At 38.3% G+C, this 72,089-nt stretch overlaps 3 protein-coding genes and 3 long non-coding RNA genes across 6 annotated transcripts; 3 read left to right on the forward strand and 3 right to left on the reverse strand.

Annotated features, from left to right (window-relative positions):
* Positions 1-467: 467 nt before the first annotated feature.
* LOC133873399 (heterogeneous nuclear ribonucleoprotein 1-like) lies at positions 468-2,848 on the forward strand. Its single transcript, XM_062311111.1, has 2 exons — positions 468-1,870; positions 2,390-2,848. Exon 1 carries the CDS (start codon positions 483-485, stop codon positions 1,746-1,748), a length of 1,266 nt encoding a protein of 421 aa, XP_062167095.1. The 5' UTR covers positions 468-482; the 3' UTR covers positions 1,749-1,870; positions 2,390-2,848.
* A 1,096-nt stretch (positions 2,849-3,944) lies between these two features.
* Positions 3,945-5,912, reverse strand: LOC133873413 (uncharacterized). Its single transcript, XR_009901122.1, has 2 exons — positions 5,710-5,912; positions 3,945-4,182 (listed from the first exon to the last, which is right to left on the reverse strand). It is a non-coding gene; the product is annotated as an uncharacterized LOC133873413 (long non-coding RNA).
* A 14,730-nt stretch (positions 5,913-20,642) lies between these two features.
* On the reverse strand, positions 20,643-22,102 carry LOC133851217 (uncharacterized). The gene is made up of 3 exons (XR_009895768.1): positions 21,809-22,102; positions 20,758-20,808; positions 20,643-20,676 (listed from the first exon to the last, which is right to left on the reverse strand). It is a non-coding gene; the product is annotated as an uncharacterized LOC133851217 (long non-coding RNA).
* A 1,549-nt stretch (positions 22,103-23,651) lies between these two features.
* LOC133862917 (uncharacterized) lies at positions 23,652-27,607 on the reverse strand. Its single transcript, XR_009899335.1, has 3 exons — positions 27,078-27,607; positions 24,090-24,613; positions 23,652-23,978 (listed from the first exon to the last, which is right to left on the reverse strand). It is a non-coding gene; the product is annotated as an uncharacterized LOC133862917 (long non-coding RNA).
* Positions 27,608-54,640: 27,033 nt separating this feature from the next.
* Positions 54,641-62,421, forward strand: LOC133863146 (uncharacterized). Its single transcript, XM_062299134.1, has 5 exons — positions 54,641-54,877; positions 54,958-55,051; positions 60,510-60,607; positions 60,909-61,014; positions 62,262-62,421. The coding sequence occupies exons 2-5, from the start codon at positions 54,962-54,964 to the stop codon at positions 62,331-62,333; spliced, it is 366 nt and encodes a 121-aa protein (XP_062155118.1). The 5' UTR covers positions 54,641-54,877; positions 54,958-54,961; the 3' UTR covers positions 62,334-62,421.
* Positions 62,422-64,762: 2,341 nt separating this feature from the next.
* LOC133871936 (uncharacterized) lies at positions 64,763-71,728 on the forward strand. Its single transcript, XM_062309447.1, is given in 15 exon segments — positions 64,763-64,890; positions 65,043-65,145; positions 65,338-65,433; positions 65,546-65,604; positions 65,697-65,820; positions 68,002-68,064; positions 68,170-68,229; positions 68,320-68,481; positions 68,609-68,682; positions 68,771-68,864; positions 70,317-70,418; positions 70,420-70,457; positions 70,550-70,630; positions 71,248-71,353; positions 71,627-71,728. Coding segments are annotated over 15 exon segments (1,392 nt in total).
* The last annotated feature ends 361 nt before the right edge of the window (positions 71,729-72,089 follow it).

Below are 72,089 nucleotides of genomic sequence, written 5' to 3' on the forward strand. Positions count from 1 at the left end.
ACTTTTTTCTTTTTTTTCTTTGTTCTCTTGGACTGTTGTGTTCTTAGCTCCATTAGTGATTAGCTTTAATGATTTCTTTGTTCTTTTTTCTTCTCATTCTTAGTCGCTTCTCTTGTATACTTGTATATTTGACTGCGCTTTGCGTTTTTTAATGATATTACTCTTATATAAAAAAAAAAATCCTCATCACAGTGCTTGATGCTTTGAGAGTGGATTCAAATATGATTGTGCAAGTTCATAGATATTGAGTTGAGCTAATATCATTTCTTATCCTTTTTAGTGGCTTTTATTTTACTTTGTTGTTCTGGCTGTTTGTCCTTTGTTAAAACAATAAAGTGGAAATAATAATCCTTGTAGTTGCGTTATGAGGCTGTTGTATTTCATTCTCATTTCTAGGCATCTCATATGTGCAAATGCCTGAATGTTATCTGTGGTTTTGATATTCTTTATATATACTTGAAGTGGCTTTTTTTCATGATTTGATGTTAACACCTGTATCTAATAGTTCTTTACTTCAACATCACATTGTAAGTACTTGTTTTACGTTTCTTCAGGTTGAGGCTAAGAGGGCCTTATCAAGAGAGGAGCAGCAAACTTCTGCCAAAGCTGGAAATGTTAATCCTGCTCGGAACTATGGGGGTGGTGGAAGTTTCAGAACCAAGAAGATATTCGTTGGAGGATTGCCTCCCACTTTAAGTGAAGAAGGCTTCCGTCAGTATTTTGAGGCTTATGGAAATGTAACCGATGTAGTAGTCATGTATGACCAGAATACTGGACGACCTCGCGGGTTTGGGTTTATTACCTTTGACGCTGAAGAAGCTGTTGATAAAGTTTTACACAAAAACTTTCACGATTTGAATGGTAAGCAAGTGGAAGTAAAGCGGGCTCTTCCTAAAGATGCAAATCCTGGTGGGGGTAACCGTTCTATGGGTGGTGGGGCGGGGGTTGGTGGTGCAGTTGGTAGTGGTTATCAGAGCTATGGGGCATCTGGTGGCAACCCAAATACATATGATGGTCGAATGGATTCCAATAGGTACATGCAGCCACAGAGTACTGGAGGTAGTTTTACTCCCTATGGTTCCTCTGGGTATAGTGCACCTGGCTATGGGTATGGTCCTGCCAGTAATGGCATTAATTATGGTGGTTATGGTAGTTATGGTGGTGCCAATACTGGGTATGGTGGACCTGCTGGTGCAGCATATGGAAACCCAAATGTCCCTAGTGCTGGTTATGGTAGTGTTCCACCTGGTGCTCCTAGAAGTTCATGGAGCACTCAAGCTCCGTCTGGATATGGTGCCATGGGTTATGGGAGTACTGCTGCTTGGGGTGCTCCAAGTGGCAGCACTGGTACTGCTAGTGGTGGCCCAGGGTCAGCACCTGCAGGGCAGTCGCCCAGTGGAGCCACTGGGTATGGGAATCAAGGTTATGGCTATGGTGGGTATGGTGGAACTGATGGGTCTTATGGGAATCCTGGTGGGTATGGTGCAGTTGGAGGGCGTTCTGGGAGTGTCCCAAATAATAATGCTGGTGGTCCAGGTGGGGCAGAACTACAAGGTGGTGGTGGTGGCTACATAGGAAGTGGCTATGGTGATGCAAACGGAAATCAGGGGTATGGAAATGCAGCATGGAGATCTGAACAATCTCAAACTTCTGGAAATTATGGTGCTCAGGTGAATGGTCCTCATGCTGCGCAGGTTGGCTATGGTGGTGGGTATGGGAGTACTCAGGCCCGACCTCAACAACAGTAATTATGATGGCTACAAGTCCAACTGGATCTTGATCTTTGTTTCTTGACCACGAGGGTCAAAATTGTTTTCCGTGCCAAGCAGCAGGAGTAGCACGAGTTGAATGTCAATACGCTTTGGGACCGGTTGGATTGCTTGATTCCCAATAGTTTGCAGTATCTATTTTGCTAGTCTATAATAAGTAGTAATTTTGAGGCATACTAGATGCTCCTCTTATTTAATATTTGCTTCTGAGTGTAGTCTTAAATTTGGCGTGCCTATAATGCTCTACTAGCTCATCTGGATTTCTCCTCTGTCGTAGTGTTTAAGCTATGGTAGCTTATATAACCTCATTAATGTTGGTTTGATTACATTTGGGTATTTTGTTGTTACGTTTTTATTAGTGTTTAGTTCTGCTTTTCAATTTTTTTTTTTTTGGCCAAGAATAGATGCTGTAGGAAATTTAGTCAGTGGTGATACTTATGCATGATTTGGTCTGACAAGTAGGAACACAGAGATGTGTAGTGAAGTTTTTTTCTAATAGCAGTGGAGCTATGACCACTTGGGTTGATCACTTCGTAATGGGTAGCGATAATCGTAGTGGTAGTTGACACTTTGACGATGGCATAATCATTTCCTCCTGTATTTGCCCTTGTGTTGTACAGGAGAGATGCACGAGGTCTAAAGTGGAGAGAAAGTGTCCACTCATGGCTGAACACGAGCTTCGTCGTGGGGGCGGGGGGAAGTGTTCAGCGTGGAATGGAATTTGAGGACTTTGATCAGTTGAAATTACAGATTTACCTGGGCAGGTCATTCTCCAGCCTGGTCATGCCAACACTCAAATTTTGCTGATTCCAGGCATTTCAAGTGATAAACTTCCTGATCTTCACTCAGGTGTGGTGGACTGGTGGATTTTGTGTGGTGAACAGCTTACGGTATGTAGACTTAAGTGGTTAGAGGTGTCTCACTCATAAATTCATTGTGACCTAATTGCTTAGGCTACCTTTTGATTTGGAATATAACATGGTATGTGGTTCAAGATGTTCCGAAGTACTGAAGAATGTGTCCTTGTTTAAAACAGTTTCCATGAAGTTTCAGAATGAAGTTAAGGACTTCTATGGCTAGTTGTTTCTAATAATAATAATATAGGCTAAAATCATTGCAAACATTCTTGTCAATGTCTATTATGCGTTTTCCGATAATAGTAGAAAGGTGAACGGTTTGTCCAACAGACTACATGCCCTCTTGTTCATTCTTTTGCTTGGTGTTTGCTATGCTAGAAACATGGATATGGATATACTCATGGTTTTCTAATATTCTTACGTAGTGTTAAGGGGATGCTCTGTCTTGTGTGTGATTGGGGTTGTTGGGGGACTATTTGTTGATATCAGGATTTCCTGATTCTTAGTAGGGTTTCACTGTCATCTTTGCTGTATATACGAATTTTGTGAGGATGATTTTTGCTGACGGTTGGTAAGGAGACCATATTCTGGTAGGTTTTCTTGCTAAAAATAAGATGTTTTGTTTAAATACATGTACTAAAATAAAATGTCTTCACCTGTTTGCAGAAACTAAATACAGTAGGTTGACCATCATTCCCTGAGCTTCATTGTAGCAGCTGAACCTAGCTATAAGCGAAATGAATGGTTTTCTACCGTGAACCCATGTCAAAGGAGGGTTGTTGAAGAATTATAAAAACATGGGTTCTTAGTCCAGTTAAACCCTTCTTGCTTGAGGTTTGAAAACGAGGAAAAATTTCCTGTTTTCAGCTTGTCAACTTTTTCAAACGCACTTTAAAACAGGAAATGTTTTGCGATTTTATTTTAAAACACACTGCAAAGTCATGGCCCATGGGAGCCAATTGCACTTTAAACCCAAGTTGAAGCAGGAAGTTTTGTTGAAGTCTCTAAGTTCCTATCAATTAATATAGAAATTTATCAACAGATCCTATTCTCATTTCGATCACTTCATCAATTAATACAGAATTCTATCAATAGGTTCTGAAATGGAGAGGAGTTATTGTATGGTCTAAATTTTGTTTTGTTATATCTAATAGTGCCTCGTTGACAATTTTAAATGACGAGAAAAGATATACACAATTTTTTAAATGATTATTAATTGTCGCTTTCATCCATTGAATAGGAAAAGAAAAAGAGTTGGGTTATTGGTGGAGTCTATTATTCATCATTTTGTTACAAACCACAAGCACCATCACCACGCTCAAAAGAAGCCATTGTTCATCATTTATTATTCTTAGGAAATTATAACATTAGATAAATTATACCAAAAAGCAATAGCATCTGAGTTCAATCTTTGCTCCACCGGGAAGAGGGTCAACTCCTGTTACTAAAATGAAGGTTTGATCTCTCTCCTTGGAGAAGAGGATCAAATCCTCTCTAGGCAAAATTTGATATGGATTGCCAAATGCAGCAACATTGCCCGGACGAGTGAATACAACCTATGCATCGTAGATAGAAGGCAAATATATCAGAGTTGTAGGACCGAATATAAGCCACAGATAGATGGCATCAAGCCCATGAGTGAACAATAATAGCAATTTGCATTTAGAATTATTTAGCAATTGTAGCCTTTTCAATGAAATTGAGTCTAGCTAATAGTTTGCTTGTTTCTCTACTCGTACAAAGCTATATATGTAATGTGTTCTTTTCTCATTTATCTTTCAATGATTCAAAAGCAATGCTCTAGTTTTCCCTTTGTCAATTATCTTCATAGAATTTCATTGAGCAAAATGAAAATTGAAAATGAGGCATGATTTTATCCCACATGACTGAATCTGCCTTTCGTTACAGATTATTCACCAAGTCTTGGTAATTAATATAGTTTACAAGAAACATACACTTGGAAACTTTTACGTCTTTTTGATTGTGGTTTTAGCAAGAGGCTGTGGTAATTCTTTCCCTTACTCTTGAGAGGGAAAAAGCCTCGTAAGTGTTGTTTGTGAACTTGCTTAGGGTTTCATAGTTTACAATCTTTGGAGACAGGAATAGTTTGAAGTTTGGTAACCATATCTCTGTACAGAAGAAGAGATTCTACACCAAATCAATTGGGAGGTTTGTACTCGGGTTGTGGGGGAATTGCAAGGATCGGTTTAAAGCTTACGATGTCAATGAGAAGATTTGTCTTAATTTGGGGCATTCCTTCTCCCATCTTGCTGGTTTGGTTTCTGGAGGCTCTGGCTAGCTATGTGGGTTTTGTGTTGGAGCTGCTGGTTGACTGTTTGGGTTGGGTGTATATGCTGCTGTAGTTGAGTGATTTTTTTTTTTTTGGTTGTATTTCTTTGGCTTTCCCAGAAGATTGGGAAGTGCTTTTGATTGTTGTTTGTGTTAGTTACTTTGTAACCAGTGAGGTTTGCTTGCTAGAGAGACATAAAGAAATATATACCTGATAATTTAGAAGTGTACGTACATGTTTTAAAACCAGATGCAAGATAGTCAAAGCAATATTCCCACGTCCGTATGAATTTTTGCAGCTAGACTTAAACTACATCATTAATTTATAATCAAATTTTGAATTTCTTCTCTAGCTTTTTACGTACGAAAAGCTATTATCTCAGCTTGTTATATAGTTTTAGCTAGGATTGGAGACGTACATCTTCCTTCCTTTTTAACGGCCACTTCTGCTATGTCAATTTCAAAGGGAGTATGCTTAATTATTAGCAGCTGATCAATTTATGAAACTATTGTATTCAAATTCAGCCTGAATCTAGAAGGATAAGATCTCTAGTGTCTATATGATCTTTTGACTTTTGAGTAAGCAATCGCAATAGATTTATCAAACGTCTTTGATATTACCATTTTTCTGTTTGCATGTCCATTAATTTGTGGATGAAACCAAAGCATGAAGGTCGAAATGACAGATGAGTTGTTGATAAAGAACATAGCCAAGCAAACAGAAACAAAAGAATTAAAAACACATGCAGAAGTACTTCTGCTTGTCCATCTTTGATTTCCTCTTAACTGATAACCTCACATGATGCTACAACTAGCCAAAATATTCCCGACACTAAGCGCCATCGCCAATGCTTTGAATGCGCGCGACCATCGTCTACTAGTCTGAAAGCGAAATGAAACAAGAAATGACTACACTTTAAATATACGTACGAACGGAAAACTAGAGTTCTTAATCCGAGTGTATCAATATTCAATAGAATAGTACTGCATGGAGATGTCAAATTATTACTAAAATGGGCAAAATTGAAGAACAAAGAAAGAAGTAGAAAAAGAAGATTATATATATATATATATAGTAGACACAAAAACTTACCCTTTCAGGTGCAGGAAGTGGAACTAGTGCCTGCATGCATTTAATAATTAAATAGGGTCAATACATCGCGATTTAATTTGACTAATTTGACTGTCACACTATTTTAATTGTATAAAAGTTGTACTAAATAATATTATTCTAAAATAAATAAATGGTCAGAGTGGAGTTTATTTGTACAATCTTATTTTCAAATTGCTATTGTCTTACCAGATTGGAATTTGCTTCACCAGGAGGAAGCCCTCTCTTAGATCGTAGCAACACGTAGTTATCTACGAAGGTGTTGTGAATACCAGCGTGGCGGTGCCGGAACTGCCAGTTTTTATAATAGGAAGCACAGAGATCGTAGGTAGTGGGAGCGGTGTCAAAGCATTGGACGCAAGTGAAATAGAGTCCCACAAGGCAGGCTTTGCAGTTTTGGCACCACATGTACACCACGGGTTTTCATGATGTAGTACAACGTGAGGACTTTGTAGAAATCCAAGATACCGTTCCCGTCACGTTCCAAGCTAAGGAAAAAGTTGGGGTCAATCCAGTTGTTGCCGCACTATTGCTGAAAGAAGTTCAGCAACTCATTGAAGCTAACTCGGCCATCCCCATTCATATCCATTGAGCGGAAGAAGTCTACTGCTAGCTGCCGAAGTTGCGAGGTAGAATTGTCATAGTACGCTTCAGCTGCTACGTGTAACTCTTCCATGTTCATGTTGATCGATCGGGGGTTTGAGCTCCTGCAGCATGGAATATATCAAATATAAATATATGATATATCAAAGCCCCTTTTAGGATCTGGCTACTAGCATACTACTAAAAAGTACCGCATATCTATAGTAGTTTTTGGAACGGCTGGGATTCATATTAAAAACTGCCACTCTCTCTCTCTTCTCTTTTTTTTTTTTTTTTTTTTTTTTTTTTTTTTTTTTTTCAGTTACCCTGGTAGGAGGCGACCCTAGGCCATTCTTCTTCAAACGGTGAGGTCTCGTTCCAGCGCTTGCAGTTGTTGCCGGCCATCGGGAAGTTCATCCATGACCCGGGCTAGGACGCCCCTCTGGCCCAGGTCTAGTTTTGCCGCCTCTTCCGGTACAAGCTCTAAAAGGAGCTCTTCATGGCCGCGGAGGGCATGTACACCGGCCAGTTTGTGTACTGCAGCAAGAAGGCCAACCTAATGGTCGGCAACATGCTGCCCCTCGTGTCCATCCCAGAAGGTGCGGTGTGCAACGTCGAGCACCATGTGGGCGACCGTGGGGTCTTGGCTAGGGCCTCTAGGGACTATGCCATTGTGATAATGGGACTACCAGGTATATGCGATTTTTTTTTTTTTTTTCGCTTCCCAAGTTCCGGTCCCACAAGCCAAGAGAGAGAAAAAAGAAAAGACAGGCTGGCTGGCTGTATGTACGACGAAAAATGCTAGGTGTACTTAAAATTTTACAAAAGGAAGTTTACAAACGGACATGGAGCAATATGAGAGGCTCTACGTCAGCTTAATATTAAAATAAGTTAAAACAATTTTTAATACATAAAGACCAAACTACCCTTCCATCTCCGGTTGAACCAGCCCATCGAAAAATCGTGGACTCATTGCCAGGTGGTGCTTCCAGGTTGCGATCATTGCCTTCTTCGTGATGGCAATCCTTTACAAGTAGTGGCCGATCATCGCCTTCTTCGTGATAAGGCCGGATCACGATGGGTTTCGGTGTTTAGGATCACTGGCCGGATCTGCTACCAACCGGACACCAAAACCGACGCACCGACCCAATCACTACAGGCAAGATCTCCGTCGCCGGCCGGATCTGCTACTGCTTCCATCTTCGGTTATACCCATCACACCGAAACCCACGGATCTGCTACCGGACGGACACCAAAACCCACGGACCGGCCGGATCTGCTACCGACAGGATCTTGTATATAGGTTCTCGATGGGTTTCAGTGTTTAGGATCACTGGTCGGATCTGCTACTGGCCGGACACCGAAACCCACGCACCGACCGAATCACTGCCGGCAGGATCTCTGTCGCCAGCTGAATCTGCTCCTGCTTCCATCTCCGGTTAAACTCATCACACCGAAACCCACAGATCTGCTACCGGACGGACACCAAAACCCACGGACCGGCCATAGCTGCTACCGGCCGAATATGCTACAGGCAGGATCTCCTAATCAGCCGGATCTCCCTCTCCTTCTCAACCATCTCATGTTTCTTGGTCGACCATAAGAGGCTGGGAGTAGGGGTAGGTGAAGGGCATTTTTGTCTTTCTAGAAGATGCTACGTCAGTTTGTAAGCTTCTCTTTGTAAAACTTTAAGTACATATAGCATTTCTCATGTACGACCGCGGACATGCCTACTAAAAAGTACGGCATGGTAGCCTTAATTGTTTGCTACGGACAAAAAAAGTAGGATGACATAACTACGGCCACGGACAAGCCTAACAACTGATCTACTACAAAGTTTACAATGTTGCTTGTCTCTAATATCACTCGCTAATTGCATAGGCCTTATAATTGGTTTCCTTTTTTAAATATAGAGAAAATTTAAAAAAAGTCTGAAAAAAACAACCTACAGAAATTTTCCTATTTTTCATCTACATGTTTGGGAATATACAATATAATGATACAAAATTGACAAAAAATAGGAAAGAGAAAAAAGAATAAAATAAGAATATTTAATTGATATAGAGAAAGAGAAGAGAATCTATTGTGAAGTGTTTTTTTATAGGGAAGGGAAAAATAATTTTTTTCCCTATATTTAGATAAAATGGTTGAATAACTGTTGCTAGTGCTCTAGGAGCATTCCTGGTACATGAATTAGTCAAAGTTTAAGCAAATTTTAACTAAAAAAATTCACTTTTGTTATTTTAGTTAACTACTTTTCAAAAACTTTAAATATCAAACTTTCTAAATATTCTCAACTTTAAATAAATACTATTTTTTATTGGTTTTAAATTAACTACTTCCAACTACTTTCAACTATCAGAAATCCAAGTATAACAGAAAATTCGAGCATGCACCAAAATACATAGTCTATAAGAGACGAAAAAAACTCGTATAATTTTTCTCCTGTCTCTAAATCATTCACTTCTCTTCTATTTTCTTGTTGAAATATTCTGTGGTGAATCGCCCAGTACTGAAATGGCTGAAAATGAAAGAGAGATTTGGTGGATTTATATAGGGATCTAAGGAGAAAGAGAGATAGAGAGCACCTTTATACATCAGCTTGGCTATGAAACCCAAAGGACATGAAGACAGGGGAGAAGAGCAGGTTAGTTGAAATGTTCTTTATGGTTTACCGAATTAAAAGGCCATTTGAGGTCCTGAATCTCGCCCCAATGTTGTGACATGGTTTGAGCCCATTTTCACAAAATTCCGGTCGATGAATCTAATGGTCAGGAATGGAACAATTGAGTATTGAGAGGGTGCATGTTGTAAGAAAATTGAAAAACTTGTGTTAGAATTGACCCACACTATGGGAAGTTACCCTAATTAAAAATCCTAACTAGAAACCAATGCATATTACATCAAACATTCCCATTAGTAAGGAGCACGTGTTACTTTGAGAATACACCAAACCACAATAATCTCCAAACACTCGAGATTAACTTTTGAAACCACAAGACAAATTGCTCAAACGATCGTGACCTCAATGTTTTAGGCCTTTGTTCTCCACAACCGAATCTAGTTTGCCAACAGCAAGCACGTCAAACCAAAATGAACTACAAACTTCAAACTAAGACATCTCTCAAACAGCGCTTTCCATGAAATAATCGAATTTTTGATTTCAAAAACCAAGCTTTTCTCACACCCACATAAAGTAAAGAATTCTAAACCCCTAACACGAGTGAAAAACTTAACCCATGAAGAATTCACTGAAGCTAATATGTTCTCAAGCACTAAAACCCTTTAATGATTCACAAGAGCACACTCAAAATTATTATTAGAACAAGCAAAATTTGAACTTTGTAACTGAGATATGCATCAAATGTGACGGTGAAAATTCAATCAACTCAAAAATAAAGAACCCAAGCAACTATGTGAGTAAGATTTCACTTTACAACTACTGGGTATTTCCATGACCGTAAGTTTTCACTGGAAAACTGTGACACCAGCACCGGAAAATATACAACACCTAGAAAGTGAGAATTACAGACTAGACACTCCAATATAGTCTCGGCTTACAACAACAATTTAATATGCCCCTCTAGTCGGCCAACAACAACCAACAAAATCAACCTAAATCTTCAAACAACAATTTAAGCTACTGAAATTCCAAACAACAAACTCAATCCCAATATCAAAGAGCATATAAAAAACCCCTCTAAAATTTCGGCCACCAGCATATACATCCAATGAAATCAACACCCAAATTCCGTTAAAATTCAAAATCAATTAACATTAAGAGTATCAACCCATCATAACAAAAATTTCACCAGCTATAAACTGATTGGGTACCTCAAGAACACAAGGGAATAAAAATGAAGATTCTTACCTAGCTTTGTCGTTTCTCTAGGCCATGTGCCTTTTTGAAGACACCCACTCTTTTCACCTTCTCTCAGACTCTTGGCTCTCTCTCTCTCTCTCTCTCTCTGTGGTGCAAAGGGAAGCAGGGGCCGGGAAGGGGATGGGTTGTGCGGCTAAGAACTAGGTTCACTTGAAACAGGAACTAGGTTCACTCTCTGCGACCAAACCGAACTCGTTCCAGGAGGGATCGAACTTTTCGATCTTCCAGCGGTCGATCAGTGAGAGTATGGGCTGAGGCGTGAAAGAGCTCAACTTCTTCAGGAGATTGAGAATGCGGGAGGCTGAATGAATAAATGGGAAATATGAAGAGACGAAAGAAACTTGGCTAGGCAGAGCGGACGAGCAAAAAACTCAATCACCAAATTTACTATAGCACTGAGGAACTTGTTAAAGACACGATTTTGATGAAACTCAGCTGATTTTGACGTTTTCCTCACTTTGATGAGCTCATTACAAATGCTCCATCCTTAAAAAAAAAAGAGTCCCCAACTCAAGACTACATTGAAAATCTCCAATGCATATATGCACGACAAACTATCAAAAACATAAAAAGATAGCCCTACGTACATCTCTACAAATACTAGTAAACACCCAAATCTGTAAACATTAACAGTCAAAATAAGTCTACGCATATCTAGTTGCGCTTTCAGATCGAAGCATAAGAAAAGCGTACCTGTAGATAGTGAGTGCAAGCAGATATAGAGCTCAAAAGAGTCGTGCCTGCTGCGCCTGAATTAGTGGAACTCAACGACGGGACGACTCTGAACCTTGGAACACTTGCTGTTTATAGAGACAACGACCCTTGTGACCGACTATCAACTCCACATGAGTCACGTGGATCATATTACCGGATTGATTTTACAAGAGAGAGAATTGACCGGATATGTGTGTGTGTGTGTGTGTGTGGGGATCCTAATATGATTCACGCCATAACAGATGATTCCACTTTACAGGATTAGGATCCCCACATGTTAGATCATATTACCAGCGGTTTTTTTTTTTTTTTATTTATTTTTATCATGTTCACACAAGAGGAAGAGAAGAATTCGAACTAGTGACTTTCGTTTCATGAGATGTGGTCTCCAGACGATTGAGTTACCCATTGATGACGCGTGATTTTTCAGTTACCACTTCATCAGGATGAGGTTGGCTGCAAACCTGGCTAATTCCATAAATCTAACAGAATATTGTTCTATGGTCATATTACCTTGAACAAGGTTTTGGAATTCTATTGCTCAAAGTTGTCTCTGGGATCGAGGGAAAAAGCGCCGATTATACTCCACTTTGAACATCTCCCATGTGATCACCTTTTCTTTCCCAAGTAGCACCTTCCTCGCATTCCACCATTTCCCAGCTTCACCCGTCAGCTGTAGTGCGAGATACTGAACTTTCTGCTCGTCGGTACAGCCGAGAGTAATGTACAATACATCTATGTCTATGAGCCATGCTTTTACGGCATTCGGTCCTTCGGTTCCTTCAAAAGTTCGAAAATGGAAACTAGCAAAATCACGCAACGAACAACCTATGGGTTCAGCTCGTTCATTAGGTCGTGAAATTCGTGATATTGCTTCAGTAAGGTGTCTAGTGGCATCAGCTATAAATTGTACTAAGGCCAGGTGTATTCCATCATTGTATGGTGGCCGTGGAGGTGGAGGTGGCGGTGGCAACTCTTCCTCACCGTTTTCATCAGGACGCGGATCATGGTTAAAGTCAGTGAGGGGACGGCGTCTAGGAGGCATGATTCTGTATTTAAAGGAACAGTTATCTTACATTTCGTAGACTAAAATCAATCTCCTTTAAAAGATTATATAACACTTAAAACCAATTAAAACTAATCATTTTGCAATCAATTATTAACAAGAATCCATCAAACAAATTGCAAACATTAAAAGTCACTCAAGTAAACAACATCATAAACAATATAATTTAAAGTTTATAAATGCATACATCTAACGAAACATGTTAGAAATTTTACTCTCACCCTAATTTATGGAATTCTACTTAGTGTATATATATATATATATACAACAATATTTTTATATTCCTACAGCTCTTTGTGTTTTATTTTTATATTAAGGTTAAGTCTAGGGTCCTCAGAGTAGACAAACTGCTCTGTTACCAAACTGTAACTTACCCAAGTTACAGTTTGACACTAAACTGTAATTGGTCCTTAGAGCTAACCGCTTTGATACCACTCTGTAACGCCCCGCCTTTTACAAAAAGACGTAAGTAAAAATTTCGATTTTTCACGTGATATTACGACATCATCAGAGTTATAAATTGGTAGCGGAATGTATTTTTTTTTTAACATTGACACATAAGAGCTTCTAACAAAAATACTTCAAAATATATATAAAGAGTGTAATTAAATAATTACACATTAAAATAGTATTTGTGCCACATATGGCACGGATAATTTACAAACATTATAATCATAGCATCATTAATACATACCAACAAAATATAAATATTGTTCACCGAATATAATAATAATGGACTAGACATAGTAGTCCTAAAAAATGAGAGGCATCCTAGCCTCAGACACTGCTACCAAGATCACCTAAAGGTCTGGACAATCCTGATACTCCTCTTCTTCATAACCTGTATTAATATATAATACAAAGATACCTAGTGAGTCCACTGTTTTCAGTAATGATATGATTGTTGATTTATTAGAAATAAAGAACACAATGCAATAACATAGAAAAATGACAGTTTTATATGCAGAGTCTTATTTATTTAAATAACCATTTTCTTCTTGCCTTCATCATATGGAGACGTAACTCCAGCATATAAAATTTAGGAAACGTAATTCCTGTCTAACGTGTTATAGGGGACGTAACTCCCGTTTAGCGAATGATAGGAGACGTCAATCCCGTTTAGCGAGTTCTAAGGATACGTCACTCCTCTAATAATTTATTATCTTTTTGGCACAGGCAGACGTCACTCCCTGATCCATAGGCAGACGTCACTCCCTACTTTGTTTTTTATTAATATTTTTGGCTCAGGCAGACGTCACTTCCTGGTCCGTTGGCAGACGTCACTCCCAACTCTTTTATAATTAAATTCATTAATTAAAATAACAAAATATGCAAATTCCACATGTGCAAACAATTAAATAAAGCAGAAATTATAACATTATGGAAATTCAGCATTACCCTCAGTGAGTAAGAAATACTCACAGTTCTCTGCTACAAAGAGAGATCCATAAGAGTAATGACTGCATAGTTATATACATTTGATAATATATTAGTATAAAATACTAAGAACCTATTTTAATATTTTATCACTTTCGACTTATAAATCACTTATACCAATTTCTAATATCGCTTAGATATTATAACGGCATAAAATAGGTTAATTATATTACCACGTATTTCGTGTGGGCATTATTACGTCATTTATTAATTAATGATTAAAATACCATTAAAAAGGGGTATTACCACGACATTAGCATTAAAAGCTTATATATATTTTTGTACCAAATCGGCATAATGACTCATTAATATAATTAATGAGTTTTATATTTTAAAAATACATAAGACAAAAAGAGAATCATTTAACTTACAAGAGAAGGTGGGGACGCGAGAGGTCTGGAGAATTCTTCACCTTTGGTCCAATTTCTCTTCTTTTAAGAGCTAGATTATTCTAGAAAAAGGGAAGAAAGCTTGCAAAGGAAATTCTAGAGAGTTCTAAAAGGAAGAGTTTGAGAGGCCTTACGGTTTACCTGTTCTTTTGTTTTCTTCTTCTATTATCTGCCGTCAGAAAGAAATAGAGAAACATAGAGGGACATTCCTTTTCTCTTCTTACTTGCACAGAACCGAGAGAGGTATAGAGGGGAGTTTGGTTTGGAAAATTGAGAGAAACAAAGAGTTTTGAGAGAACTTATTTCTAGTTTTTAGGAAGAGTTCCCACTTCTAGTTTATGGGTGAGACACAAAGAGTTTAAGGAAGAAGAAGGCTATGTGTGAATGGCTAAAGGGACCTCTCTATTTATAGACTACCTCATGGGTTGAGATCACTTGCAGCTGGAACTGATCAACGACTGAGTTTCGGTGAAGAAGGCAGCACGTTGTTGATGAGCTGAGGGAGTGAGCTGGGCATGACGTGCGTGAAAGGGGGTCTGCACTTAGCTTGGACGGCTGGATTTCCACCGGGTAGCTCTTGATCGATGGTTGGGGTAATGGCAAGTGTCCTATGAGCTAGATCGTAGGTGGAAGAAAATCTGCAATTGATAAGATTCTCTTATCTCCAATGGACGAGTGATTAGGTTCTAAATTTCCTCTGAGTTTTCTTTCATTTTAATTTTGTAGCTACTGGGTTGGGCTCTTGTACATGCAGAAAAATGGAAGAACAACAGGCATAAGGTCCGTGACTTGCGTGGACTGGGCTGGGCACTGAACGTGTGGGCTGAGTCTATCATTCCATATGGGCAGTGGGCTGGGTTTTATGAGTTGGGTTCATAAAGAAATAAAATGGGCCCACAAATGTTAGATATCAATTTTCGTCTAAATCAGGGTACTATTTTTCACAAATGTTTTCGTATCCTAAACGGAGTTAAAAAATTATGAAATTCGGAGGGTAGCTAAAGGACTTCGTGACGAGTGTTTTGGCTTTTGAATCAACCAAAATGAAGTTCGTTTGACTATACTTTCGTTATTCTAAAGTTTAAGATTCGTTTGAGTTTTTATCAAACTAAACTATAAATGCTTCTAAATGAATATTTATTTTCATAAATATTCATATTTATTATTTTATCTTATTATTAGGTCTTTAAATCATATTTTAAGATATTTTATTTAATATCTTAAAAAACGGGGTATTACAAGGCCAAATGAGTTCATATTAAAATTCCTAGAGCGTTGATGATTTAGTCACTAAGTAGTAATGTGTACTTATGAATATTGATGGATAATATAATTTGGAAACTTCTTGTTCTATGTTATGTTTACTTTAATTAAGTTGTAGGCTTCAAATTTCAGAATATTCTTCTAAGCTTATTCTTTCAATTTATTTAGGTAAAAGCTCGACCTCGACGCTAATGGCAATTCTAGGTAAGGGAACACAACTTTAAAACCCCGGCAAAATTTTAAATAAAACATTTTTAAAAGAAAAACGTCGGGAATTTTCAAAAGACTCTTTCACTTGAATATTATATGTTCTATTATCTCAAGTATGAAATAATGGATATGTTACTTGTGAACCACATGAATGAATGAGAAAACTATGGTATGAATGAAGATGATGATGATGAGATTATGATTCTCGAAATATGTATATGTTACGTGTGCACCATATGAATGAAGATGATATGAGATTATGATTCTCAAAAAATATATATGTTACATATGCACTGTATGAACAAGATGATAAAACTATGATGAATGTATGTTTTATGTGCATCACATAAAGTTTTGTCCCACCGCACCATAATGCTGTGATCCGGATCTTATGATGATGATGATGATGGGTAGCAGGACAACCACACCAAAAGTGTGGGGCTATCGGTAGGGGGGTCCTCACCTAGGGAGCTTCCTAACCCGGCAGCTCTCCCCTGTGACAATGGGATGAGCCTATGGGTCCTTTGGGATCGGTCCTATGGACGAGCCCAGCGTGCACCGCTCATGGTAAAATTGCGGAAGTGGGCCGGTGGTAGATAAAACTTACACATTATGAATGATGATTACATATGCACATTTCTTATTGATGCTGATATTTATATATGTGGACTCTGAAAATTCTAAAATACCAAACTGTGATTTTTATACTCCCATATGTTTTGTTGTGTTACTTACTGAGTTGTTGAACTCACCCCTTACCCTTACAACTTTTTCAGGATACAGTAATTAAGCCGGAGTCACTTTTTGGTAAAGGCATAGACCTTGCTAAGAGTAATAGAACGTTGGAGGACTGATGTAATCTTTGTATTGTATTGTATAGTATGTTTTCCTTTTGGAATTTATAGCATTGTAAAGAGCTACTCTTATGTACATATAAATAAAATAAATGGTTAAGATCTATATCTATTAGAAGTGTGCCTTTTGTAAATTTTTTTAGGCTCAAGTTCTCGTTCCCCTTATATCCCAAAACAGGGGCGTGACAAGGTGTTCCTCCAAATGTTTTAAAAACCTCTAAATTTTTTCAACATTATCCTAAATTTTATGTTTTTTTTATGAGTTTGGCCACCCAAAATTAATTTTTTACCCTTAAAGATTTTGATTTTTTAGTTATGTCTCCCCACATCTCAAATCCTAATTCCACCCCTGAGTATAAGGCTATATAGGTCAACCATAACCCGACTCATTTAATTAAATGGGTCAAAACCCCTCAAACCTAGCCCCCATATAACCATTTAATTCAATGTCCAATGTGGGGAGTGGTGCGTTGCATTGGACTAGGGATTACGCCCGGCACATCCCACTTCAGTGGGGCTAGCCCGAGGTACTGCCAAGCCATAAAAGGTGAACTCGAATATCTTGATAAATGAAAAAAGACATTGGCCATAATAACGAAAAAGATATGATTAGAGCGTACAACAGAAGCGTGAAAAGGCAAAAAAAAAAAAAAAAATAGAACAAAAATAAAAAGAAAATTACACAAGACTTTTTTGGATCGAAAACATAGAGACACAAGGAAACACCGAGATAAAAGAAAACAAAAAATTCACAGGACCATTGGATCGAATACTGGCGTTAGCCTATTGCTCTGATACCATGAAAGAAAAGATAAAACACATAGGAAAAATAAAGATAACAGCGAAAATAATAAAATGGAGATAAGAGAATTTTACGTTGTTTGGTCTATGACTTACGTCCATAGGATAAAGCCCAAAGGGCTACATTGTTGCTCTAATTGTTTGATTATTTTACAATACAAAATACTCGTATTTATAGGAGAATTGAGATAGATAAGAATGATAATCAAATTTCATTGATTTGATTACCATCAAACCTAATTACAATCAACCTTATAAAAGAGAAATAATGTACAATATTAATATAATATATTTCCTTTCAATATAGGAAATATATTCTCTAATATCCCGGAAATATATTATCTAAAATATATTCTCTAACATCCCCTAATATATGGACAATATATTCTCTAACAAAGCAACATTAAATAAATAGTTAATTAAAGCTGTCCAAAGAAAAAGATCTAGAAACGCTTAAAAGAGCGCGCATATCTGTTATTGGAATATGTATTGAATTAGCAAATCTAAATCTAATATAACTGAACACCCTTTCTTTAATTAGTAAATAAACTAGGTATTCGCTAGGAGAATATATATATGTATTAAAATAGCAAATGTAAATCTAATCTAACTGAAAACCCTTTTTTTTAGTAAGTAAACTAGGTTGAATCGTTCATATTTCCTTCAAAAAGTATACGTTGATGTCTTCTTAATCGCCTGATAAGGATCAATGAGGAGGTCCAAATGCATATCAGTTCGATTGGGGAGATTATATATATATATATGATATCAAAGTCACTCAGATTTCTCTTATACAAACAAACATGATCTCATTCAGTAGAAACGTAATGCTGCTTCTGATGTGGATTGTGTTGTTTATGAATTGGTTTGATATTTTCGTTGCAGGATTAGGGAAACATAGCCGTGTAACCGTCAACATCAGCAATAATTTAGGTGATGACAGGGATCTTAGCATTGCCTGCAAATCACAGAACGATGATCTTGGAAAGCACGTACTGAAACCACCAGATTCCTTCTGGTTCAGCTTTAAACCAAACTTTTGGGGGACTACACTATACTTCTGCAGATTTTCGTGGAAGGATGCAGGCAAATGGTTTAACATCTACAAATATACTAGAGACAAGGGAAAGGGCCCTAATTACCATTGGTATATTGCAGCTAATAGTTCATGTGTACAATACACGGGGTACATGGTTCTAAATTGTTTCAACTATACTGAAAATTCACCTGCTCCTGCATACATGATTACAAGCCTTCAAAAGTAAGAGCTCTTCATGTACCATATTATATATTGTGAAATAAAGCGTAAACTAATTAATATGTTATGTTATGCATACGTTACGGGCTCGTGTGCTAATGCATGCCTTTTAGGAGAACCACTTTTTAACATTTTATTAAAAAAAAAAAATCAGAAGCATTAACAAACAACTCAACACATAAAACACTCAAACCTATACTTTTACATTTACGTCACGTTGTTTGCCTATTTTCAAAAATAACTTTAATTGTTTACCACAATATATACATAGGAGTGGCAATTCGTATTTGTCTATCGGGTTCGGGTCGTGTGTAGACATTAGTATGAGATTATAAACGTTAACCATTACCTGGCCCATTTAATTAAAGAGTAATGCTACACACATTTCCATTTCTCCATACCCTTATGTGACTTTTAAAACAACCATTGGCTTTGATATGGATCTTTATTGGATTTTAATCTAATGGTGGTTTTAAAAGCCGCCTAAGGGTGTAGAGAAATGGGTATGAAGAAATGGGAGTGTGTGTAACATTACTCTTAATAATTCAATGGGTCAAAACCCCTCAACCCTAACCCTCTAATTTTGTATTGGGTTCGTGTCGGGTTAAGTTCACGGGTCACAACAAAAATTATCTGTCATTATGTCGCGTGTCGGGTTCCGGTAGTGTCGAGGCATGGGTATAAGTAGGGGTGGAACTGCCCATGACCTTAAGGGGATGGGTGTCCCTCCAAATTTTTTAAAATCCTCTAAATTTTTTAATCATAATCGTAAATTTTATGTTTTTTATGAGTTTGGCCACCCAAAATTAATTTTTACCCTTAAAGATTTTCATTTTTTAGTTATGTCTCCCCATATCTCAAATCCTAGTTCCGCTTTTGAGTTTAAGGCTATATAGGTCAACCATAACCCGACCCATTTAATTAAATGGGTCAAAACCCCTCAAACCTAGCTCCCTTATAACCATTTAATTCAATGTCCAATGTGGGGAGTGGTGCGTTGCATTGGACTAGGGATTACGCCTGGCACATCCCACTTCGGTGGGGCTAGCCCGAGGTACTGCCAAGCCATAAAAGGTGAACTCGAATATCTTGATAAAAGAAAAAAGACATTGGCCATAATAACTAAAAAGATATGATTAGAGCGTACATGTTGATGTACTTTGTTCAAGGAGCCCGATTAAATTATGAAAAGCGAATGCATTTAAATAACTAAATAACATGTTTTTATTTTTTGATGGGGGTGCTTTGACATGGATAGATATGGCGCACCACTACAAGAAATTTGCTTATTAGTGTCTACCCCAAGTGGACGCTAAAAGTCCAAAAGTTGATGCTAATGACTAATGAGTATTAGCATCGACTTTTGAACACGAATAAGTTAACGCTAAAAGCCCGACGCTGATAAACGCTGATAATACTTAGCCGATTATCAGCGTCGACTGAAGGGTTGACACTGATGATAGACTTTTAGCATCGACATATGTATGGGATCGACCCTAAAACTTATACCACATATGTCCTGAGTCAACGCTGATGATAGACTATTAATGTCAACATCTATGTCGACGCTAATAGTCTATTATTAGCGTCGACTTTTTATGGACGCTGATACACTAAAAGAATAATAAATAAATAAAAAATAGGCCATTAGCGTCAATTGAGTCGACATTAATGCCCTAAATTTTTATTCTTTTTTTTTTTTAAAAAAAAATAATAGGTCATTAGCGTCCACTGGGTTGACGCTAATGACCTAAAAAATAAAAAATAAAAAATATTTTTTTTAATGGGCCATTAACATCGACTTAATACCCTAATTTTTTTTAGAAAAAAAAAAAAAATTAATACGCCATTAGTAATTTATACACATATTTCGTAATTTATACATAAGAAAGAAAATGATGAAACATACAAATAGACGGGAACTTAATACAATTCAAACTTTTTACATTTTACATATTACAAATAGGCTAAAAAGATAAAATTTGGAATTTGAAATGAAAGGAACTCAAGCAAGTTGGCAGAAATAAGAGAAGTTTTAGCACATCAAAAGCAACAAAGTACCACCTCCTCACCTTTCCGAATCATGATTATACAGCACAGAGTTATCCTCACTAGTACGGTATAAGGGTAGTCCGTAGTCCTAGTCTCCCAATCAATCGTGCCAAGGGATTCTCCTTACAAACTCCATGCAACCTAAGGTATCATGTATGATATATAAGTTTTATAGTTAATAAATAGATGAAACTCGAATTTCTCATGAGAAGGATACTTTACCATGATGCACCCAGGACGACCAATCCTATCCCGTGATTCCAACAGGACGACCTGAAAAATAAGAAGAAGAGGAAAAATAAAGAAAAGGAGGATCTACTTAGGAAAATGCATGCTTCCATCTATATCTTGGAATTGCTCAGTGGAAAAACAATTAGATCGTGTTACGTCAACACATGTACACACAAACATCAAACCACAAATTAGAGGTAGCAAAATTCCTTCCACATTAGAACTAGTAGTAGTTCGTTATCCAGTAAGCATAGATGACACTAAGCTTAACTACGCGCGCTTGTATTTGTTGAAATTAAGGTGACACTAAAATCCTGAATTACCAGAAACAATATTTCAGCTTCAACCAGGCATATAACACAGAAAAGGATGAAACATACAAATGATTTGGTAATTATTCATTTCTAATTCCCTTTAGGCTTGAAAAAATATGCAAACAGAAACAACCAGCATGATTGAAAAAAGCTTTTGTTGCTTCAACTCCAGGCATCTTACAACCCAGTTTATGTTTTTTGCTTGAATTACAATTTTATTGTGTATAAAAAGTACAAAAAATAGATTGGCAACCAGAAAAAAAAAAAAAAAAAAAACTTCAATCGCCGAGATTATCCAGTAGGCAGAAAGCAAAAACTAGCCTGACTTACCCTTGTTGGCCATAGTACACGTGGCCACAGTTGGCCACGTGGACCATAATCCACGTGGCCATAGTCGGTCACGTGGTTCTCAAACATGTGGCCATAGTTGGTATGTGTCATTTGCCATGTGGGAAAATGCAATTTTTTTTCACAAAAAGAAAAATAAAAATAAAAATAAAAACCACAATGCATAAATCCATTTTTTTTCCCCCAAAATATCACAAAAATATTAGGACAACATTTGAAATTTTCCATAAAAACAAAATCAAATTAAGCACATCAATAATTATAAATCCAAAACAATAATAAATTATGTACTAATAAACGTTATTGTTATTAACAAAACAAAGTTACAAATATCTACGAATTTGAAGGCTGTTGTTCCTGGGGATCACGAATTCCCGTACCAGGCGTGTACTCGCCAACAGGCGATTGATGTGCAAGGGACAGTGTAGCAGGCGATGGTGTCCCAACGAGAGAGTACTGGCTCAGCTGTCGTCCAATAGGCGACAGCGGAGCAATCGTTGTCGCATTTGCTACAAGTAATGAAAACATTAAAAAATTTGACTATATGCATATCAAGTCCATAACATTGATTAAAAATAAGAAGTTTAAACAATATTAATCATACTTGTAGATGCACTACTAAGAGCACTAGCAGCAGCTTCCCAACCATTTTCCCTAATTTAGGAAAAATTTAGGGAACCAAACCACTTTTTCTTTCCCTATACAAAAACACTTCACAACAGCTTCCATTTATCTTTCCCTATATATTAAAATAATATTTTTAATTTTTTTCTTTTATTTTTTTAATTCATCATTTATTTTCTTCTCTCTCTTTCTCTCCCGTCTTCTCCTTCATCTCCGCCATCCGTTCTCAAACTCTGGTCTCCACCTCCAAGCCGTCGATTTGCTTTGCATCTCGCTCTATCTTCAACAGCAACTCTCTCTCGCGGAGCTCTTCCACCAGACGAAGCAGCTCCGTGACGTCAAGCGGGCGGGGCTGGACTTGCGCGGAGGAGCGTGGGAAGTACACGCCGAATGGATGTGAGACCACCGCCTTTCTGGGGTACCTTGGTCGAGCTCAACGACGGCAACGGTGGTTTTGGAGGCGGCGTTTCCTGCTTCAAACGCACCGGCAAATTTTGCAGCCCCATTGCCATTCTCACCTTCCCAGCCACCATTGGTACCAATCCCTCTCTCTTACTTTCACTCTCTAGAAATACCCTTTTACAGTCCTAGGTTGGATATCTTGTTGCTCTATGGATTTCTTTGTTTTTATGAGAAATGGCCCTTTATTCACAACTTCTCTCATATATCCTTGGAGAAGAGGGAGAAATTATGTAGAAATGGTCTACAAGGGCGTGAAGGAGAAGAACAAGAAACACAGATGTACGAGGACAAGGGCGTGAAGGAGAGAGGAGAGAGACGTGTTCTTTTATTTCATTAAAATAATGTGTTGGGTAGCAACAATGCTACCCAATGTATTGGGTAGCACTGTAGCTACCCAAGCAAGTCCATGGATAATGAGGAGACTGCTGTGGCCTGTATTTTGTAACTTTTTTTTTTCAAATTTTTCCTATTTTAGGGAACAGAACCACTTATAGGGCATTTGCTACTAGTGCTCTAACAGACGACGTACTACCTCCGTTTGGAGGTGGAGACTGCTGAGCACCAAGGCTCGCATGTGATACTCCTATGGAGGTGAGCATAGCCTCGAGGTGTCGCATGCGCTGCTTCAAGGCATCATTCCTCTCGGTCTAAGCCTGTAACAATGTCTCTATTGTCGCAATACTGCCCTCATGTATGGAGCAGTCCCGAGATGTACACTGGGATGGTCCTCCTTGTGAGTGAGCCTGGTATGAGAAACACGTCTCACGTATGGGAGTAATGTTCGGCCCAACCTGCCGAACCCTCCCCGAGTATTCAGGCCTCCCCAACACCTGTTCGTACATGTCGTTCGGTGCCTAAAGCACATTTTTTTATTAATTTTTTTGTTTTAAACTGAGGCCAGGTGGCGCGCGGGGAATTGTCCCACGCAGCGCCCCTGGCCCAATTGTTGCCACGTGGCCAATCAGGGACGTGGCATTATACTACGTGGCAATTGGGCGACGTGTATTAGTAATACACGTCGCCCATTGTATGACGTGGTTTTTAACATGTGGCTATTGTGCCACGTGTCATTTAGTCACTCACTGTATTATATTATATATATATATATATAGGGTTAAATACAAAAAAGCCCCCCAAATTATCACCCATTCTCCAGATGGCCCCCCAAACTACCAGTGCTTGCAGTCCGGGCCCCCAAACTACCAATTGCTTATTTTTTGGCCCTATCTGTCACTTTGTGCTGTTTAAGTAAATGGAAAGCAAGTCATGTGCTGTGCACGCGACTCTTTTAGCCCAAAAGCTCGAAAATACCCCTCTCCTTTCGCTTTGAAATTCCCCCCTCCTCATTATCTCTCAAAACACGTCCGACGTCGTCATTTCGGCATCTTCCCGACTTTCTCGCTCTTTCTTCTTCCACTCTGTCATTTTGGTACCCTAGTGGAGTATAAGCATCCTTTGGATACCCTACAAGTATATATATATATATATATAGCAGATGATCAATAACAGAAACCCATCACTAGTATAGTACGTACAGAGTCGAAGAACTCATATATATATATACATAAGACGTACCTTGAGGAGAAGGAACACCGACGGGAGCCTGCTGCTGGTTGGAGTAACTTATGATCTCTCTCTTCACAAGAATTCTTCTGCGCTTAACCAAAGATTTTCAGAACGAGAGGAAAAAGTGAGCCGTTGGTTGGGGATGCTCTTTATAGAAAAATAAAGGTGGCGAAGGCCGAGTCTGGAACCTGAACGAAGCTTCTTCCAGTGGCCAAACCGACTAGCTTTGCTAGCTCTTCAATGAATTACGGCGAGGCACACGAACACGGTGTTGTTCTGCTTTAGCAATAAAAGAATAAAGTTGTCGGCAGCCCCACATGTTAAGCAATAAGGAAGAAAGGTCGAAGCAGCTTGTTCAACTTTTTACCCTAAGTGCCAAAGCCGCTACGTCATGCGCCCGCGCCGCCATCTCCACACTCCTGTACGTCCCAAGCATTTCAGAGACCCACTTGTTCTTGTTCCTCCTCCTAATGTCACGATACGCCGGGTGCCTCGTCTCTTTGAAATACAGTACGCAACACTCAAAGAGTAACCTAAAAAAAAAAACTGAGGTGGTTAGTTTGAAACATAAAATATGAAGTTCATGTTGTAAGAGCCATGCCTATGTGGACCATCTTAATCATTCCTGTGTAAAAATTTCGTTTTGAGTTGCTTGCAATTTGATATCCAAGACAAATTCTCAAGCTTTTCACCTTAAACAACTATAAAGATTGAGCAAATAGAAAGGGAGTATATGTCATTAGACATGCCTCATTTCCATCTAAAAAAGTATATTTACCTAAAAGCCAAATGAGGGGGACCCAACATGCAATTTCATCTAATAAAGATATTCTCCAATGAGGTTTTTAGAACAATTTTAGGAGCAGTATTGTGTGGTCTTGTGCATGTACCGCAGGAGCTATATAGAGGGGAACAGAGTTTTCATCATGGTCTGTTTTCATCATGAACTATTTTCATGCTCTGTTTTAGAACATGAAAACAAAGGTGAACAGAGTCATTTGATTTCGTTTGCTCTATTCTGTATTTTCATGCCATTGAGATTACTCTTCACGTTTCCTCTTGTATTCCTTTCAAATGCATGTACTTGTTAATCTTTCTTAATTCATGTATCTCTGTAACCATTTCGATCTGTATACCACCTCTCCTTGTGTGTGTGTGTGTAAGCCATGGCTTCCACTTCGTCTCTAACGCAACTAACTACTAACTGCATACCAGAATTTCAGCTAACAGAACAACACATGTACTTACAAGTTTAAGCCTAACTCAAATACACGTGCACTAAACACTCATCAATCCACGTGCGCACTATCAGTTTACTCTAGTTGCTTCTAGTGCTTTCCTGCTTCTTCCTTCACTTCCTTCTTCTAGCCTCTTCTCTGCACCACCACTCAAATCTTCAACAATCAACCAGTAGGCTTTATACTGAGACAACTAAATCTCATAGTAAAATCATTGTCTCATAATCGAAGCTAATGAGGAGACAAGACCGACATGATGAGTCAACGACCGATTCAGATAAATCAAACAGTAGGCTTTATACTGAGAGCAGCATGTAGAGAAAGGAAGACGAAGTGGCTCATAGTGCAAGAAGAAGGAAAAATTGAACCGAACCAAAACGAATCGTTTTGGAATCAAACAAAGGCTTCTACTGCACTAGAGAAAGAGAAAGAGAAAGAGAGCGACAGTGGAACAGAAAGCACTGAAACGAGAACTAATCGGTGTGAAATTCCCAGCTCCGGTGGCTGTAGGAAGGCAACATCGAGTTGTGTGGAGCGCCGAGCAGCTGCCGTGACTGAAGTCACCGGTTTGTATGGAGATCCGACCGTGCGACCTGCGTTGGAGTCTTGGAGATTGAAAAAAATAAATAAATAAAAATTCAGCTTTAAACTCAAAACAACGGGCGGAATTTCAAAGCGAAATGAGAGGGGTATTTTCAAGCTTTTGGGTTAAAAGAGTCACGTGCACGGCACATGACTTGGTTTCTGTCTATTTAAACAGCACAAAGTGACGGATGGGGCCAAAAAAATAAGCAATTGGTAGTTTGGAGGGCCATCTGGAGAACGGGTTGTAGTTTGGGAGGCTTTTTCGTATTTAACCTATATATATATATATATATATATATATATATATTGATATTGTATTTGTAAACACAAAGACAAACCCTAATCCTAAGTATATATACTAGCATTGAAATAGGGTACATTAAAGTTCAATAAATTAAACATAGCTAGAAAAACTATATATGTTGAAATGTATAAAGTAATATATATATAAATTTTTGAACGTGAATAATTTAAAAATGTATATATATAGTATATATAATTTAGCCACGTCACAAACTGTATAATATTTTTATATAAATTTAAATTTTTTGTATTTGTAAAACGTAAATACAAACCCTAACCCTAAGTGTATATACTATACATAGTACTAATTAAGACCTAAGCCCTAAAGCATAAACCCTAACCCTAAGTATATATACTATTTATAGCACTACCCTATGGTACGTTAGAGTTCAAGAAATATTTATATACACACAAAAAGTATATATGTTGAAATATATAAAGTAATATTAATTTTTTAACGTGAATATTTTAAAAACGTATATATATAGTACACACAAGTAAACTCGTACTATATATACGTACGCATACTATATATAGCACAAATATAAGGTTAGGGTGGTATATAAATATTTTATGTACAATATTATGTATATATGCCAATGAATTGGAAGTTAATTGACATATATTTTTAAAAGTATTTAAATAGTACACAAATATAACAGCAGTAACAAAGACTTTTGTAAAAATAAAACCAGATAATATCACAATTAAGTCCAAGGAATTTCAGCATGGCAAATATCCCAAAAACATTCCAAAATAAAATCTAACAGTTGTAAAATGAATTGAAAGAAATAAAAAAAATACCTGGAATGAGAGTAGGAATGCACACAGAAAATGAGATCACTCCAAAAGCTAAAAACAATGTACTCACAAGGTGCCAAGGAGAAAATCTTGTGGGGTATGAAGGGAGAAAGCAACGATCTGGGCAATTTATAGCCTCTGTGGGGTACCCGTCCGGACAGTGTTTTGATGACGTTCGGACGCCCGCTGCCTCGGAAAGGAGCAAAACGGTTACGCACGTCCGGACGAATTAAATTACCCGTTCGGACGAGGATGACAGCTCACATCCGGACGTGGAACATATTCCGTCTGGACTCCAGAACGCCGTCTGTTCGGATTCCAAAACGGGAACCGTCCGAACTACTGAACTCCACCCGTCCGGACGCCAAGAGGGACCGTCCGGACGCTCCACACTGAAACACCAGAAAAAAACTGAAGAAAATTTTACAGAGATAAAATTTTCTCAAGTCAGTGTCAGAACATGCATGTATAATCAACTGATAACCTAATCAGAGAGCATCTCAAAACTAAACAGAGATATAAAAGAGAGTTGTGATTTTAATTAGCACAAGTATTTTTCCTACTCATAGAAAAATTTCAAATAGACAACTCAACTCACTCAATGCACGTGTGTGTGTGAAGAGTCTTTTCCCACAAGGTATGACTTTCAATATTTTGACCAATAGCAACCAGATTTTCTTAGATAGGAGAGAAAATAAATGGAAGATAAGCCAAAAGTCAAACCTTACTAGGGCCTAGCCACCCTCATCTGATACACTCCCCCTGTGATGTAGCACCTAAGTGATTTACTTGTACCATGAAGGACAACGTAAATGTTTTACTTGCACGTAAAGGGCAAGGCATAACGCAAATATAGCACATAAGCAGAGAATATATACTGTAAAGCATAGATTTCATATGATTAACTGCTTGTTTCTTATGGTGCTGCAAACTATAGGGAGTGCCAGAGTTTATAGGCTCTAGGTTCAACTAGCATGAGGTCAATTTGGTCATCTTATCAAAAACTTCTTCTCTTATCCAGAATTTCTAGAAACAAAGAGGCCAGAGAAGGAAAGATGTACCTTTAGGGGAGCCCGAGATAGTGCACTTTTTCATCGCGTGAGGAAAAGAAGCTATCCTACTTTTTGCATAAACAAGAAAAACACTTGGCCAATATAATCATAAACTCTCAATTATATCTAAGCAGAGTAGACTAATGCTTACAGAATTGAGATATCAGGCAAAAAGACATGCAATATCTAAAACGCTAAGAGAAAATAAATCCTGCAAAATTCTCCCTATATTTTTTTTTTTATTTTTTTTATTTAAAAAAAAAAACAACAAGCAATTTGGAAAAGACATCATATGCAAAGGCAAGATCAAACCTGTATACACTCAATGATGCCACTACAGAAAAACAGTCGCTCGACCTTCTTTTTCTGTCTTCCCCAAAAAGTACCTGCACAGTTCTCTCAAGAAACATAGGGGGCAAACACAACTAGTTCCTAGATTGCACATAACAATATGTCAAGTAAACTGAGCAATCAAACCTGATGCCATAGGATTAGGAACTGAATCCTAGGCATGAACACCCGAAACTGCTAGGTGCGTCTATACCCCCTCATGGGGTAGCAGTCCTTCTCGACCCAAGCCTGCCTTCCAGTGGGTGGTTGCTGGCAGGACTACATCATCCACTCCATCATGTTCTGCATCCAGATAGGAGGCTCCCTGGAGTATTTCTCTTCTTTCATCTTTTGAGGCCTTCTAAACTGCTTGGGTTTGCTCTTGTAGGTGCCACTGTGATTGGCTGGTACAAACCGCTGCTGAGGCCTCTGATGCTGAGGAGCATGAGACCAAGGGGCTTGATATTGATACCTTGGTGCTTGGTGAGGTGCCTGATGCCATGGAGTCCGATGCTGAGCCACAGGTCTAATGCCATAATGAGCTTGTCTGGGCACTTCTTGCTTGGCTTTGGCCTTTTGTGCTTTCAGGAGAGAGCACTGAGGGCGAACATGCCCACTGAGACCGCAGTGATGGCAAATGGGAGGTCTTCTGATGGAATGAGGCTCCTGAATGCCTGGAACATCATCGTTGACCTTTTCCTTCTTTTTATCTTCAACAGTGGGAGGAGGCTCTGGGACTGTAGGTTTTACAAACACAGTCTTTGAGGAAGAAGGAACATCAGAAGAGGGAGCTACATACCCGAGGCCAGTTTTATCATTTGGGCTCTTTTGGATAGACAGCATATGAGTCAGCTTCTCATTAGTGACTCTCTCTAGCTGGAGCTGCGTCTCTAGTAGCTTTTCCTCAAGCTCTTGTACTTTGAGCAGTAATGAACTCTTCTCGGTCTGCAAACTGTTCAGATCATTAAGGTGCTGATTTCGGCCTTTCCTCAACTTCTTATACTCTATGTAGAGTGTCTTGTAGGCCTCTTTGATCTCTTCCTCATTCTCACTATGCTCAGAGTAATACAAGTCTTCTTCTTCAACATGTGGGGCAACAAATGCCAGAAATTTTTCAGACTGGAGCTTCTTCTTCTGACTCATCACTGAGAGTCACATTGTATGCTTTCCCCTTGCCCTTTCAAAGATTCCCGCAATCGGCCCGGATATGCCCAAAGCTTGAGCATTCAAAACATCGGGGTCCTCTGGGATCTTTCTTATCTTCTTCCTCAGGTTCAGCTTCTCTGGGAGATTTCTTTACTTTTTCAGAAAACCTCTTCTTGAACCAATCATCTTTCATCAGTCTTCTGAAATTTTTGGCTAACATAGCCACAACTTTTTCATCATCCTCAGAGTCATCTTCAGATGATGCTTCTACCTTCTTCTTGGAAGCCTTTAGAGCAATGGTCTTCAACTTCTTGACCGGGGGCAGAGACAACTCATATGTTTGAAGAGATCCCAACAGCTCTTCAATCTTCATCTCCTCAAGATCCTTGCTTTCTTCAATGGTGGTCACCTTGATTCTGAAACGCTCAGGCAAAGATCTTAAAATCTTTCAGATGAGTTTTCGAGATAGGTTTCCCAAGACTCACCATGGAGTTCCTTAGGTCACTATCTTGGAGTAAAACTCTCCAAAGGTCTCTTCTTCCAACATCTTAATTTCTTCAAATCTTGAAATCAACATTTGAAGTTTGGCAGATTTAACAAGTTTCGTGCCTTCATATGTTGTTTCCAAGATTTGCCATGCTTCTTTGGCTGATTTGCAGTTTGAAATTTTGGCGAATTCAAAAGGAGAAAGTGCTTGGCATAGAGCATGGAGGGCTTTATCATTGGAAAGTCAGGTGTTTTTCAGAGGGACTGTCTCGAGTGTTGTATCCTCTGGTTTAGTCCAACCAGTTTCAACAATATTCCAACAGTCAATAGATTTTAAAAAGAATCGCATCCGAGCTTTCCAATAGCCATAGTTCGTACCATCGAAGGTAGGAACAAAATTAAGAGTTTGAGACATAGTAGCAAATAGAATTAAAAAATAAATGACACTCAAGAATTTAATCTTCTCGGAGTGTACCAAGCTCTGATACCAATTGAAAATTGAAATTTGACTTCTAAAAGAAAGTGTGTGCAATAAATGTCAAAAAAAATCAAGCACAACGGAAAATAAAAGATATATAGTTTTTGTTGACGAAGTGGAAACTCAATTAAGAGAAAAACAACTCCGGGGCAGCCAAACCCAGGAATTCCACTATTCAGAAAATGAAGCTAGATACAAGATAGTAACACTCACATTAACCCGATGCAGTGGTCGTACCTTGCTTTCTGACGTGTAATCTAACACGAACGCTTCTCAACCAGGTCTCCTACCTGAAGGGGTCTTCAATGGAATTCTTTATCTTAGAGCCGACCTCTAAGATAGACTTCAGTTGTAACCCAGCACACTTGAAACGGCTTCAGAGGGATTTTGAACTTCTCTGAGCTCTTGTGGAATTCAATACCGAATTCTTGTAGTTCTCAATGCCCAGGGGCCTCTATTTATAGGTTGAGGTACAGAATGGGCGACTGCTGTAATCTGTACGGACGTCGTCCGGACGGTGCTCTTGGACCGTCCGGACAGACAACTGTGCGACAGGATTTTCTGAAAATTTCGCTGAAAATCTTTCCTGTTTAAGACCTGCGTCCGGACGGTGAGACATTGACATTCGGACGGTCGCACGTCCGCTGCAAGTAATTTCCATATAAGGCTTAGCACGTCCAGACCAAGGGGGATGAACGTCCAGATGTCAATTCTTCAACACGCAATTTCCATATCTGCTATGCGTGCGTCCGGACCATGAGAGGCGTACGTCTTTACGGTTGAAGTCGAATCGGCAATTTCCTTAACTGATGAGTGCGCGTTCGGACCAAGGCTGACTGACGTCCGAACGGTGACATTTGAATTACGATTCTTTCCTTAAGGAGACGCGCGTCCGGACGGGATACCACATCGTCCGGACAGTTTATTGATCTTCCCTTTATTGGAACTTGGAAAGAATCGGAGATTGTTCGAGTACTGATATGCGTCCGGACGGGCTGCTGAGATAGCCGGACGGGTGCAAGCTGGAACAGAAGCTTCTCGATACAGTGTAGGGGTCCGGACGGAAAAGATACGTCATCCGGACGGATGATGCTGGTCTGTCTGGCGTCCGGTCGGGATGAACACGTTGTCCGGACGGATGGAATAGTGGACAGATGGGCGTCCGGACGGGAAGACACGTCGTCCGGACGGTTGACAGGGAAACTGAAATCTTCTATCTTTTTCGCAGTGCAGAGTCTTCTGAAAATGCTCTGACAAGTGGAATCCCTGTTTACAGCATCTTTACACATAAGTGATTTTGTTCAAACACAGAATGGGGCCAAAATACTAACAGTATTAAACTAGGGTTAGAGTTCAATAAATAAAATATACCAAAAAAAGTATATAGGTTGACTTCATTAAGTAGTATTAATTTGTTAAAGTATAAAGTTGATATATATATATATAACACAAATCTAGGGTTAAGGTATATAAATAGTATATATACATCATGTAAATAATATTAACCCCCAAGTTGACATATATATTTTTTAAAATTCGCATATATTTTACATGTGTATGTAGTACACAAATGTAAACCCTAACTATACGTACATATACTATAAATAGTATAAAACTAGGGTTAAAGTTCGATAAATAAAATATACAGGAAAAAGTATTTATGTTGAATTAAAGTAGTATTAATTTGTTAAAGTATAAGGTTTAAATATATATATCTATATATAAACCCTGGAAATCTAGGGTTATGGTATATTAATTGTATATATACATTATGTACATAGTATTAACCCCTAAGTTGACATATATCTTTTTTGAAGCATGTATTTTAAATGTGTACATAGTACACAAATCTAAACCCTAACTATACGTATATATACTATGTATAGCACTAAAATAGGGTTAGGGTTCAATATATAAAATATACCGTTAACACATGTATTAAGATAAACAAGGACTTATACAAGATTTGACTAAGTGTTGAAAGTTGAAATAAACTATATAGTATTAATTTGTTATAGTAAAAAATTGCAAAATGTATATATAGTACGTACACAAGTTGATGTAAACCATAACTCTACGTATGCTATATATAGCTTCAATCTAGGGTTATTTTTTAATAAATAGTATATGTACAATATTATGTATATAGTATTGCATGGAAGTTAATTGGTATATATTCTTAAAGGCGTATATATTATACGGATGTAAACCCTAACCCCAAGTATATATACTATGTATAGCACTAAACTAGGGTTGAGTCCAATAAATAAAATATATGGGAAAAAGTATATATGTTGAATTAACGTAGTATTAATTCGTTAAAGTATAAGGTTTAAATATATATATATATATATATATATATATATATATATATATATTTAAACCCTACAAATCTAGGGTTAGGGTATATTAATTGTATATATACATTATGTACATAGTACTAACCCCTAGGTTGACATATATATTTTTTGAAGCATGTATTTTAAATACATCTGTCCGGACGACAGTTAGCTTGTTCCGGACGCGTGTGCATCTGATAAGGAAATTGCGTATTCAACTTCAACCGCTATTACGCTTGCCTATCATGGTCCGGACACGCGCTCATCTAATATGAAAATTGTGTTTTGAAGATTAACCGTCCGGACAGCCATCCCCCTTGGTACGGACGCGCGAAAGCCTTATATGAAAATTACTTGCAGCGGACGTGCGACCATCCAGACGACAGTGCCTCACCGTCCGGACGCGGCTCTCAAACAGGAAAGATTTTCAGCGAAAATCTCAGAAATTCTATTGCATAGTTGTCCGTCCGGATGACCCAGGTTTACCGTCCTGACGGCGTCCGTACATATCACTACAGTCGCCCATTTGAACCTTCAGCCTATAAATAGAGGCCCCTAGGCATTGAGAACTGCAATAATTCAGTATTGAATTCCACTAGAGCTTAGAGAAGTTATTTGTGAAGTTATTAGAGTTGATTTGTTCTCTCTCAATCCATTGCAAGTGTGCTGTTGCTGCACTACAACTGAAGTCTATCTTAGGGGTCGGCCCTAAGATAAAGGATTCCATTGAAGAACCCTTGAAGTAGGAGACCTGGTTGGGAGGCGTTCGTGTTGGGTTACACGTTAGAGAGCAAGGTACGACCACTGCATCAGGGGTATGTAAGTGTTACTATCTTGTATCTAGTCTTGTCTTCTAAATAGTGGATATCCTGGGTTTGGCTGCCCCGGAGTGGTTGTTCTCATCTTGAGTTTGCACTTCGTTAACAAAAATTCTTGTGTTGTTTATTTTCCGCATTGTTTATTTTTGTTAATACTTTGAACACACACTTGCTATTTATTTTAGAAGTCAATTTCATTTTGCAATTGGTATCAGAGCTCATTCTGTGTTTTGGACAAAATCACTTGTATGTGAAAAGATGCTGTAAACAAGGATTTCACTATTCAGAGCTCTCTCAGAAGACCTTGCACTGCGAAGATTTTGGTTCCCTGTCAGCCGTCCGGACGCCCATCTGACCACTATTCCATCCGTCCTGACTACGTGCCATACCGTCTGAACGCCAGTCAGACCAAGCATCATCCGTCCGGACGATGTACACTTCTGTCCGGACCCTCCACTGTGTCGAGAAGTTTCTATTCTGATTGCATCCGTCCGGACGTCTCAGCAGCACGTCTGGACACCTCTCGGTACTCGACCAATCTCAGATTCTTTCCAAGTTTCGATAAAGGAAAGATCGTTCGACCGTCCGGACGATGTGGTATCCCATCCGGACGCCGTCTCCTTAAGGCGAGAATCGCAATTCAAATATCCCCGTCCGGACATCTGTCAGCCTTGGTCCGGACGCGTGTGCAACTAATATGGAAATTGTCAATTCGACTTCAATCGTCCGGACGACTGCCTCTGATGGTTCGGACGCGCGCATAGCAGATATGAAAATTGCATGTTGAAGGTCAGACGTCCGGACGCTCATCCCCCATGGACCGGACGAGCGAAGCCTTATAAGGAAATTACTTGCAGCGGACGTATGACCATCCGGACGATGTGCCATCCCGTCCGGACGCGGCTCTTAAACATGATAGATTTCTCAGCGAAATTTTTAGAAAATCCTGTCTCACAATTGTCCGTCCGAACGGCCCATGTCCACCGTCCGGACGGCGCCTAGCTATATTTTGCCTGATGCTCATTTGAGCCCCCATCCTATAAATAGAGGCCCATGGGCATTGAGAACTGCAAGAATTCGGTATTGAATTCCACAACTGCTCAGAGACGTGATATTTCCTCTAAAGAATTTCAAGTGTGCTGTTGCTGCGCTACATCTGAAGTCTATCTTAGGGGTTGGCCCTAAGTTAAAGGATTCCATTGAAGGCCCCTTCAGGTAGGAGACCTGGTTGGGAAGCGTTCATGTTGGGTTACACGTCAGAGAGTAAGGTACGACCACTGCATCGGGTATATGTGAGTGTTACTATCTTGTATCTAGCTTTGTCTTTTGAATAGAAGAAATTCTGGGTTTGGCTGCCCCGGAGTGGTTTTTCTCTTAACTGAGTTCCACTTCGTCAACAAAAATCTCTGTGTCTTTTACTTTCCGTTGTGCTTAATTTTTGTTGACACTTTGCGCACACACTTGTCTTTTATTTTAGAAGTCAAATTCAATTTTCAATTAGTAACAGAGCTTGGTAAACTCTGTGTAGATTTAATTCTTGAGTGTTATTTCTTTTTTGACTTCTATATTATGTCTCAAACTCTTAATTCTGTTCCTGCCTTTGATGGTACGAACTATGGCTATTGGAAGGCAAGTATGCGTCTCTTTTTAAAATCTATTGACTGTTGGGGTATTGTTGAAACTGGTTGGACTAAACCAGAGGATGCAACACTTGAACAAGCCCCTCAAAAAAATGCACGCCTTTCCAATGATAAAGCCCTCCATGCTCTGTGCCAAGCACTTTCACCATCTGAATTCGCAAAGATTTCAAACTGCAAATCTGCCAAAGAAGCATGGCAAATCTTGGAAACAACATATGAAGGCACGAAACTTGTTAAATCTGCCAAACTTCAAATGTTGATTTCGAGATTTGAAGAAATTAAGATGTTGGAAGAAGAGACTTTTGGAGAGTCTTACTCCAAGATGAGTGACCTGAGGAACTCCATGGTGAGTTTTGTGAAACCTATCTCGAATGTAAAACTCATCCGAAAAATTCTAAGATCTTTGCCTGAGCGTTTCAAAATCAAGGTGACCACCATTGAGGAAAGCAAGGATCTTGAGGAAATGAAGATTGAAGAGCTGGTAGGATCTCTTCAAACATATGAGCTGTCTCTACCCCCGGTCAAGAAGTTGAAGACCATTGCCCTAAAGGCTTCCAAGAAGAAGATAGAAGCCCCATCTGAATATGACTCTAAGGATGAAGAAAAAGCTGTGGCTATGTTAGCTAAGAATTTCAGAAGACTAATGAAAGATGATCAGTTCAAGAAGAAGTTTCCTGAAAGAGTAAAGAAACCTCCCAGAGAAGCTGAACCTGAGGAATAAGAGAAGAAAGACCCCAGAGGACCCTGATGTTTTGAATGCTCAGGCTTTGGGCATATCCGGGCTGATTGTGGGAATCTTAAGAAGGAAAAGGGGAAGGCATACAACGTGACTCTCAATGATGAGTCAGAAGATGACGCTCCAGAGTCTAAAAAATTTCTGGCCTTTGTAGCCCCGCATGTTGAAAAAGAAGACTCGTATTACTCGGAGCATAGTGATAATGAGGAAGAACTCAAGGAAGCCTACAAGACACTCTACCTAAAGTATAAGAAGCTGAGGGAAGGCCGTAAGCAGCACCTCTCTGATCTGAATAGCCTACAAACTGAAAAAAGTTCATTGCTGCTTAGAATACAAGAGCTTGAAGAAAAACTACTAGAGACACAGCTCCAGCTAGAGAGAGTCACTGATGAGAAGCTGACTCGTATGCTGTCTATCCAGAAGAGCCCAACTGACAAGACTGGTCTCGGGTATGTAGCTTTCTCTTCTGATGCTCCTTCTTCGTCAAAGACTGTGTTTGTGAAGCCTACAGTCTCAGAGTCTCCTCCCACTGTTGAAGATAAAGGGAAGGACAAGGTCAACGATGATGTTCTAGGCACTCAAGAGCCTCATTCCATCAGAAGACCTCCTATATGCCACCACTACGGTTTAAGTGGGCATGTTCGTCCTCAGTGCTCTCTCCTAAAAGTACAAAAGGCCAAAGCCAAGAAAGAAGTGCCCAGACAAGCTCATCATGGCACTAGACCTGAGGCCCAAGATCAGACTCCATGGCATCAGGCACCTTATCAAGCACCATGTAGACAAGCACCAAGGCATCAACCTCGTCAATATCAAGCACCTAGGTCCCATGCTCCTTGGGTCCAAGCTTCTCAGCATCAGTGGCCTCAGCAATGGTTTGCACCAGCCAAGCACCTTAGAAGGCCACAGAAGGTGGAAGCCGATCAACACCACAATGAGCCACCTGCAGAATATGATGGAGTGGATGATGACGTCTTACCAGCAACCACCCACAAGAAGGCAGGCTTGGATCAAGAAGGACCGTCACCCCATGAGGGGGAACAGACGCACCTAGCAGGTTCGGGTGTTCATGCCTAGGATTTGGTTCCTAATCCTATGGCATCAGGTTTGATTGCTTATTTTGCTGTTATATTTGCAATCTAGGAACCAGTGGTACTTTGCTTTTGCCCCCTATATTTTGTTTGGAGAGCTTTGCAGGTGTTTATTGGGGAAGACAGAAAAAGCAGGTCGAGCGACTGTTTTTCTGAACTGGCATCATCAGGTTTGATCTTACCTTGCATATGATGTTTTTCCATATTGCATTTTTCTTTTTTAATAATAATAATAAAAAAAATGTTTGGGGAGAATTTGCAGGATAATTTTTTTTTCCTTGGCTTATCAGATAATTGCATGTATTTTCTCCTGATATCTCAATTCTTTGGGTATTAATTTACTTTGCTTAGATATAATTGAGAGTTTCTGACTATAATTTGCCAAGTGTTTTCCTGTTTATGCAAAAATTTGGATAGCTTCTTTTCTCATGCGATGAAAAATGTGCACTATCCACAGCTCCCCTATAAGGTACATCTTTCCTTCTCTGACTTTTTGTTTCTAGAAATTCTGGATAAGAGAAGAAGTTTTTTTTAAGATGACCAAATTGACCACATGCTAGTTGAACCTAGCACCTATAAACTCTAGCTTTCGCTTTAGTTTGCAGAACCGTAAGAAACAAGCAGTTAATCATATGATTTCTGTGTTTTTGAGTATATATTCACTGCTTATGTGCTACATTTGCCGTATGCCTTTCCCTCTACGTGCAAGTAAAATATTTACATTGTCCTTCATGGTACAAGTAAATCATTTAGGTGCTGCATCTCAGGGGGAGTGTATCAGATGAGGGTGGCTAGGCCCTAGTAAGTTATAAGGTTTGACTTTTGGCTTATCTTCTATTTATTTTCTCTCTTGTCTAGAAAATCTGGTTACTCTCTGTCATGTCATCGAAAGTCTTACCATGATGGTTTCTATCTTCACACACACACACATTGCATGAGTTGAGTTGGCTAGTTAAATTTTGCATGTGTAGGAACTTATTTGTGCTGATTAATTTCTCAACTCTCTCTTATATCTCTGCTTAGTATTGAGATGCTCTCTGATTGTGTTATTAGTGGTTTATACATGCGTGTTTTGAAACTGACTTGGAAAATTTTGATTTCTGTGAATTTTCCTCAGTTTTCTGTGTTTTAGTGTGGAGCGTCCGGACGGTCTCTATTGGAGTCCAAATGGATAAGAGGTCTGGACGGTACTCTCTTGGAGTCCAGACGGGAATGGAGCCCAATCGTCCGGACGAGACCTGCTTGCATCCGGACGCGCGCGGCAACCACCGGGCCGACGGTTAGTAAAACCGTCCGGACGCGCGCGACCTATCTGCTTGTTCCCAATGCAGCGCTTCCGGACGAAGTTATTGCACCTTCCGGACGGAGGCCCCACAGAGGCTATATATACCCCAGAATCGACATTCTCTCCCATACCCCACATAATCTACTCTTTGGCATTTTGTGAGTGATTGTTTTTGGTGTTTTTGGAGTAATTTCATCCCTACTTGTCTTTTGTGCATTCTCACTTCATTCCAGGTATTTTTCTAGTCTTTTTCTTTGTTTCAGTTTATTTATTTTAAACTGTTAGAGATTTAATTTTGGAATGAAGTTGAAATTATGTGATGCATATCTATTATATTGGGATTATTTTTAATGATGTTTTTAGGACTCAATTGTGATAAATTCTGTTTTTATTTTAGCAAGAGTCCTTTTTACTGCTGTTATTCTGCCCAATATTTTTCATGACCTAACAAGACTATCATTTTGGATTTTTGCTGCAAATCTTGTTGGTTTCTTGTGCAGAATCATGTCTGCAGGCAGTCCACCACGCAGGGTCCGTCAGAGGACTGTGGAAGATAGGGCTGTAATCCATGCCAAGACTATGGACCGCACTGTCATTACTGAGCGGAACGTCATCCAGTCTGATATCATGGTGCCACCGCTGGACAGCATTCATGCCATTATCCAGACATACAATTGGGGATATCTCCATAGCTGTTCCTGTGTGGTGTACACCAGACTGGTCAAGCTCTTCTATGCCAACCTGGAAGTGGTGCAGAACGATGATCGTGGATTGGTGCTTCAGTCCACCATTCCAGGCCATATCATCACTGTTGATCCTTAGGTCATCAGTCACATCATCCGAGTCCCTGTGCTCGAGATTTCTGCCAGCCCATACAATGAGGTGGTGCTTCCTCCTTCCCTGGATGATCTCAGGGAATTCTTTCATGCCATGCCCCAAGGCGAGGAACGCTCTAACTCCATCAGGATTGGTGCCCTGTCTCCCTCCCACCGCATGCTGGCCAAGATCATTCAGCAGAACATCTGGCCTGTTGCTCTGCGCAGTGATTTGATCCTGAAACGGGCCCAGTTTTTCTATGCAGTTCACCTTTGCTTGCCTTTCTGCCTGTGCAAGCATATTCTAGGTGTTATGTTGGAGGCTCGTGGTGAGGGCAATGTCAATCTCCCGTTTGGCTGCCTACTCACTTAGATTATCCTTCAGTTGGGAGTCAATGTCACTGGCGAACCGAAGATGAAGATCCAGCTGCCCATCAGCAAGCAGGCATTGATGAAGTCCAATGCCCAGCTGCGGAGAGATGAATTCGATGATTAGGTGCCCATAGCTACTACCATGCCTGTTGGATTTCCAGAGATGGCTTCATCCTCCCAGACCGTCCCACCCCTTGAGCTGGAGGTTAACTATTCCCAGATCATGGAGGCCCTTACTGCCATTCAGGGGGGGATGAGCAGTATGCAGATGACTATGTCCTCCATGCAGCAGGAGATACACTCCATCAACCTGCGTGTAGAGCAAAACCAGCTGGACCTTCAGGAGTGCCTGAAGTTTCATCATCCAAGTAGAAGTGATGATGAGGATGATGCAGATAGGACTATACCACTGCCAGAGGGTGTTTGATTCCCTCTTGTTTTGTTCTGTTGTCTTTTTGTTTAAGACTTTTGATTTTTGTCTGTAAAAATGTAAAAACTTTTTGACTTATATTACTCTGTTTCTCGGGTCCATCTGAGACTGTTAGGGGGAGTAATTTTTATTACAGTTGGTTTTTATTACTCTATTTTACCCTTTGTGACAAAAATGGGGAGTAATTTTTTGTTTGGACTAGGAATGTATTTCCAAACCGGTCAAGTGATTTTTTGTCCCAGAATGGCCAAAATGGGAGTTTGTTAGTATTTTGGCCTCATTCTGTGTTTTGGACAAAATCACTTGTATGTGAAAAGATGCTGTAAACATGGATTTCACTATTTAGAGCTCTCCCAGAAGACCTTGTATTGCGAAGATTTCGGTTCCCTGTCAGCCGTCCGGACGATCGAGCCATCCCGTCCGGACGCCCATCTGACCACTGTTCCATCCGTCCGGACGACGTGCCATACCGTCCGAACGCCAACCAGACCAAGCATCATCCGTCCAGATGACGTGTACTTCTGTTCGGACCCTCCACTGTGTCGAGAAGGTTCTATCCAGCTTGCATCCGTCCGGACGTCTCAGCAGCACGTCCGGACGCCTCTCGGTACTCGACCAGTCTCAGATTCTTTCCAAGTTCCGATAAAGGAAAGATCGTTCGTCTGTACCAGACGTGTGTCTTCTTAAGGCAAGAATCGCAATTCAAATTTCCCCGTCCGGATGTCTGTTAGTCTTGGTCCGGACGCGCGTGCAACTAATATGGAAATTGCTGATTCGACTTCAACCGTCCGGACGACTGCCTCTGATGGTCCGGACGCGCGCATAGCAGATATGGAAAATTGCATGTTGAAGTTCAGATGTCTGGAAGCTCATCCCCCAGGGACTGGACGCACGAAGCCTTATAAGGAAATTACTTGCAGCGGACGTGCGACCGTACGGACGATATGCCATCCCGTCCGGACGCGGCTCTTAAACATGATAGATTTCTCAACGAAATTTTCAGAAAATCATGTCGCACAGTTGTCCGTCCGGACGGCCCATGTCCACCGTCCGGACGGCGCCCAGCTATATTTTGCCTGACGCTCATTTGAGCCCCCAGCCTATAAATAGAGGCCCCTGGGCATTGAGAACTTCAAGAATTCGGTATTGAATTCCACAACTGCTCAGAGACGTGATATTTCCTCTGAAGCTATTTCAAGTGTGCTGTTGTTGCGCTACATCTGAAGTCTATCTGAGGGTTTGGCCTTAAGGTAAAGGATTCCATTGAAGACCCCTTCAGGTAGGAGACCTGGTTGGGAAGTGTTCGTGTTGGGTTACACGTCAAAGAGCAAGGTACGACCACTGCATCGGGTATATGAGATGTCTCTCCCCTCGGTCAAGAAATTGAAGACCATTGCCCTAAAAGCTTCCAAGAAGAAGGTAGAAGCATCATCTGAAGATGACTTTGAGGAGGAAGAAAAAGCTGTGGCTATGTTAGCCAAGAACTTCAGAAGACTGATGAGAGATGATCGATTCAAAAAGAAGTTTTATGAAAAAGTGAAGAAAGCTCCCAGAGAAGCTGAACCTGAGGTAGAAGAAAAGAAGGATCCCAGAGGGCCCAGATGTTTTGAATGCTCAGGTTTTGGGCATATCTGAGCCGATTGCGGGAACCTTAAGAAGGGCAAAGGGAAGGCATACAATGTAACTCTCAGTGATGAGTCAGAAGAAGAAGCTCCAGAGTCTGAGAAATTTCTGGCCTTTGTAGCCCCACATGTTGAAGAAGAAGACTTTTATTATTCGGAGCATAGTGGTAATGGGGAAGAGCTCAAGGAGGCTTACAAGACACTCTACATAGAGTATGAGAAGCTGAGGGAAGGTCGAAAGCACCACCTCTATGATCTAAACAGTTTGCAGACTAAAAAGAGTTCATTGCTGCTCAGAATACAAGAGCTCGAGGAAAAGCTACTAGAGACACAGCTCCAGCTAGAAATAGTCACTAATGAGAGGCTGACTCGTAAGCTGTCTATCCAGAAGAGCCCAACTGACAAGACTAGTCTTAGGTATGTAGCTCCCTCTTCTGATGCCCCTTCTACTTCAAAGACTATATTTGTGAAACCTACAGTCCTAGAGCCTCCTCCCACTGTTGAAGATAAAGGGAAGGACAAGGTCAACGGTGATGTTCCAAGAACTCAGAAGTCTCATTCCATTAGAAGACCTCCCATATGCCATCACTGCGGTCTAAGTGGGCATGTTCGTCCTCAGTACTCCCTCCTGAAGGCTCAGAAAGCCAAGGCCAAGAAAGAGGTGCCCCGACAGGCTGATCATGGCACTAGACCTCCGGCCCAATTCCAGACTCCATGGTATCAGACTCCCTATCATCAGGTACCAAGATATCAAGATCCTTGGTGTCATGCACCACGATACCAGGCACCTCAGCATCAGCGGCCTCAGCAACGATTTTTACCAACCAATCACAGTGGCACCTCCAAGAACAAAAATCCAAGCAGTTTAGAAGGCCTCAGAAGGTGAAAGAAGATCAATATCACAGTGAGCCACCTATCTGGATGCAGAGCATGATCGAGTGGATGATGTCTTGCCAGCAACCACCCACTGCAAGGTAGGCTTGGGTCAAGAAGGACGGTCACCCCATGAGGGGGAACAAACACACCTAGCAGGTTCGGGTGTTCATGCCTAGGATCTGGTTCCTAATCCTACGGCATCAGGTTTGATTGTGTATTTCTCTTGCTACATTTTATATGCAATCTAGGAACCAGTTGTGCTTTCACCCCTATTTCTCTTGAGAGAACTTTGTAGGTATTTGTTAGGGGAAGACAGAAAAAGCAAGTTGAGCGATTGTTTTTCTGTATTGGCATCATCAGGTTTGATCTTGCCGTGCATATGATGTTTTTCCGTATTGCATTTTTTAATAAAAAAAAAAAAATTGGGAGAATTTGCAGGATTTCTCTTTTCTCTTGGCATATCAGATATTGCATGTGTTTTCACCTGATCTCTCAATTCTTTATGCATTAATCTACTCTGCTTCGATATAATTGGGAGTTTATGACTATAATTTGCTAAGTGCTTTTCCTGTATATGCAAAAGCATGCGTCCTATCCGCATGGTAAGGATAAATTGTCCGGACGCGCGCGACCTGTCCGCATGGTTCCGAGGTAGCACGCGTCCGGACGGCATTAATTCACCGTCCGGACAAGGACCCCACAAGAGCTATATATACCCATGGGCGCCGCGTACTCCACCCTACCCCACCAAAATCTCCCTTTTTGGCATCTTGTGCATTATTTCTAGTGAGTTTTTGGATCTATATTGCTTTCTCTTGTCTTTTTGCACATTACTCTCACATTCCAGGTATTTTCCAATCTTTTTCTTTTTCTTTTCAGTTTTGTTATTTTTAAACTGTTAGAATTTCATTTTTTGGAATGTTTTTGAAATAATGAGATGCATATATCTTCCATATTGGGGTAATCTTTGATGATATTATTTTGGGACTATAATGTGATATATTATGTCTATATTTTTTTGGGAAGTCCTTTTATTGCTGTTATTCTGCCCAATTTTTGTTGTGACCTAACAAGAATATTTTTTTTGGATTATTTGTGGCAAATTCTTGTTGGTTTCTTGTTGCAGAATCATGTCTGCAATTAGTCCCCAGCGTAGGGTCTACCAGAGGATAGAGGAAGAAAGGAGCGCACTACAAGCCAAAATCATGGACCGTACAGTCATTGCTGAGCGCAATGTGGTTCGATCTGACATCATGGTGGCTTCGCTGGATAGTATTTATGAGACTATCCAGACTTACCATTGGGGATACCTCTACACATGTGCCTGCATTGTCCTCACCAGGCTTGTCAGACTCTTCTATGCCAACCTAGAGGTGGCGCAGGACAATGATCGTGGGTTGGTACTGCAGTCCATTGTTGACGGGCATATCATCACTGTTGATCCCCAGATCATCAGTCACCTCATCGACGTACCAGTCCTTGAGCTGCCCGGCAGTCCTTATAATGAGGTGGTGCTTCCTCCCTATATGGATGATCTCCGAGAGTTCTTTCATGCAGTTCCACAAGGAGAAGAGCGTGCTACCACCATCCGGATCGGTGCCTTGTCTCCCTCTCATCGCTTGCTGGCCAAGATAGTACAGCACAACCTATGGCCAGTTGTCAGACGCAGTGACCTGATTCTGAAGAAGGCCCAGTTCGTTTATGCCATCCACCTCCGCTTGCCTTTCTGCCTGTGCAAGCATATTATGAGCGTTATGTTGGAGGTCCGTGATGAGGGTAATACTGGTCTCCCCTTTGGCTGCCTGCTCACTCAGATCATTCTTCAGTCAGGCATCAACATTACTGGAGAACCTAAGATGAAGATTCAGCAGCCCATCAGCAAGCAGACTTTGATGAAGTCTAATGTGTAGCTAAGGAGAGATGACTCCGATGATGAGGTGCACATCCCTGCTGCCATGCCAGTCGGCTTTCCAGACATTGCTTCATCCTCTCAGACAGTCTTGCCTTCAGAGCCAGAGATCAACTTTTCACAGATAATGGAGGCCTTAGCTGCCATTCAGGGAGGCATGAGCACCATGCAGCAGTCCATCACCTCTATGCAGCAGGAGGTGCACTCCATCAACAAGCGGGTGAAACAGAACCAGCTGGATCTCAGGAAGTGCCTCAAGTATCATCATCCCGGCAGTAGTGATGATGAGGATGATGTGCCTAGGATTGCACCTATGGCAGAGGATGATTGAGTTTTTGTTTTATTTTGTTTTGTTGTCCTTTTGTTTGAGACATTTGATTTATAATTTGCTATGTTAAAACTATTTGACTTATATTACTATGTTTTACCCTTTGTCCCTTTGTGACAAAAAGGGGGAGTAATTTTTATTTTTGGACCGAGAATGTATCTCCAAACCGGTCAAGTAATTTTTGTCCCAGAATGGCCAAAGGGGGAGTTTGTTAGTTTGTGATTGGCCTTATTCTGTTTGGACAAAATCACTTGTATTTAAAGATGTTGTTTTACAAGGGATTCCGCTATTCAGTAGTGTTTCAGAAGATTTTACAGTCAGAAAAGTCGGTTCCCTGCCAGCCGTCCGCACGACGTGTCATCCCGTCCGGACGCTCATCTGTCACTGTTCCATCCGTTCTGACGACGTGCCATACCGTCCGGACGCCCAGACAGACCTAGCATCATTTTTCCAGATGACGTGTATTTCTGTCCGGACCCTTCACTGCATCGGGAAGCTTCTGTTCCAGCTTGCATTCGTCCGGACGTCTCAGCAGCCCGTCCTGACGACGTCCAGTGATCGATCAGCTTCAAATTTTCATTCCAAGTTCAAATAAGGGAAGATTGATGCAACTGTCCGGACGACGTGGATTACCGTCCGGACGCGCTCAAACATAAGGCAAGAATCGCAATTCAAATACATCCGTCCGAACGACAGTCAGCTTGGTTCGGACGCCCGTGCATCTGATAAGGAAATTGCGTATTCAACTTCAACCGTCCGGACGCCTTCCTATCATGGTCCGGACGCGCGCTTATCTAATATGGAAATTGCGTGTTGAAGATTAACAATCCGGACGGCCATCCCCCTTGGACCAGACGCGCAAAAGCCTTATATGGAAATTACTTGCAGCAGACGTGCGACCGTCCGGACGACAGTGCCTCATCGTCCGGATGTGGCTCTCAAACATGAAAGATTTTCAGCGAAAATCTCAGAAATTCTGTTGCACAGTTGTCCGTCCGGACGACCCAGGTTTACCGTCCTGACGGCGTCCGTACATATCACTGCAGTCGCCCATTTGAACCTTCAGCCTATAAATAGAGGCCCCTAAGCATTGAGAACTGCAATAATTCAGTATTGAATTCCACTAGAGCTTAGAGAAGTTATTTGTAAAGTTATTGGAGCTGATTTGTTCTCTCTCAATCCATTGCAAGTGTGTTGTTGTTGTGCTACAACTGAAGTCTATCTTAGGGGTCCGCCCTAAGATAAATGATTCCATTGAAGACCCCTTCAGGTAGGAGACCTGGTTGGGAGGCGTTCGTGTTGGGTTACACGTTAGAGAGATAGGTACCACCACTGCATCAGGGGTATGTGAGTGTTACTATCTTGTATCTAGTCTTGTCTTCTGAATAGTGGATATCCTGGGTTTGGCTACCCTAGAGTGGTTTTTCTCATCTTGAGTTTCCACTTCGTTAACAAAAATTATTGGATTGTTTTTTTTTCCGCATTGTTTATTTTTGTTAACACTTTGAGCACACACTTGCTATTTATTTTAGAAGTCAATTTCATTTTGCACCATCAATTAGTTAGTGACTTGGGTAATTTGAGTATTGAGCACCTGTATTGATGAATTATCATAAATCCATATAGTTTAATCAATCAATTGATCATATCACAATTGTTTGAATTTACGCACTAGGATCGATCTAATGTTCGATCAAACTTTTAGTCATGTTATGTTCGATTGATCAAACTAATGCAATAGGATCGATCGGGCTAATACACAAGCATAGATAATAAAAAATCATAATAGTCCGATTGATCAAACTAATGAACTATGATCGATCGAATTTTCGATCAAACCTTCAATTGTGTCAAGTTCAATCGATCATTCGATTGTATCACAATTGATCAAACCAATGTGTAAGGATTAATCAGATTGATTTTATCATTATTGATCAGACTAATGATCAATCCTTCGATCGATCATACTAATGCGTAAGGATAATACAAAATCCAAAGAGTTTGATCGATTAGACTAATGAACTAGGACCGATCGGACATTTGATCAAACTTTTAGTCATGTCATGTTCGATTGATCGAACTAATGCAATAGGATTGATCAAGCTAATACACAAGCATAAATAATAAAAAAAAATCCTAATAGTCCGATTGATCAAACTAATCCACTAGGATTGATCCTCAATAAGATCATGGTTTATTCGATCTTACAGTAATCAGACTAATGCATTTGTATCGATTGGATGTTCGTTTAAAACTTTAATCGTGTCAAGTTCGATTGATCTTTCGATTCGATCCCGATCAATCTGATTGATCTTATAATGATTAATCGGACTAATACACAAACATTAATAATACAAAATCCATATTGTTCGATCGATCAAAGTAATGAACTATGATAGATAGGATGTTCGATCAAACCTTTAATTGTGTCAAATTTGATCAATCAAATTGATGCTTGAGGATCGATCGAATTGATCTTATCATTATTGATTAAACTAATGCAAACGAATATATATACATATATATATATTTTTTTTTAAAAAAAAGAGATAGAAAGAAAGAAATAGAAAATATTAATTCATAAGATTAGAAAAATAGAAAACTTTACTAATAATATGTATATGTATTACCTATTTTCTTCATTTTTATGTTTTTTTATGAGACATATGATCACGTGGCATGTTTTGATCGGTTTTACATGAAATTCCATTTATGATACAAAATAAAACCTAGTTATAAAAAAATATAGTCGTTAAAAACTCAGAAAAAATTAAAAATTAAAAACTAAAAAAATAGAAAAACTTTACTAATAATATAAAAATAAGGTTTTTTTTTTTTTTTTTTTTGAAAAACGTTTAATAGGTTTATGTGTGTGTATATATATTGTTATACAGGCTCGATCATTAGCGTCGACCTAAAGTGGACGCTGATAACCACACTGATAATAGGTTATCAGCGTCGACTCGTAGCATCCACTTTTAGGTCGACGGTGATACTTTTCAATTTTTTCAAAAGAATTTTAATTTTTAATTTTTAATTTTTTTTTTTTTTTTTTTTTTTTTTTTTTTTTTTTTTTTTATACAGGGTTACTAGCGTCAACCCTAGAGTCAACGCTGATAACCTATTATCAGCGTCGACTTTTCAATCGTTGCTGATACTTTTCAATTTGATTAAAAAAAAATTAATTTTTTTATATAGGGTCATTAGCGTCAACCCCATAGTCGACGCTAATGTCCTATTATTAGCGTCGACCCTTATAAGTCGACGTTGATAATTGGTTATCAGTGTCGACTTTGGGTGTTGACACTAATGTGGTTCTTTATTTACCACATCAGCTTCGACCTAGATGTCGATGCTGTTAGTTTTTTATTAGCGTCGACGAAAATGGACGCTAATATTGAAATGTCGCTGCTATTTCTCAACCCGTATGAGGGAAAATTTCCCGCCAGGCCATTAGCAACGACACATTAGCATCGACAACAAAATCGACGCTAATAGTGCATTTTTTTGTACAATCCACAATCGATGCTAATAGTGTCAGATGTCGACGCTGATAGTGTCGCCCCTAATAGGTGAATTTCTTGATATTAATGTATGCCTCATGAATGTTAATTATTTTCGTCGGTCAACTGAAACGTTTTTAAGTTGACCATTATTTTACATATGTTGCACCCAAGCCTAAAAAGAAATCTAAAATCTCCATTTAACACAAAATGTAAAACTCTATAAGGCTCAATTCAGAAAATTAACAACGAGCACCCATTCGAAATCCATCTTCTAAAATCTGGCCAGCTCCCCCATCGTCAAACAACTCATTCAAATCAGTTAAGAACCTCAATCTTGTAAAGGTTTATGGGCTTAACTCACTTTCAAAAGACGCATTGAGAGAAGATGAGACACTATGGATTATAAAGTGCCCAGGTAAAAGAAATCTTAGCGATGTAGAACACTTTAACACGCCGGCCCCCTCATGTGTGACAACTAATGGTCAAACACATGGACAACAACGGGAGGGAAATACCCATCATCGCAAGAAACCGGTGGCTCTGATATCATTTAAAAGTCTATGGGCCTTGCTCACTCTCAAAAAAAGGTCTTGAGAGAGTAAAAGACACCATGGCTAGCTAATAAAGTGCCCAGGTTATGAATGAAATCTTAGCGATGTTAGGTAAAAGTCCATTGGCCTTACTCGCTCTCAAAAGACGCCTTGAGAGAGGAGACATCATGGCTTATAAAGTGCCCAAGTGAATGAAATCTTAACAATCGATATGAGACACTTTAACAAATCTATCACTTTGGGATTTTTTTTTTTATTATTTTTTTAAAAAATACCCAATTTAAACTGCTTAAATCCAAATTTCTTGAATTGATTGCATAAACACGCTTTACTTCATACCATAATAACTAAGGCAAATTAACCTTAGATTTGAAAGAAATTGGATGATTACCTTTGATTCTGGGATATCCGAACCTAAAGGGAGGTTGCCCTTATGTTTTCAGCGTGCAAATAATTTGACACCACCTAGACTTTATATTGAAATTGTGGACTGCTGGTGCCTACATCGAACATTTTTTTTTCCATAATAAATATAAAATGCTGTCTCCTTTTTTTGCCCTTGTATTGCACTGGAAAAAAAAAAGTCTATATAATGTTGCCCCCTCCCACATGTTCTTATAAAATATTCAACACAGAAAATTATTGCCTCCTGGCGTACCTGCACATGTTCTTAGAAAATATTCATTAATTACAGAAAATTATTAAGTTATTTTCTAATCTTATTAAATGCAATCCAAATTAGTTAGCATCAGATCGAGATGATTTTTTTTCAGTCAGCAATTGGCCAGCTGGATGACAACATGGCATGTACGTGACAGGTGAATTGAAGGATGCATGGATGCACTTATATATCTGCAGATTATTCTTGGTACACCACAAATCATTTGAAAAAAAAAAAATTGCTATTTAGTATTTTCCTATCATTTTCTTATCATCCCTTGTAGAAATTAGCCATTGGATCGGTAAGACTTAAGGTCTGTTTAGGGTTGCGATTTCAAAAGGCACAATTTTAAAATGTGTGATTTTTTTTTTAATAAAAAAAAAGCTAAATATTTGGGAAAATCGCATTTTGGCCTTTAAAATCGCTAGTTAGCATTTAAAATCATGTGTTTTTTAAAAAAAACATTTATTTGCTTGCGATTTGAAATAACAATTTTCTACGTTTTCAAATCACAATTTTCAAACAATTTATTTTCTGCGATTTTGTTTAAAATCACACTTTTTGTTTACGAAATCGCAATCCTAAACGCATCATTGATCCTCCACCTATGTGGGTTCTACAAATTCAATAATTGATTTTCAAAAGATGAGAATTGAAAAAAATAAGATAAGAGAATATTGAATAGCATTTCTCTTTTTCCATCCCTTCGTGACAAAGCAACCGCTACAATATTTTCTCTTCCCTTTTTATACTCAATAGAGAAAACGAACCCCATCAATTTGTACGGCCACTTCTATTGCGCAGTGGTGGAGATTTTTTGTGACCATAAATACTTTAGGCTGTATTGATTAGATCTCACCACAAATTGTCGTCTGAAGTGGTACGACCGCCATTACCAAAGCCAAAATTTCTTTCTCGTAGGTTGACACCAAGAGCTGCTTTCCTTGCAAGGCTTGGCTTCGGAAAGCTATGGGTCGTTCTTGGTGTAGGACGACACCAATGCCTACCCCTGACAATGACTGTTGAAGTATCTACTAAGAAGGTGGAAGTACCAAAGGTCAGAGGTGTTAACGTGTTGAGGAATATGTGATAAGTATTTTGAGATAAGTAGTGATTTAACATGGTATCTGAGTTAGAGGTCATGAAATCAAACTCTAACTCTACGATTTATTCCCATTTTAGTTAAATATTCCACGTGTTGAGTCTCACTTATTAACAGACAATTTGATCTCACACGTGAGGATGAGTGTTAAAGTATTGATTCGATGACTAAATTTACTCATTTCAATCAGCTTAAGATTTTGGGATAAATAGTTGCTTAACATTTATAACTAATGTCGGTCAAAAGGCTTGCAACTATTTAGCCTGCCGGCGTCTTTCAAAATTACTGGTGAAAACGTATGTTTTAACAATGCCACCCTTGTTGTTTTTCAATGCCGATAAGTTCTACCATCGTTGGTTGCAAAACGCCAACACAACTGATACGGGAGTTTGTGACCCACGCCAATAGAAACTAGCAGCCACTTAGCCGACATCTTCCAAAAATGCCAAGCAAAACGCTTACTGGCGTTAATGGAACGCTAGAAGCCAAATGCCGGGCTAGCTTTTGAATAGATTCCCCAAGCTACTCCAAAACGACGACAAATACAATTGCGGACACTATTTCCTCCAATAGTAATAGTTTGAATGTGCATGTTTTTTTTTCAAAAAAAAAAAATTGAACTAAGCATTATCATATCTTATTTTGTACCAATTCTTACATTTTATATTTAATTGTGAATTATTGTTCAATCACTGTTCTTGAGCTTAAACGATGTACTAATGCAACAAATTATCTTTTATGGGAATTGGTAGAATTTGTAGCAATAAAAGTTGTTGAAAAAGCAAGTAGAAAAATTAATTGATCTTTCATAAGGAGGGACAACCAACAAATTAAAATGGATTGATGAGACAAAACTTTGTCTTAATTATATACCGCGTGGGAGACAAATATGATGCTTGTGCCAGGAACTCAAATGACAAAGCCTTGGAGGGGAGAATTTTATTTTCTCTTTAAAAGGGGGGGTCGTACGTCGTCTCTCATTTTCTCTTTAAAAATTATATTTTGATTTTCTCAGTTTTTATCTTTTCTTTTATTTTGTTGTGTTTAATTTTTACTGTTTTGATGTTAGGGCTAGAGGTCATGAACCTAATTAGCTTTCCTTATAGTTATGTTTGATGTTCTTGATATCAATGCATATGTAAAGGAGACTCTAGTCTCCCAAAATCCCTGAATTTACTCTCTTATTTCACTCTAAACATCATGAAAACTTAAGCATCAATGTTTTTTTTATAAGGGTGGGTATCGAGGGAATCGGTAATGGTAGAAGGGTTTTCGCATCGGTGACAATAACGGTCGGTAATCGGTTAGAGAAAGAAATATAAGCTCCAAACTTGGAGAGAGAGAAAGAGAAAGAGAGTTTGTAGCACCTCAGTCCCATATTGGAAAGAGATGAATAGCTCTAATAGATTGAGCGAGTGGTTTATGAAGATACTTATGGGTGCTAATTAAGTCTCATATTGCCTAGTTACTAGGTGAAATTGAGCTTTATATATAAAAAATTCTAGGAAAGTTCCAAATTAACTAGTCATTTTGAGGTGATAACGTAGATGTGGCTAATACTTTTTTCTAAGTTATTATAGAGTTTGTTTTCGCCGATCATACAAGTTAAGCTGGCCAGAAAAGAAAATGATAAGCTTCAGACTTGGATCGAAGAGAAAGAGAGTCCTGAAGATGGTGGGTAAGCTTCAGAGAGAGAGAGAGAGAGAGTTTGTTACTCTAATTTAACCGAACATGCAAATTGAAGATGTTGCTTACCCATTTTCACCAAACATACGTACAGGAGTTGTAATTCTGAGTATGTTTGGTAAACGGTTTTGTAGTGAATTTTTTGTTTAAATAATAATAAAAAGTAACAAATGTAATATGAAGTAAAAAAAAGTTTGGCAATTAGAGAGAACAAATACTAATATCTTGCTCTTTAATTATGTGTTGAGCGTACAAATTATTTGACGCCACCTAGATTTTATATTGAAATTCTGGATCGCTTATTCAACACAGAAAATGCATGCCTCCTGATCGAGTCCCGGCCTTCCTCGTACATACTTTTTCTAAAATTATTCAACACAGAAAATTACTAAAATTCTTCTTCTTTATTCCAATATTATTAATATTCATTACTTTTTAATTTGTTTGACAGTTGGATTAGAGAAATTTTTGTTTAAGTCGAGAACTGGCCCAGCTGAATGACAAAGGGCTTGTTTGGCAAGTGACATTATAGAACAGAACAGAGTAGTAAATTGTTAGTTTTTGAAATTAGTAAAAAGTGATGATGTGATATAAAATTAATAAAAAATGATGATGGGGCAGCTTACGACTGACAGATACTGTGGTGACTCGACCAGCAAGTTTGAAAAAATAGCCGACGTATACTTTTTTTCACCAGCCACCTTTCACTTCTGGTCGGGAAATGATTCTCCTTCACCAGCCGCCTTTCACTTCTGGTCTGGAAATGATTGTCCTTTATTCACATAATGCATTAAACAACACCCGCCGCCTTTCACTATTTCTGGTCTGGTCGGGAAATGATTGTCGTATGATCGTTGACACAGCTTCGTTCAATTGTACATACGTGATACTGATAGTTTATTTTTTAAAAAAAAAATGATGAAATCACTGTAAAGAAAATACTAGGTCATTTTTATTTTATTTTTTAAAAAACAATAAATAAAAATAATCTGCGACGTAAATAAAGTTAAATGAAAATCATATTTACGGTTGCACAATAATCATTTTTTCTGATTTCCCATTCGAAACCGCGCACAAGAACTTCTCTTCCATGATTTTGCAATTTCGATCCGATTCCCTACAAGTACAACGAAGCTTCTCAGTTTGTAACGTAGTGCCCCTCCCAAGAGGGAAATATTTCTTTACTGTGAAAAAGTTTTCTTTTGAAGGGCAAGGAAAAGATTGGAGTATTATTTTCCTGCACCTTGTTTGTTGAGAGAGAGGCCCCAAAGCTAACGAAATTTTATTCTCTAGCCTTTACCCCTTTGGATACACTTTTTTCAATCCTGATAATAACGGAATGTCAATAATTTAAGTGGCAGGGGGCATCAATCGTAACAGACAAAATATATGTTGTCTGGAAGAAGTCCGTAAAATTACCGACTTCACTGACAACATCGACACGGTAGGCGAAAACCCTTCTACTGTTAACAATTCCCTCGATACCCACCCTAATAAAAAAAAACATTGATATTTAAGTTTTCATGATATTTGGAGTGAAATAAGATAGTAAAATTAGGAATTTTGGGAGGCCAGAGTCCCCTTTACCTATGGATGGTTTACATTTTATAGGCTTTCTTTAACTGATTCCTTATACAACTCTACGTGGTTTATTAGAGAGAGAAAATTTCACTAGAATATCAGAGTCCCTGGCATTTTGAGATTTATATTCCTCGTTAAAGGATTTTGTAGTTATAATCCATTTTGTATTTGTATTTGAGTGGCAGTCGTACTCCATGTACATATAACATTAATGCAGAAACATGTTGAATTAATGCAGTGTTGAATCTGCAGCAGTATCAGCATCTGCAGGGATATTATAACAAGTAGATGATACTGATTTATTTTTCTGTCTGCTAGATTCTCTTTTATGTTGGGACAAATTGAGTCGGACCCACGTACGAGAAATATGTTCTTTGATATCAGGGCCCTGATTGATATCTCTTTCCCCTTCCCCTTCCCTTTCCCCTCATTTTTTTATGTGCACTATGACAGTACAGGTTTTTGACAGAGGCTTAAAAAAATCAGCCTACTTTTTCAAGATAGGATTGGCTTTTTTTTCTGTTTTACCCCTATACACAACCGTTTATACTGCACAATTTTTTTTTCTTGCCAGGGGTAGAATGAGTAAAAAAGTGTTTTACTCAAGCTTTTTTTTATTTTTATTTTTATTTTCTTTCTTTTTCTTCTTCATTTTACCCCTGTATACGACCGTAAAAAAAAAATTAAGTGAAAGGTTATATCAAGCAAAATGCATGAGTGAAGCTTCTTGAAGAAGAAGCTTCATCGGTTTGACTTGCCCATTATTGCTGATGGCAAGTTAGCTTTTTCTTTTATACCCTGCGCTTCATAAAAGAAAACACCTGCATCTGTTACTATCCAGTTGCAAGTTGCATATGATGACTCTCTGGTTCTTCTCTCATCATGAGAATATCTGACTGAATCTGGCAACTCTTATCGTACCCTTTTCTCCACCAGTCACTTTGAATTTAATTTTAATCCACTCTATTAAATTTCTTCTTTGCGGCTACTGCCAATTGCCTAATACCCGCAAATATGACAGAATCGTATCTTGGTAAGTTCCTTTGACACGGAATTCATATCTGACCATAACTTTCTCAGTGAAGAAGATGATCTTGGATAGTATTTTTTCAGTGAGATGCTAGAAGCTGTTGGCCATGAGTTTATGGAAGCCTTTTTTGGTTGCTGTGAATCAGTATTAGCAGAAGATGGGCTTCTTCTTCTGCAGGTAATGATAGGGTGGAAACAAGAAAGCTTGTGTCCTCTTTCATTCCCTGTTTAATTATATTTTCATGAATGCAAAATGCCTTGGTCTCTATACCTCTTTTATGGGTTTAATTTAAATACATTGCTAACTGTTTTAGGTGGTTGGTCTTGTAGAGAAATACGGTGTCCAAATATTAGGAACAACCGATTCTCAAGTAGTGCAACAAAGTTACACTAGCCCAAGGACTCACAATCAAAAATAGAAGAGAGATCAAAACTAAATGGAAAATGTACTTCTTATTTATGAAATAATACAACAATAAAAAAAACTTGGGTTGGACAACACTTGCACAAGATAGAAGAAGGTTTTGGTGAGATAGGATGGAATGAGACACTTGAAAGCATGGCTAGGGTATATATAAGGGTTAGGGAAGGGTTCTAGAGTATTCTTACACTTAACTTAAGAAGATAAGCATGACTTTTCATGTAACCAAGGAAGAACAACGAATTTGTACATGAAATGATAATAATGTTCCTTGGGAAGGTATAAGATTGTATTGAAAGATGAAGTGGGTTGAATAAGGTAGTGATGGTTAGATGACCAAGGTAAAAGATGGTAGGGTGGAAAGGCTAAGAAGGAGAGAATGACATGTGTCATCCATCATGTGCAAGTGAGTCCCTCCACATTTAAAATTACATTAATTCCTCACTACATCATTCAAAATAAGAAAATTAATAACTGTGGATTCTAGAAAATACACTTTAAAATTTAACACTCCCCCTTAAAGTGATTTTCTAGAAATGATACCAAGCTTCTCTCTTAGGGATTCAAACGGACCTTTGGAAAGTGACTTGGTGAAGATGTCAGCAATGTTCTCCTTACTTCTCACCTCCAAAACTTCAATTAAACCCATTAACACCTTTTCACGAATAAAATGATGCTCAATCTCAATATGCTTCGTCCTTGCGTGACAAACCAGATTTGTTGCGAGCTTTAAAGCACTTTGATTGTCACCATAGATAATTGTTGGTTTGTGAATTGGTGAATAAATATCCTCGATCAGCCGACGTAGCCAAACACATTCTTGTGCAGCAAGAGAAGCCGCTTTGTACTCTGCTTCAGTTGTTGAAAGAGATACTGAATCTTGTTTCTTACTACACCAAGAAATATAAGATGAACCACATGAGAAAGCATAACCGGATGTAGATTTCCGGTCGTCCAAGTCACCACCAAAATCAGCATCGGAAAATCCATGTAGCTCAAAGGCACCTCCTTTCTTAAAGAAAAGGCCCATATCAATTGTAGAATATACATACTTCAAGATACGTTTTGCTGCCTCTAAATGTGGTTTTCGTGGTTCTTGCATGTAACGACTAACAAGGCCAACCGAGAATGCAATGTCGGGTCTTGTAATAGTTAAGTAGATCAAACTTCCTACAAGAGCCCGATAAGGACGAGGATCGGGAAGAAGCTTGCCCTCTTCACGCCTTAGCTTAATGTTCGTATCAAGAGGAGTGGAGCACCACTTGCTTTGGTTCAGCCCAAATCTTCCCACAAGCTTCTTTGCATAACTTTGTTGTGACACAAATATTCCACCCTTGAGAGAGCTAACTTCCAAACCAAGAAAATGACTAAGCTCCCCCAAATCTTTCATCTCAAACCGAATAGAAAGTTCCGCTCGAAGCTTTGCAATTTCTTCATCATCGTTGCCGGTAACAATCATGTCATCAACGTACAAGAGAACAATGACATGCACCTTGCTTTTCTTCTTAACAAACAAACTAGAATCTGAGTTAGAAGCAAAATAGCCACAAAATTGTAAGTATTCGGCAATCTTACCATACCAAGCTCTAGGTGCTTGCTTTAATCCATATAAGGCCTTTTTTAGCTTGCATACGTATTCCGGGTGCACCTGAGAAACATAACTGTCAGGCTGCTCCATGTAGATATCTTTGTCAATTTCACCATATAAAAAAGCATTTTTTACATCAAGCTGCCATAGCTTCCATTCATGATGTGCTGCCAAGGAAATAACAACTCTAACGGAAATCATCTTTGTAACCGGACTAAATGTCTCATCATAATCCTCCCCATACTTTTGAGAGAATCCGCGAGCAACTAGCCTTGCCTTGTATCTATCAACACTGCCATCTGCCTTACGTTTGATTTTGTAAACCCATTTGCAAGTGATAGGCTTCACTTCCTTAGGCTTTAGCACGAGATCCCATGTTTGATTTTTTATGAGAGCATTCATTTCATCATTCATAGCACTATCCCACTCCTTAACACCTGTGGCTTCATCAAAACAAGAAGGTTCACAATCATCAATAGGATTAGCAAGAAAACATGAGTGCATGCTCACAAAATTTCCATCTCTATACCGAGCCGGCAATATGACTTTCCTCTTAGATCTCCTAAGAGGTGGTACACTTTCTTCTTCCTCATCAACATGCTGTCCTTCCAGGTCATGGCAATCAACACTACTTCCCCTATTGGGTTGCTCTTCTATAGGTGAAAAAGAAGAAGAAGAAGAGCTGTCTGATTGCATAGGAGCATTAGACGATACTGGTAAACTGATTTCTGTATGCGGCTGATTGTGAACACTAGTGTCACCACCAGTACTCCCAATAATAGCACCTTCCACCTTATAATATGAAGAGACTTCATCAAATACAACATCTCGAGAAACAATATATTTATGGGTCTCGGGATCCATGCACTTCCACCCTTTTTTCCTTTCATCATATCCAATAAAGATGCATTTATGAGCCTTGGCATCCAATTTAGTTCTTTTTGCATCTGGCACATGAAAGCTCCCTTCGAATGCCTTGCTCTTGACAAAAATTGTAAAAGTTGATAGAAGTGAATTCTCCCCCATTGTCAGTTCGAAACCTTTTAATCTTCTTGTTGAGCACACTTTCCACAGTTGCTTTGAACTCTTTGAACCTGGAGAATACTTCGGATTTCTCTTTCATAAAATATACCCACGTAAATCGTGTATAATCATTAACAAGAACAAGCATATAAAGAGAACCCGAATATGATGGTGTAGTACAAGGCCCCATCAAATCACCATGAATAAGTTCTAAAGATGATTTGCACCGTGAAAAAGATTTGTCAAATGGAAGACGATGTGCTTTTCCATATTGACAACCCTCGCATACTTCATCCCTACCAAAAGTAGTCAACATGGGCAACCCATTCACCAAATTTTTTAGAACCATAACTTTTAATTTATCCATGCTAAGATGTCCCAATCTAGCATGCCAAATTGATGCTCCATCATTTGTACTCATTTTATCAATATAAGAAACTGTGGATGCTAAAACAAATAAGTCTTTAATTCTCTTACCCGAATGAACGACATCTGCGTCTAAGATTCTGATATTCTGAAGAAACTTCACATCCTTTGGCCCAAACAAGACATAGTGACCAGCATCAACAGCATTGACCACTGAAAAGAGGTTCTTTTTCATCGTGGGAACTTGAAACACACTTTTAAGTGTGATTTGTTCATCTCCATCACCTTTGATAGTCACGACCCCTTCCTTCTCAACGGGATGAATGGAATTGTCCGCTGTGACGATTGCATCATTTCCTTTGTAATCTCGAAAGCTTGAGAATTTGGATTCGTCGCCAGTGAGATGATGCCCGCAACCTGAATCAACGACCCGATCATTTTTATAATCGATTGATGACAAGGCATCAATTGTAGTGGTTCCTGCCATAAAGCACTTTCCCCACTCTTCTTCATGTTCAGGTTCACCGTCCTTCTTGGCTACGTATCCTCCTTTGAGTTTCACGCGGCAATTCTTCTTTATGTGTCCAAGTTTACCACATCGATAACACTTGACACCTTTTTTATTTACATCTCACTTCTCGAACGATTCTCCACCATCTTCATGCTTGCTAGAACCATCGTTTTTACTTTTGCTGAAATTTTTCTTTTTATTGGAAAAGAGCGCATCTCCTTCACTTCCCGAAATGGAGCATCCCGCCATTTGTCGAGCCAATGATTCTTGTGATGTGAGAAGACTTTCAAACTCTACCAAGGTGGGTTGAACAGCCCATCCTTGAATAGACGTAACATAGGGAATATATTCCCTTTTCAAACCACGAATAATATGACGCTTCATTCGTGCCTCCGATATAGGTTCTTCTGGATCAAGGGCTGAAATCTCCGAACAAAGATTTTTAATCTTCAAGAAAAACTGAGAAATAGAGAGATCGCCTTGAGTTGTATTTGCCAACTCGTTCTCCATTAGTTGCAATCGAGCCACATCCTTTTTATTGAACAACCCATCAAGGGTAGTCCAAATATCTTCGGCCGACTTACACCTAATGATATGCTCAAATAGCCCATGGGAAATAGACCTCTTCAAGATAGATTTCGCCTTTGCATTCGCTATCCGCCATTTCTTCAAGTTATCAACGTTCTCTGGAGCATCTTCCGGAGGATTCACATCACCACCACCAACAACCTCCCATAAGTCTTCTCCAACAAGATAAGACTCCATGCATGATCTCCATATCTTGTAGTTAGAATGGTTGAGCACCTCAACCCCAAAATTGTTAAACCGTCCACCCGAATCCATTTCCACACCACCAATTGATCTTCTTCATCAAGGATGAATCACCACCACCCTTGAAGCTCTGATACCATGTAGAGAAATACGGTGTCCAAATATTAGGAACAACCGATTCTCAAGTAGTGCAACAAAGTTACACTAGCCCAAGGACTCACAACCAAAAATAGAAGAGAGATCAAAACTAAATGGAAAATGTACTTCTTATTTATGAAATAATACAACAATAGAAAAAACTTGGGTTGGACAACACTTGCACAAGATAGAAGAAGGTTTTGGTGAGATAGGATGGAATGAGACACTTGAAAGCATGGCTATGGTATATATAAGGGTTAGGGAAGGGTTCTAGAGTATTCTTACACTTAACTTAAGAAGATAAGCATGACTTTTCATGTAACCAAGGAAGAACAACGAATTTGTACATGAAATGATAATAATGTTCCTTGGGAAGGTATAAGATTGTATTGAAAGATGAAGTGGGTTGAATAAGGTAGTGATGGTTAGATGACCAAGGTAAAAGATGGTATGGTGGAAAGGCTAAGAAGGAGAGAATGACATGTGTCATCCATCATGTGCAAGTGAGTCCCTCCACATTTAAAATTACATTAATTCATCACTACATCATTCAAAATAAGAAAATTAATAACTATGGATTCTAGAAAATACACTTTAAAATTTAACAGGTCTTGTTTTAGTTCATATCAATACCAGATGAACGTTATGATGAGTACAGGCAAAGTTCAGATTTCATAAAGGAATATATATTTCCTGGTGGATGCTTGCCTTCGTTAAGTAGAGTAACATCAGCCACGGCTGCTGCATCCAGTTCTGGTACAAGTTTATTTTGTAGAGATATTGTTTGTTTAATATTTATTTCTCTGCCAAATTAACAGAAATTTGGTAACTGCGGTGTGGAGGACCTGGAGAACATAGGGATTCATTACTACCAAACACTCAGATACTGGCGAAAGAATTTTCTCGAGAAGCAGAGGTAAGGAAAACAAATCTGTAAAATTGTCTCAAATAAGTGGTCTAAACTCTGTAGAAAAAGAAAATTATTCAAGCATCTGAAGTCCTTGTGATTTATTATATTATGTTATTCTTTAAGCCATTATGCTGGAAATTTGCATGTTTCTTTAAGCCATTACATGTACAAGTTTGCATGTTTATTTTATTTTATGTTGTTCTTTTAGCCATTATGCTGGAAATCTATTATTATTTTCAATGATATTATATGAAGACTAAAGAAGTTTTGTATTTTGATATTGCGGCATTAATTTTTGTGTTTTCAGCAAAATCCTCAGTCTCGGGTTTAGTGAAAAATTCATTCGGACATGGGAATATTACTTTGATTATTCTGCTGCTGGTTTTAAGACACATACACTCGGAAATTATCAGGTATATTTCTTCACTTAATGAACAATTGCTGTTTGGCCATGTCCCTTGTTAAATACTTTAGAAAGTGTTGATTAATCTGTTAAGAACATTTAACTTGTGTCAAACACTAAGAATTACTCTGGGGCTGTATCCATGGGAGAAAAAAAATCGTACTTCATAATTCAAATTTTGATTTTGCTTGGTGAAACTAGATGCAGTATATATGAAAGCTGAAACTAGAACATAAATGCTCTTCATTTCACATCATATTATTATGGCATAAGCAAAATATTCCCTGATATAAGATCATTGTTTTGCTTCAGATCATAGAGATAATAAAGAGAAGGGTATATTTTACATAGTTTTTACAAGCATAGAAATGAGTAAACTATTATAGAAATCTTGATTAGAAACAGTTTAATGTAAGAACTGATGTTTGGTTCTTGAAAATTTAAATATAGCAATGTCATCCTGCCATCCATCATCCATGAATTAAATTGTACATGTAACTCACGGATTGAGGTCTGATGCATGCAATGGTTCTAATTTGGGCCGTTCATTTAAAATGAAAGGCCCTAAATCTGTCATGTTATCAATACAGATTAAAAAATAAAACTCTTTCTTTCCAGCCACCGATTCCTACCTTTTTCACGACCATCATAGCTCCACCGTCACCACCAGACCACCACTATACCAGCACCACAAAGAAAGAGAGAGAGAGCTTTTGGTGGTGGTGGTGGTGGTATAGTGGTAGGGTGGCGATGATGGTGAAACTGCGGTGGTCATGGTGGAGGTAGGGGTCGGCAGTTGAAAAGAGAGTTTCAGTTTTTAATTTGCATTTATGAAGTGAGATTTTGGGCCATTCGTTTAAAATGAACAGCCTGGATTAGAGCTATTGTACGGGATCTCAATCCGTAACTCATAAAAGGTTGATGTGACACAATTATAATCTCACTTACATGCATGGCTGATAAAATAGGAGGATGACATTGCTGCTATGTTTAAAAAATTTCACGGAGGAAATTTGGAACTTAATCGATTTCAAAGGCGAAAACCAAATCTGGGCCAAATTTCAGGTTCTAAAATTAATTTCAGCCTAATTAAATAATGATAATGCTTGCAATTGGTGATCACATTCTCTGATAATACCATATCTCCTTCACTGAATGAGGTTGTTTTAGACTTCTCTCACTTGTCATGACAGTTTATTTTGCATATTGTTTGGAGCTGCATTCTGAAATATTAATTCCGCTTTTCCCTTACTGTAGGTTGTATTATCACGTCCCGGCAATGCTGCAGCGTTTGATAATCCATATCAAACTATGCCTTCAGCATGTTGATTATGTTCTCAAAGGAGAGACAATGTTCATATTCATGCCTGGACAAAACTATAGTCGATTCTTTCTTTTTTGGTGATCATTCTAATTGCATTCTTTGCTGATTCGGAATTGTAACTTTATCATGATCCAATAAATTGGATGGTCTGTGCTTGAACTCAAAGATGCCGTTGCTTATTCATATAATCATTATCTAACATTGAAACCCACGAGAAAATAGTAGAAAGTTTATGATCTTAAAAAATATTAGCCTAAGTTGTATAAAAGTTGTACTTGATAAAAATGTCCCCGTCTGTTCTTTCGGGTCATGTAAGTTTGCACCTTTTCCAGAGTAAAGAAACTTATGGTTCTAAGCGGAATTGTCAAAAAAAAATTAAAATGACAATTTTGTCTCTTATTTTATAACTAACCGGCTTCTCGCAATTTCATTGAAATGGAGAGAATCCGCTTCCAATCGTTCTATACTCCCAGATCTTCATGCCCTACAAAAGAAAACTTTTTTCCTCATAAAGAAATTTTTCTCTTGGGAGTGTAGCTTATATATATATATATTTTGGGATTCTCAGCAATTTGTTGTCTAGACCGCTAGCAATTCAGACAGCAAATATATGAAAATTCTTATGATGCTCACTTGCCTAAACAAGATTAGGCTTAAGTGCTGTAAAAAAAATTACAACATATGTTCCCGTTGAATAAACAATATATATATTATATTTTTTACAACACCTTATAACCGAAATACGTTAAAATAAATAGACGGTCGACTCAAAATTTGCTTGGAGCAAAGTACTGCCTTTAATTTGGCAAACCCCACACCCAACACCCCATATTTCTTTAAAAAAGTAAACTTCAAAATATATCTTTCTTTTTCTTTTTTAATTTTTTATATCACATAAATCATTTTTTTATTAATATTCAAACAAAAATCTCAATACAAAACATAATTTTTTTCACTTTTCCTTATAACAAATTCAAAACTTCATTCTACTTTATATTACATTAATCACTTCTTATTACTTGGGCGTACATGCAGATGCGGTTATTTATAATATCGGCAACTGCATCCATAAAATGAGGATATCACTTTTAGATATCCATATCCGCATTTACATCAAAGTTTTACTAACCGCATACATGTGGTTATTATCCGCTGTTCGCAATAGAAAATGGCCATTTCGAATTTTTGGGCCTTCTTTGGGTCTCTAGTATGATATATTTTAACCGATTTTAAAAATAATTTAGGCCGATTTTTAGTATTTTGGATTTGTTTTAATTCTTTTTTTAAGCCATAATCTCTTGAAAATATATTTAATTCACATTACTTTTATTTTTTTGCCCAAGTGTTATACGAAAAAGCAATACAGCCAACGAAACCAATGTAAACATAACTTATACCTAATCTAAAACGATATCATTTTAGTATTAATTACAAAAATGACATCGTTTTGGTGAGTTTTTTAAAAATATATTATATATAAAGGGTATGCGAATGTGGTTAATTACTATCCGCATACGTACGTGTAGATAGTGATTTTTACTATCCGCATCCGTATATGCAGATAACGAATAAGGGTGGCTAACATCTGTATGCATGTACACCCCTAATTATTACTATTAAAAAAAAAAAAAACCCTTCTGAAAGAGCTTTACCAAACATAGCGGCTGCAACTCTAAATCGAGTGCATGCATTATGTGTATTTCAAGTCGCATCCCAGTTTGGCTGGCACGAGTCACATGCGACCTGCATTTTGTCATCTTGCTGGGCCCATGTTGTTGACTTAAAAAAAATAAAATAAAATTTGTATAATGCCAACTTTGGATGTGCATGAATAACTTAATAAGATTAGAAAATAACTTAATAATTTTCTGTGATGAATATTTTATAAGAACAATGTAATGACATATGTCATCAACCATGTAATGCTGCCTATGAGTGAAAACAACTTTGGCTTTGGTGCGTAAAACAGTCTAAAAGCTTCAAGAGAAGCAAATTGGTGAACGAGAGAAAGAACATTGAGAGAAACATATCCGAAAGGATTAAAATTGTTTTTATGTTGAAAATCCAGGAGCATAAATTTAGAATCAATTAAAACTATTCTTTACGCATATGCCATATTTATAAAATTACCATATATTTCTTGAACATGTGAACCTCTTTAGTCGGAGAGATATGATCGATCTTGATTTATATGGACAGACTTTTTTATAAATTGGGTTGTAAGGATTCTTACAACGCAATTTTTAAAAAGTAACATGTTCTTTAAGCATTCCATTCTCGCATGCTTTTTTATTAATACAATTAAAAAAACATGTGGGAATTGAAGCATAAGCATTATAACTCTCAATAATTAAGCCGCACCTTTTAAGGTAGGTAGTAAAAGCTTATCTCTTGTATAACAAAGCCTGAGCCACTGAGAAAAATTCGATCTGGCATGGCTGCTGCAGAAAGTTGTGCTCTTCTAACCATGCAAAAACACATGATACCTTCTCCGGTAGAAGCTGGGGCGCGACACTTTGTTACTAGCTTCCTTGGAAGTTATATCTCCGCTGGATGTTTAATGTGAGTCATAAATTTATATATACATTCTTCTAGGCTTGTAAGGTTATTCTCATCTGCTCTCTAAAAATCAGCAGTTTTCATTATATGCAAGAGCAATTTTTAATATTACTTTGGAGAATGAAATTTTCCTGACATGTTTTAGGGTATTGCAGTTTGTTGGAGGAAGGGGGCACAATATTTACCTTTGAAGGAAACAGGAGAGAATGTTCTCTGAAATTGGTTCTTAAAGTTCACAGTCCCCAATTTTACTGGAAGGTGTCTTGGGATTTTTTTTTCACAAGGATCACATGCCCACATATATAGTGTTTAAATTTGTGGGGTTATTTTGAAAAAAAAAAAAAAGAAAAAAAAAAGGTAAATTGAAAGAATAAGCCATGCATTATAGTGGCCTTTACATTTTCAGAATTTTCTCACCACCACTGATGAGCACTAGACTATTTTGATCAGGTCATGACACGGGCTGATTTAGGCCTTGCAGATGCATATATTGATGGCGATTTTTCTTTCACTGATAAAAATGATGGTCTTCTGAATCTTTTTATGGTAAGATGATTGATCTGAGCCTGACACCAATCTGTTAACAGAAATGCTCAAAGCCAGATATATATAGTTATTTTTCTGCAGAATTTGCCCTGCTGATTAATTTGTTTTTCAGAATATTCTTATTGCCAGCAGAGACTCAAATTCCTGTGTCTCAAAATTGAGTAAGAGAAGGTATATTGCAACTGGCAGACTTTGCTGTGATATTACTATTGGCAATCTCCTCAATTGCACTAGATTGAGCCTTCACCTTTCGTTTGTTTCAGGGGCTGGTGGACGCCATTGCTATTCACAGCTTTTATAGCATCTGCAAAACATTTTTTAAAGCATGTTTTAAGGCAAAACACTCTCACAAAGGCTCGCAGGAACATCTCTCGTCATTATGAACTGGTATAAGATTATATGTGGGTTTGGCTTAGCGGCTTCAAAACCTATGGAATGAAAAAAATAGTAGTTTTAAAATGCAGTTAAGTATTTGATAAAATTGCGATTTAGCCTTTAACATCGTGCTTTTTTAAAAATATATCCCTTTGCCTATGATTTGAAAACGTTGAACTTTTTTTGTGACATTTTCAAACCGTCATTTTTTATGAACAGACTCCCAAACGGAATACTTTTGGCGATTTTGTTTAAAAACACGCTTTAACTACAAAAATATATGAGTTTTGTGACTGACTGTTAATGGCCTTTCAGGATGTCTGAAAGGTTACTAAACAACACTGACGTGTGAATAGTGATCTTTCTAGCTAGAAGGTCAGTAATCAGGGAGTCAGTATTCCTGATTTAGTGGCGTGTTTCTGAGTAACACGCCAATAATTAGTGGCCTATTGTTATGGCATGCCACTATATATTAGTGGCGAGTCAGAACAACATGCCACTGCATATTTAGTGGCTTTAGTTGCGTGTTAACCAATAGTGACACGCCACTAATTAAGACAAAAAAAAAATAAAAAAATAAAAAAAAATAAAATTTTACGCTAATACGCGGTAAAGCATTTTCCCAGCTTGTTTCATCCTCAGCCAATCATGGTCACACAACACCAAAACCAAAACCCCAGTTTGGTTGTTGGGAAAATTCAAAAGAGCGAAATCCTACATCATGGGATCGGGGTATGTCTAAAACAACCATATTATCTCATTCCAGCTGAGTATAACCATCCAATTTTCATTTTTTCTTTTTGGATAAACAACAAAATACATAACCAAAAGCAAACATCAACGCATTCAACCCATTCAACAAAATACAGTAACGAAATCCCTCAAAAACCAAACAATAACAAAAATCAAAAACTGAAACACAGCAAAATAACAAAAATCCCTTTAACCCATTCGGTTCCCCAACCGAAAACAAGAAGAAAATACCCAAAAATTTACCTTCATTGGAGAGGCGCTAACCGTACGGGTGGACGACGTTGGTGGTCTTCGGTGATCGTGGGTGGATGGCGTCGGTGGTCTTCGGTGGTCGTGGGTAGACGGCGTCGGACTTGGGCGGAGCTGGCCAGGAGAGAGAGAGAGAGAGAGAGAGAGAGAGAGAGAGAGAGGGGAGATGCATACTGAGTGGTGGTCGGACCTGGGCGGATGATGCAGAAATACCATGCTTATGGATGAATCTCGATCTCATGAAGGTTGGAAAAAATATGGGGAAAAAATTTTGTTGTAAGTGAGAAGAGAAGAGAAGGTCACTGCACCAAAAAGAAAGGCGGGAATTGAGAAGAGAAGGTCATCGAAAGGTGTGATTTGTAGAGAAAAGTAATTTGACACGCCACAATTTAGTGAGGTGTCTGTTTTGACACGCCACTAAATTGTGGCGTGTCAGACTAACAAGCCACTAAATAGTGGCGTGTCAAAATAGACACGCCACTAAATTTGTGGCGTGTCTAACATACACGCCACTAATTATTTTAGTGAGGTGTTACTTTTTAAAACGCCACTAATTAGTGAGGTGTCAAAAAATACTTTACTGTAGACACATCATTAAATGCAAAGTTTTTTTTTGTAGAATTTTGACTTGCGAAATTGAGGGGTTAAACGCACTCTACAACCCGCAATTTCTATTTTTTTAATTTGAAATCTTTGGGTATTGTTAGAAATGGAGCTATGTTTAGAGGGATGGTATTGAAACTTAATTACTGAATTAGTATATATTGTTACTGTGCACAATAATAATGAATAATATAGAATCGAAAAGAGAGAGTAAGAGAAAATCAAGACACAGATTTAGGAGGTTCGGTAATGTACTTATGTCCACAGGACTGTGGCTATATTTTAGTATATAATTAAAGGTTACAGCATAACATACTTATAAAAAAATCCTAATTGTACGGATGTATTTTGGAAAGCTCTAAAATAACCTGTACCATACCCCCACAACCTATTCGTTCCCGGACCAAGATAAACTTAATTACCCCCGATGGGCCAGTTGTTGGAGCTCAATCCGCTCTGCTCCGACAGCTGGCCTCTAAACTAGTATCTAGCATTACTCTCTATACTCGAGAAAATATAAGCCACTTGTTCCGATCAGTATATAACTACAAGCAAAAGCTTATAATTCGTTCTTTGATGTGTTTCTAGAATAATGAACTTTTTGCTCTGTTCCTGGACGAAACAATGACATACTCCTCTGGTGTATTTAAGGTCAGGATCACAACCTGTCGATGATTTACTGATAAACAATGCACCAACTTGTTCCCTCTAACCTTTAGCTTTAACTTAATTCATTTGTATCAAACCATTTCTTAGAAGGAAGATGAAGACTTGAAGGTTGCACAGCTGAGAAAAATCTCTCTTCTGATTGAAAAGGTGAGGTTTCTCTGTCAGATCATGTCAAATTGTATTAGTTATTCTTTGCTCTCAGCCATTGAACTTTATTGAAAACCATCAATTAAGTAGGCAAGAATTGATGAGAAGCATGAAGTTCTTGATATTGGGTGTGGTTGGGGAAGCTTTGCTATTGAAGTTGTCAGACAAACTGGATGCAAATACACCGGCATCACTCTCTCTGAAGCCCAACTGAAATTTGCGGAAAAGAAAGTGAAAGATGCTGGCCTTCAGGTAATTTCCAAGAGTTTTTTTGAAGAAGAAGAGGTGGAGGTAGCCTTAACAGAAAAATCTTATGAAATTATAAGTTTTTCCAAGATGAAGTCACTTCAAAGTTAATCTTAATCAACTCTGCTCTCAGGACCGCATTAGACTTCTTCTTTGCGACTACCGCCAATTGCCTGCTACCGACAAATATGACAGAATTATATCCTGGTGAGTTCCTTTGCCACTAAAATCTTTAATTTGGCCATTTATATATGATGATTCCAACAATACCATGATCTTTACTACTACTTTTCAGCGAGATGATAGAACATGTTGGCCATGAATTCATGGATGAGTTTTTTGGTTGCTGTGAATCAGTATTAGCAGAAGACGGGATTGTTGTTCTGCAGGTAATCATTAGGGGGAACTCAAAAATGGAATCATGTCTCAAATGAGTCAAATTACTACTTATCTTAAAAGTTTAAGTTAATAAGAAATGGTAAATTTAATCACGTGTTATTTAATTAAAAAATAAGTGGTAAATTGTAAAGTCAGGATTCCAACTTAAAACCTTTGACTCTGATAATGATTGTGTGGTGCCTAGGTCTTGATAACTATTTTTTGGGTTTAATTTAAATACATAGTGAAAAACACATTTTATCCCTCCTTTGAAATTGTACCGCCTTTTATTTTGCTGCCAATATTTAAAAATTGACAATATACCCCCTAAAGCTTATGAGATTGAAAATTTTACCCACTCGTTAACAATTTCCGTCTTCTTTGATGGAAGAAGGCCCATGTGCATTTTTAGAGCCAAATGTCCTTAAATTACTCCAACTTCACACGTTCTTTCCCAAAATGCTCGCATTTTTCTAAAATAAGAAACTAAAACACAAAAAAAGATGAGTAATGCTACGTATCACCCCCTTGTCCCCCTTTTATCCACTCAAAATTGATGTGGCTCTTAAAATTACAATTAAAATTATGATAAATCACTATTGGATTTTGATCCAATGGTGATTTTAAAAGCCACTTCAATTTTGAGGTGATAAAAGGAGGACAAAATGGTGATATGTAGCATTACTTAAAAAAGATTGGGGGACTCCATGGGGCCATCACCCCCCCCCCCCACGGCTGGGGAAAATGAGGGCATTTTAGACTTTCATCCCTAAAATTAAATCACATGCACACGTGGGCCTTCTTCTGTTAGAAAAAGACGGAAATTATTAATGGATGGGTAACATTGACAATATCAAAAACTTCGGATAGTACATTGCTACTTTTTAAATATGTTAGGCAAAAAAATAAGGGGGGGAAAATTGCACAACTGGTCTCTTTGGTTGGCCGAAATTACAAATCGCTCAATATCAAAATTAATTTAAAGATCCTTGTGACTGGCTTAATTTACAAATCGTTCCTTGAAATCAAATTTCGTTAAAAAAATTTGACAAATTCCGTTAGGCGTCACGTCAGTATCAATAAGATGGTAATACGTGTCGATCATAATAATAATAAAAAAATTATTTAAAAAAATAAAATTGAAAAGAGAAATTTGGGGTTGGCCCCATGCCACCCTCGGCCATCTCTGGGGTGGATGCCCAACCGGCAGCTACCCCTTTTCTATTTTTTTTTTAAAATAATAATAATAATTTTATAAGTTTTATTTATTTATATTTTTTTATTGGCGTTGAAGTGGTGCCTAATGGAATTTGACGGTAGCGATTTGTAATTTAGGCTAACGAAATGGACAAATGGTGCAATTTTTCCAAAAAAAAAAAATGCGGTACAACTTACCGAGAAGGTAAAAATATGTTTTTCCTAAATACATAGCTAAACATTAAAGTTGGTCCATCTGTTCGTAGTTCATATCGATACCAGATGAACGTTATGATGAGTACAGACGAAGTTCAGATTTTATAAAGGAGTATATTTTTCCCGGTGGATGCCTTCCCTCATTAAGCCGGCCAGATAACATCAGCCATGGCTTCTGCATCCAGACTTTGGTATAAGTTTACTATTAATTGCTTGCTGTTACTTCTGGTTTTTACCATTTATTTCTCTAGAAATTTGATACAAATTCTGTAATTAAGTGCAGTGTGGAGCACCTGGAGAACATAGGAATTCATTACCACCAAACACTCAGATGTTGGAGAAAAAATTTTCTGCAAAACCAGAGGTAAGAAAAATAATCATGTCCCATAATCTTCTTATAATAGTAATTAAATGATTAAATTTTTCTCTTACTATCAGCTTAAACTTTTAGAATAAATAGTGTTAATTTAACATGATATTAAAGTTAAAAGTCTTTAATTAATTCGAACGTTATCTCCATCAAAATATTTTGAATTCGAACATATATTGTTTCTATCAAAATTACTTTCTATTTCAATTTAATATTCCATATGTTAGGCCAAACTTATTAAAGGGTTTAAGCTCACATCATCACTACTTAGAACTGAAAAGTTTTCAAACCAATTAAGCATAAGCCTTTTCACTTCTTCTGAGTGTATTATGCCCTTGAAACTTGCTTTTAATGTTAGATATAAATTAATCAAATATTTGTAATATAAATATTTTTGTTACAAGGTTGATGACGACTAGGACATGCATGCACATGTTTTAATTTGTTTCTTCGCCGTAGAACAGATGAGATGAAAAGGGGATAAGTTTGTTTGGGAAATTCGCTTTTTGGCAGATCTATGAACATTATACATTCTAAAATTAAGTACTGATCATGATATTGAGCTACCAAAGTTTTGTTTTAAAGCTGGGGCATTAATGTTGTGTTTACAGCAAAATCCTTGATCTTGGGTTTGACGAAAAATTCATACGGACATGGGAATATTATTTCGACTATTCTGCAGCTGGTTTTAAGTCACGAACACTTGGAGATTATCAGGTATGTTTCTTTACAAAAGAAAAGATCGATTTGTCATCGAAGATGTTGCTAAGACACTTTTTTGGTGGTATTGGGAAATCTTGATTAATTAGACACAGTTTTATTTGAAAAGGTTAACAATTAATTTCTAAATGCCGGTACTGATGTATATATACTATATATTAGTAATTACATCTTCCATTGAATTCAAATTGCTATTCTTAAAATCATATTCTGATTAGCTTCTGCCTAGAGTTAGAACTCAAAGATATTTGGCTTCTATCTATAACGTAGGTTGTATTCACACGTCCTGGCAATGTTGCTGCATTCAGCAATCTTTATCAAAGTTTGCTTTCAGAAGTTGATATTCCCCAAGGAGAGATCAAACATTCATAATAGTGCCAGACGTTGATCCTAGACTGTTCCCCAAGGAGAGATCGAAGATTGCACTAAGATGCTATTAGTTGCTTCTCGATATACTTTATTTTCTTTGATCATTTTCTAATTAAGAGAATAAAATGTAAATAAATAAATGAACTATGTGAAAATATTACATGTTGCTCTACTACCTTTTTTTTTAATAAACTGATATATATATATATATATATATATATATATATATATATATATATATATATATATATATATATATATATATATATATATATATATATATATAAAACTGAATCTCATTGCATAAACTTATATTATTACTGTATCTATACAAGCAACGTAACTCATAAGAATGCCACATGCA

Source organism: Alnus glutinosa, chromosome 1, assembly GCF_958979055.1.
Source record: "Alnus glutinosa chromosome 1, dhAlnGlut1.1, whole genome shotgun sequence".
NCBI classification, from domain to species: Eukaryota; Viridiplantae; Streptophyta; class Magnoliopsida; order Fagales; family Betulaceae; genus Alnus; species Alnus glutinosa.

What these genes read in the sequence shown, in the direction of transcription:
- LOC133873399 (XM_062311111.1), top strand. Translation starts at nt 483, where the DNA reads ATGTTAACACCTGTATCTAATAGTTCTTTACTTCAACATCACATTGTA.
- LOC133863146 (XM_062299134.1), top strand. Translation starts at nt 54,962, where the DNA reads ATGCTAGAAGCTGTTGGCCATGAGTTTATGGAAGCCTTTTTTGGTTGC. An exon ending in ATGGGCTTCTTCTTCTGCAG is followed by an intron (nt 55,052 to 60,509) that starts GTAATGATAGGG and finishes CCAAATTAACAG; the next exon opens with AAATTTGGTAACTGCGGTGT. An exon ending in AATTTTCTCGAGAAGCAGAG is followed by an intron (nt 60,608 to 60,908) that starts GTAAGGAAAACA and finishes TTGTGTTTTCAG; the next exon opens with CAAAATCCTCAGTCTCGGGT.